At 40.1% G+C, this 71,296-nt stretch overlaps 4 protein-coding genes across 6 annotated transcripts; 3 read left to right on the top strand and 1 right to left on the bottom strand.

The window, feature by feature from the left end:
* Positions 1-8,450: 8,450 nt before the first annotated feature.
* Positions 8,451-26,177, bottom strand: tmem200a (transmembrane protein 200A). The gene is made up of 5 exons (XM_085431530.1): positions 25,586-26,177; positions 14,228-14,365; positions 13,785-14,002; positions 13,544-13,707; positions 8,451-12,944 (listed from the first exon to the last, which is right to left on the bottom strand). Exons 2-5 carry the CDS (start codon positions 14,356-14,358, stop codon positions 11,820-11,822), a joined length of 1,638 nt encoding a protein of 545 aa, XP_085287656.1. The 5' UTR covers positions 14,359-14,365; positions 25,586-26,177; the 3' UTR covers positions 8,451-11,819.
* Positions 26,178-35,163: 8,986 nt separating this feature from the next.
* tmem244 (transmembrane protein 244) lies at positions 35,164-43,022 on the top strand. Its single transcript, XM_085433493.1, has 6 exons — positions 35,164-35,256; positions 38,189-38,274; positions 38,396-38,472; positions 41,766-41,891; positions 42,174-42,218; positions 42,428-43,022. Exons 1-6 carry the CDS (start codon positions 35,164-35,166, stop codon positions 42,523-42,525), a joined length of 525 nt encoding a protein of 174 aa, XP_085289619.1. The 3' UTR covers positions 42,526-43,022.
* Positions 43,023-43,416: 394 nt separating this feature from the next.
* Positions 43,417-48,672, top strand: fkbp6 (FKBP prolyl isomerase 6). Of its 2 annotated transcripts, none has more exons than XM_085431527.1 (9): positions 43,417-43,667; positions 45,489-45,606; positions 45,866-45,955; positions 46,044-46,246; positions 46,389-46,520; positions 46,632-46,829; positions 47,044-47,153; positions 47,911-48,011; positions 48,406-48,672. In XM_085431527.1, exons 1-8 carry the CDS (start codon positions 43,593-43,595, stop codon positions 47,990-47,992), a joined length of 1,008 nt encoding a protein of 335 aa, XP_085287653.1. In that variant the 5' UTR covers positions 43,417-43,592; the 3' UTR covers positions 47,993-48,011; positions 48,406-48,672. The 2 variants fall into 2 exon arrangements, with proteins under 2 accessions (XP_085287653.1, XP_085287655.1); XM_085431529.1 differs by having other exon boundaries at positions 43,418-43,667; positions 46,389-46,508.
* Positions 48,673-51,006: 2,334 nt separating this feature from the next.
* Positions 51,007-70,879, top strand: arhgap18 (Rho GTPase activating protein 18). 2 transcript variants are annotated; one of them, XM_085431525.1, is made up of 18 exons: positions 51,007-51,352; positions 59,901-60,165; positions 60,602-60,728; positions 61,349-61,431; positions 61,666-61,815; positions 64,240-64,303; positions 64,728-64,846; positions 65,440-65,511; positions 65,644-65,737; positions 65,964-66,055; positions 66,846-66,923; positions 67,442-67,601; positions 67,695-67,777; positions 67,876-68,082; positions 68,216-68,347; positions 69,115-69,239; positions 69,329-69,384; positions 69,563-70,879. In XM_085431525.1, exons 1-18 carry the CDS (start codon positions 51,219-51,221, stop codon positions 69,652-69,654), a joined length of 2,133 nt encoding a protein of 710 aa, XP_085287651.1. In that variant the 5' UTR covers positions 51,007-51,218; the 3' UTR covers positions 69,655-70,879. The 2 variants fall into 2 exon arrangements, with proteins under 2 accessions (XP_085287651.1, XP_085287652.1); XM_085431526.1 differs by having other exon boundaries at positions 51,008-51,352; positions 69,118-69,239.
* The last annotated feature ends 417 nt before the right edge of the window (positions 70,880-71,296 follow it).

Raw genomic sequence — 71,296 nt, 5'->3', positions numbered from 1 at the left:
TGTGAGAGCCCCGAGGCTGTTCCTTTCAGTAGCACTAATTTAATCGCCTTGTTAAGACAGATGTGGGTTGCTTCCTCTTGATTGGTTGATTAGGCAGATCAAGCCTGGAAAGAAAGGAAATACAGGGGTTTCACAGTGTAAGCACGCACACACTGACCTCTGCACACATATTCACTTCCACATAAACGTATGAATGTGTGTGCATTTTTGTAAAAGCGTAAGTCAGTATAGGATGGTCTCATACATGCTCATGAATGCATGTGTAAAAGTACTTTTAACAGCCTCATTCACAGACATGTATGCTTACACACAGATTAGCTCATTCATGCATCCACTGTAGGTTATTAATGAGAACAGAGACTGCAAATCCTCCTGCAACAGCTGGGCGTCCCTGTGTGTGTGTGTGTGTGTGTGTGTGTGTGTGTGTGTGTGTGTGTGTGTGTGTGTGTGTGTGTTTTGCATGCAGTGTACACTAACAGTACACTGCATGTCTTATGTAGACGTAGAGGTGAGCATTGCGTGGCAAAGCTTTTAGTTTGCTGACTTGTAAGAGTCATTCCAGTCCCTCATGGAGACCACAAACATTCACACAAAGCACAAAACACACACACTCACAAGAACGGTTAGTTATGTGACCTCTCTGTTAGTCCACCCACACTGGCTCACTCTATACCCATGGATGTGTCCATTACAAACCTTCACAAAGCATTAATTTCCCATGAGTCTCTTTCTCTCTGCTCCTTGTGTCCACTACTGTTCATCGACTTCAGACACTTAAAAAGCGAGTCCAATCAAATATATTGCGCTGTATCCCTCATTACCCATTTAATATTCGTACTGATGTTTGATTGATTAAAACTGAAATGTGAGTACAAGCTACTTCAGGGAAACCTCATTAAAAGAAATACACTGTACCTAAACATTTATGTTTAGCAGGAAAACCTGACGTGATTATCTCAAAATGTCATGTAATGATATCACATCCTGTTGTTTGGAATAAGAGACAGCAGACGGGACTATCCAGAGCAACAAATAACTGAGATAGTGGCACTTGGGCAGATTTATCTATTTCTCTCATTTGTACCATTATAGTCTCAAAGGTTTTCTCATTAGTGGCTCTCTCCACCTGCCTGTCTGAGTAGCACTCACTGAGTATGGGAGAATACAAGAACAGGGGAGGGAGAAGGAGTAATTGAAAGGCAGGTAGGAAGAGAGGAGAAGCGATGGTGAAGGTGGCGGGTGAGTGTGGGGGAAATGAGGAGGTAAGAAACAGGAAACCACAAGAGAGAGAAGAAACAGATGGGAGGAGAACTAGAAAGGCAGAGACTGTATTTAGAAAGTAATATGAAACAGATGCAAAGCCCACTAGTGACTCACCTGGTATTGGCACAGTGTGTGTGTGTGTGTGTGTGTGTGTGTGTGTGTGTGTGCGTGCGTGCGTGCGTGCGTGTGTGCGTGTTCTCTCTAATGAGCTTTGCTGCAGAGGCATCAAAGTATTTTTAGATATCCTTATATCACTGTCAAATTAATTTGATTCTCGGGCATAGCTGATGTGTAGATGTGGACCATACACAGCTGTTTGTCTTTGTCTCACTCCAGAGGTATTGTTGAGTCCTGATGCACAGTTTAGTTTAAATGTTTTACTGAAAGCAACAACATGTGACTGAATTTTTGGTTCTTAGCATTTGCACAGGAAACGACTTCCTTCCCTCCCGGTACCAACCAACACGTGTTTATTTGGGTTGAAAAGGTGAATAGAAAACTAATACTAAGCAGTAAAAAACATCATTTTCAATCCAAGAAAATCAGATTTTGAAGATATTATGCTGGATTTTGATTAATAATCATGAGCATGCTAATAGAGTAGGTTATTTTACTCTTTAGCTCATCTGCTTTCAGAAAAATGCACCAATCGTCACCAAAGGTGAGCGTAACCTTGGTAGTTATTCACGCTGACACAGAATGACAGCAGCTATAAATATGCTATATGGACAAAAGTATTGGGCCACACCTCCAAATCTTTAAATTCAAGTGTTGCCAGTCCCATTGCCACAGGTGTAAAAAACAAACAAACCAAACCAAACATGCACTTAGCCCTACACTGAGGTCGAGTGCTGAGTGCTGAGGTGCATTAACATCAAAAAAGTATATGGTTCAGCATTTTTAGGTATATAGATTTTTCTTAAACGTCTTAACTAATATTCTTCTTTGATCATTTCTTTATGTACATGAAGTATCTTGGGCCACATTTTCAAATAGTCACAATATTATTTTTCATTTATTGTGATGCGGTGCCAGAGTGGAAGCTTTGGGAGGATTCCCAGTGGGCCGCTTGCTGGACCAGTGGTAAACAAAAAAAGACTAATTCATTAAATGTGACAATTAACACATTAGAGAAGAGAAGTGTTAAGAGTTGACTTTCTCCATTTTCTACAGCTGGAACACCACAGCGTCTTCATGGCAAAATGCCAAATATTTTCTGTAACGATATAGGTAAATGTCAGCCAATCATATGCCTTACAGACTCACACAAGCTGAGAAATGACATTAACAAGCTCCAAAGTAACACCGCTGTAACGTAGTTCCTCTTAGTTTTAATCTTGCATAAGTTAGACATCATGTACGTGTCACTGGGAGCTTTTTTATAAAGCTTTCTTGGTCCAAGATACATAAAATATACATGTTGTGGGTTTTCTTTGTACCCGAAATCCTCCTGAATGATGAACAACCCTCCACCAAAACGAACTGCATTTAGCTCCCTTCATTGTGACACATAAAAAAGCAAAATGTCATAAACCCTTTCTAACTTTAGACGCTAAAACAACATGTGAGGATGAAGCTGGAAAGGTCAAAGCCAGTTTTAGAAGTTGAAAGCCATAATGCTGCTATTAGTAAATTTTGATCTCTGCTGCAGTAAAGAGGGGTGCGCACCCCTGCAGCTTTTCAGAACAGCTCCTCTTGAGACTTTTGGCTTACCAAAGCAGCACTGGAACAGATATGGGAATAAGGGGGCTTGTCTCTGCCTATATTTAGAATGCATTTCTTTCATTTATTTATAAAGTGTACTTCATCGCTTTACTCTGTCAGCTGTGCTTCGACACATTCAGGTCAAGCACACGTAAACCTTTCAGGCCTTACCTGATCTGCCTGTCATCACTGTGGGACAGTACAGGAGCCTATTGGATCGAGCCACAGGATTAAAACTCTATTTAACTCTTATAATTTATATTTTGGCTTCATTAAATGACTGGTTGTTGGGGGGTTATTATGTTTTTATAAAAAGCTCAGTTTGCGTTCATTTCTGTGAGTGAGTTTACTCCTCAGGCAGGGGTCCAGAGCACATCTTGGGCTGCTATGGCAACAAGGCTGGCACCCCTACTGCTGCTTCGTGGCAAGCGCACAAACCCACAGATAGACGCACAAACACACACTAGCACACTGGAACTATAGCCACAAGGCTCTTTCAATGACACGCGGCAGGGAAACTCCGTTTTCTGCCTAATTACTCGGGATTCGGCGCAAAGGGATCGGGAACAACTGGAAGAGGCTTCAGCGTGATATAATGACAACACGCAGTGAGGTTTCTTTAAACACCGTGACAGCCACCAAAACATGTGGCTGTATTTAGGGAAGGAACTGGCCTTTGATATTCTTCAAACACATAAAGGCACCGTTATAAAGCTGCATCTGAAAGTGAAAATCTGCAACATCCAGTTTAGGATTTTGTCTGGATAAAAAAAACAATTTAAAAAAAAAGTCCTTTGCTTCTTTTTAACCTTATAAAAAAAAATCCAGTCCGGCATTCACCGCTCCAGAAACCAACATGCTTCTGAACGGATGAGTCACTTCCATTACTAATTCAGCATGGCTCATCCCAATACACGATGCGTTGCTATTATCCGTGACAGCTGTGTTAACGCTGTTCACCCTCCTGGCAGCCGTTCCTACTCTGCTAATCTGCAAACCATTCAATTTACCCTCCAGATGTGTCGTGGTAATTAGTCTGTTTATTAGATGATTATGTCAGTAAACTGCCCACATCACTGCTGTTGTTGCTGGTAAAAACACAAGGGAGTAGCACTGAGCGCACATGCTGCTAATGTCTGATTTTTAATGCAATAAAATACACAGAAACGCACCCAAATTAAGCCCTGTTGAAATGGGGTTAATCTGTTGACGTGGATACATGTGAATAAAGCAGATTAAGTAATTGATGATCTGTATGTGTTTGTGCAGCCCTATCTGCACGTTAGTTCCACATTGATACCTTTATTACAGAGTTATACCTTCTGTCAATCACTGTTCAAGCGAACATGACAAAGAAAAAGAGATTCATATGTTTTACTTCCTTGTCTGTACTTTTTTTGAAGTATGAACTTCAGTTCTATTTGCCTCCACTCTGTCATTTGTGCAGCTTTGGTGGCTTTTTTTTTCAGTTTTTTATTCCGTGTATTGCAAAATGCCATTGCTGCTCTGGGGACCTTGGAAAGTTTACAGACGGGTCTGAAAGTACAGAGTGACAGAATATGACTAACAATGTGTTAATCTTTCAGTGCTTTCAGACCATAGCGCATATAAGCTCAGTCTTTTATACATATTAATCCTTAAAAATATAGGTATAGCCATGCCCTCAGTTCATTTTTAGTAGCTTCAAGTTGTTTTGTGCAGATATTGAGGAATGAGATGCAAGAATGTGGACCTGAATCTGATGAGATTGACAAAATGAGAGTGCATTTACCCTGAATACATGGGACAAACGTTAAAGGGTCTTAAGAAACCATGGAGAACGTGCTACCTGTAACAACATTCAGCATGACCGGTTTGGTGGTGGGTCAGTAATGATGTGGGGAGGCATATCCATAGAGGGCACACACACCTCTACAAGCCCGGCAGAGGTCACACTGGGGGGCCAAACAAACTCGTGAGTACCATTTTGAGTTTCTACAATGAAAATGGACTAGCCCATCGCTTCATTTTGACACTTTTCAAGCTATCTTTGAGTTCTGTAGGTTGCAAATTTCCATTTCTATCCTTTCATTCCATTCTTAACAGATCACCCCAGTCGATATCAGTATAGTATAAATATAGATCTGTTTCATTGTTTGAGTTCTGATGTGTTTTCATAGTGTTCCTTTCATTGTTTTGAACAGTATATATTGATACTGGTGAAGTCTAGTACAGTTATTGTTCAGCCTGCACTATAATAGCCACCCATCAATCCACCCATTCATTCTCTTCCACTTATCTAATTTAGGAGGGCTGGAGCTTATCCCAGCTGCCATTAGGCGAGAGGCAGGGCTACACCAATGTTTTTGATCTGGGTTTATTTCATTATGCATCAGTAACCATGCAGCTACTCAAGAAATCACTTAAGTTCAGTCCAGCAATTGAAGTAAACTGCTGCAAAGTAAGCAAAGCTATAGCAGTACATAAATCGACTGAAACGTTGAAAGGCTGGGAGATTAAAAGCCCGAGCTCCTCAGCAAGCTGAAGTGTGTGGCACAGCCGAGGAGGTGAGAAGGCGCGAGCTGTCTCGCTCCGTAACACATCAGCTGCACAGCTGATGAGGGATCGCACGTGTGCCCTGCTGTGGTTGATCACAGTTACACACACAGGAAAAAAAAGGTATTTGGCCACACGAGCTGTTGATGCACTAAGGATTTATTTCTCTATCTATGTGAAACAGTTGGAGCACTTCTTGAGCAACTTTCACCAGTCAACCATCTGGCTTAAGGGGCAAGGTAAGTGTTGCTGTTAGCAACTAAAACACATTTAGTGGAAGTTTGATTTACCTGTGTGCCACTACGTTGACACCACTTTCGGAGAAACATGACTTGATTTTTCCTTGGTTTTTTTTGTTATTTAAACCGTAAGGTAAGGAGGGACATGCAGGTCTAAATATTAGGGATAGTTACTGGACCACAGTCTTACAAAGCCAGTATGTGACCTAACTGGCTATATCTACGCTACGTTGTGTCCTTGGGCAAGACACTTCACCCGTTGCCTACTGGTGGTGGTCAGAGGGCCCGGTGGCGCCAGTGTCCGGCAGCCTCGCCTCTGTCAGTGCGCCCCAGGGTGACTGTGGCTACAATGTAGCTTACCATCACCAGTGTGTGAATGTGTGCGTGAATGGGTGGATGACTGGATATGTAAAGCGCTTTGGGGTCCTTAGGGACTAGTAAAAGCGCTATATAAATACAGGCCATTTACCATTTACCATTTACCATTTACGCTGAAACAGCCAAGTGCCCCGAGGTGTATCAACTCAACTCAGTGGACAAAAACAGAAATTGCAAAATAATCTAATAGTGCCTGATCGAAATAGGATGACATTTAGATATTTACCAATATTTGGTGATACTTTTTTGTCTTTCAGATACACGAAATTGAAACATATTTCCTTAACATTTGTTATATGTAGGTGTTTATTTACTTATTTGTTTGTTTATGCTCTTCCCAACTCTTCTAGGAGCAGCTGATTGTGTTTGTGGCTTCCAAACCTGTGTTGCCAAAAGGGAAATTGCAAAGTGCCCTCAGGGTGACAAACTATGTTTAAGTTTTAGTTATAAATGTCAATACTGATAGTACAGCAAAAAGTTAATATAGTGGTCGCCCCATGATCGGAAGGCCAGGGGTTCGAATCCACTGAACGGCTACCCTGAGGTACCCCCGAGCAAGGTACTGTCCCAACATACTGCTCCCCGGGTGCTGGATTGGTGGCAGCCCACTGCTTCACTGAGTAAATGGGTTAAATGCAGAGGACTCATTTCCCTAAGGGGATTAATAAAAGTATACATTATATTACGTTGTTAGTGGTTAAACTTTTAAAATAGTTAGATAACATGATAAACAAGAAGCACTTCAAGAATGCAGACCTCTGCCAATGCAGCTGACTCTCTGTGTGAATTACCTTTTTAAGGAATAGTATCACTGTTTTTTGTATACACTGATTTTGTACCCCATGCCAACATGTTCTCATTAAACATACTTTATAGTGCAGTAAAAACAAGCACAAAGGGCAGGATTTTGTTATTTGCCCTGTTGAATCCATTTTAACATACCTGACACAGTTTTGAGTATAATTATTTTGTATGAAATGTGCAGCATTTATTTCATTTTTTAAAAATGAAAAAAAGTCTTTAAATGCTTAGTAATGAATATCAAATGATATATTAAATATTTTAGCTTATTTATAATATTTTCTTAGTTTAGTAAATTATTCAAGAACATTGTAAATGTATTCAAATTGCTATGTATTTAAACTTCAAAATTCATAATAAAATTAATCAACTATTCTCAAATAGTATCCCAAGACAACTTTTTCTTGACAAATCAGTCTATTGACCTTGAAGGAGAGGTCAGAGGTCACGTGTGTCATGATATTTTAAATCTCACAATATTTTTTACATGTTGACAATATATCAGTTTCTAAGTTATAAGGCTTTTTGTCTATTTTTGACCGATAAATTATTACGTTGACCTTGAAGACCTCGGTGGATATGAGTCAAATTTTAATGGATTGTTAACATGACCCCACTCTACACCCCTACAAGTTTTATTAGAATTAATTCTAAACCTTTCGAGGTATTGTGTTTACAAACAGGCTGACACAGGCATCTGCTACCAAAAACATAAGCTATAATGAAACGTTCGCTAAAATGAAAGGAGAAAGAAGGGTATTATTGACTGAAATTGCAAGCTACTAGTTGTGAATAAACAGCTGAGGCATTTATTAAACATAATTGATGAATGTTATTTAAATGCTAAGCATGCACAATAACCTGAACTTTGTTCAGGTTCAGTTTAAAATGAGCTCAAATGACATTATTAGAATGTAGTAAGTTGTACCGACAAATGGTTTCTTGAGTCCATCTGATCAGATTTTGGTACAGGCAGCGAACCCACAACAAGATGCTTAGCTTAGATTTAGCTTTAGTTGACTTTTTGATGTATTTGGGCTAAAATGACATCGTCATCATCCTTCTGCTTTTGAATTCCATTGTAAATGCACATTTGCGTGTGCTCATGTGTCTGCGTGCTTTGCTTGATGCATTTTAGAAAAAATATGTTTGCATGCTCTGATGTAAATAGTCCTTGGTCCTTGCGAGGGTGTTGCGCAAGTTTGTGTGTGTTATCCCACAGAGCCACAGACTGATAATTGGTGATGACTCATCCAGACCTTTGTTTGTTATTTTGCATGCAGCGAAGGAGAAGGAGTGAGTGAAAGAGGCAGAGAATGGAAATTAGAGGTATATTTGGACAGCTTAAGTGAGGGGGGGGGGGGTCAGATGGTATGTTGGTGCACGGTGTGTGTGCACGTGTGTTTGTGTGCTGGCCTAAGCGACGTTTTTGCCTCCCACAATCCATGAAAAAGGCGACAGAAGAGCTATTATGTGTAAATCCATGCATAATTGGAATTGCTTTAAACACATCCAATAGGACAAAACAGATATCAGTAAAAATACAGTTTATTTAGTGAAGCTAAAATTCGACATTGACCCATAGACTGTGGGGGACCATTAAAGCTCTCTGAAAAGATTTCTGCACTTTTAAAAGGGGTTCCTCTTTAACACTCATACAGTATGTGGCACTGAGTGGGAGGGTACATCATGTTAGATCTCAAAATAAGGTGTGTTACTCATTACACACATTACAAGTTTCCTAAAGAGATTTACACAAGTGTTCAGAAGGATCAGAGGTCACTAACAAACCAAAACCATTGAACAATATGAATGCAAATTCATGTAAACTCAATTAGATATCCAAGAACAGGAATTCCTCAAAACAAACCATCATAAAAATGTGATCAAATAAAAGGAAACAACACTTGAATGATACAGATCTCTGGTTTTATAAAGACAGCACAAGATAAATAAATGTGGGTTCAATTGTTCTAATACCGAGAACTATTTTTTATACAGGTTCAAACATTTATTCAATAATAAATCAGATACAGAAAGAGTCAAATTGTCTCTGTTATCCTAATTAGAGATTTTTAGATATAGACAAACATTAACTTATTTTTGATTGTTGATCAGAAATAACTAATGGTTGTTATAAGTATACCTTCTGTTTTGACTGAAAAAAATACTGTGGCTGATGCACCAGATGAACCATGGTTTTCTCATACACTCAGTTTTATGATAGTACACAGAAAGATAACTGTATGACTGAATATCCTGAATGATATCCATTACATTAATTTTGTAAAAATAACCTTGAAATGCCTGTAGCAGAGCCATAGACTGAGGTTTTTATTTCTAGTTTAGAGATGGACTGTAATACTGCAGGACATCATGACTTCTTTGTTGTATTTCCCTGGCTACTATCTTTATTTGATTTATATCTCTGTTGCAGAGCCCACTGGCATTGTAGTAACTTCCTTCGTCTTATGGGACCCTTTGTGCAACAGGTAATTTATATGTAAAAAACCTTATGTAGCAGTGCTGGTTATATTGTCTCAGTGATGGTAAAACTTCAGAAATGATTTCTGAATATGATATTAAGCAGACTGATGTGATGTATTTTATTAGAATAAACCTTTATTATCCCATGGATGAGAAATTTGGGTGTTAAACAGCTCTTATAGCAAGGGGAATATAAAATATATAAAAAAATTATTAATCCCTTGAGGAGGACTTTTTTGTAATTAATAAGTGGTCATGAGCAATTCTCATTTCTTTGGACATTGGCTGCTTTTTATTTTTTAGTCCAGTCCTTGTACCTGACCATTACTTCTTGGTTGTAAGTTAAGCTGCTTAACACTGACATATGAATAATTTAAGCATAAAAAAGGCACCTAACTCAAGGGAGTAGTCAGTGTTGTTTCCATACATAACAAACAACTTAGCAAAGAACCAATTTCACATTGTATCGCTAGCACCCTGTCACAAAAACGCATCATTTGTTCCCATTCCTTTAGTCTATGAGGAATGTCAAAGATATCACAGTTTGACAGGCATAAAATAGTATTTGTGCAGAAATATTAATAGTATTAGCTAGAAACTCGGCATATCTCAGCATGGTGTGCAGTATATCCTTAAAGGATTCTTGGAAACTGGACAAGAGGAAGACAAATCAATGGTAACAGGTCTTATGGAGTAGTTAAGACATATGTAAAATGTGCTGCTTCAAATTGTCATCAGCATGCAGAACAGTGAACGTCTACAGCCATCTGTACACAATTGAGGGTCTGTTTTGGTTTGGGGCTGCATTTCTGCCAGTGGAGTTGGGATCTCGTCAACACTGATTGATTTAAGAATTCAGAAAAGTATGATCCGATTTAGATCCACCATGCAATGCCTTCGGGAAAGCATCTGATTGGCAACAGCTTAAGTTTTCAGCATGACAATGACCCCAAACACACTGCCAATGCAGTGCTCTTAAAGCATATATGGATGGAAAAATACACAGTGAAACACTATCAGTCATGGATTGGCCTCCCCAGAGCCCGGACATCAACATTATTGAAACAGAGCGGGATCATCTTGACAAAGAGCACAATGAAAGGCAGCCAACATCCAAAGAAGATCTTTGAATATCCCTAAAGGAGCCTGGAGAACTATTCCTGAACACAATTTAAAGATATAATAACAAAACATGCCTAAAAGAGTTCAGGCTGTGTGATGAATAATGGTGCTCATACCAAATATAGACTTTCAAGCTCATTAATGCAAATGAGCTTTTTTCATTTATCCAACCTTTTTCATCTTACATATCCCAACAGTCCTGAGGAGTATACTACACAGGATGTTCAACCCAGTCAGGCTTTCTTTGCCTTAGCTGTCCTAACAAAACAAAATAAGTTTTGTGTTCAGCATAAGTAACCATGGTGATTTAGCACAAGTAACCATGGTGATTTATCCAGGTAAAAGTCATGACACAGAATACTCTGACTTTTATCTTAACATCGCTTGCTAACCCATTAATCTCACATTGTAGTTCACCCCTCTGGACTGAAAAAACTCTTCCTTGGTTAAACCCTTCATGTTCAAATTTCTCAATGATTAGTCCAGGACTATTAGATGACTATATTAATCATTTATCCAGTATTTTCACAGACAATTGACCAATTTCCCCTATTTATTTATATGGCTAGCAATCTTACTTTTATGTTAAGGTAACAATTCAAATTCTTTCAGCCTACTTTTGTATTGATATTTCATTGGATTAATCAATACTGAAAGATGAGAATTTAGTAGCATCAGCAAAATAATTGACAACATTTATGAATTTAGCTAGCTACTGTACAGTATTTCAGCTTGTTATCCATCCTGTTTAGCTCATAACATCATTTCTTTGTGCATGCTGTTGGCTAATAGTTCCAACTATTACTACTCGCTACTACTCACTTAGCGAGTTATCCACTTTCAATCACTTTTAACCATTTTATCTTTTGTAAACATTTCTACTTATTCGAAGTTTTCCCTTCACTGCCTAAAGTTCCTCAGGTCCACTAATTCTTTTATTTAATGGTAACAGCTGAGCTAGTCTTTTCATATACTCCTTGGCTAACCTACCGCAGATGTGCCCTGGATTAGGAATCACTGTCGTAGATCAACTAATGTCACCCTAATGCAGTAGACCCATTGTGTCTGACTGACAATAGACCTGAACTCTTTCACAGTGCAAGTTGTTCCATTACTCTACAACCTGCTGCTCATAAAAACAGGCTTTCTTGAAACTGCTTGAGTTTCCTCTCTGCACAGTGTAGCCATTAAACTTGTCAGTTTCCTCCAGCACAAGCTGTACATTCATACTGTGTGGAGGGCAATTTACAGAACAGGACAGAACTGTCATCAACCTCTAGTTCAGTGCGATCAGAACCGAGTCTCAGAGCTGCCTCTCTTCAGTGTGCTGCTATTAAACTCATCATGCTCAAAGCTCAGGTTATTATGCGACCTGGATATCATTAGCAGCTTCTCGCGCTTACTATAGTCGCGCCTCTCTGCCACAGACTGTGACACCTCCAAGAGCCGATCTCCTTGTTCTTCTCTGTCCTCCAGCCGCTTGTAGCCTTTGGTGCTGCCCCGACTGCCGCTGTTACTACGGCTGCTGTTGCTGCGGTCAAGTCGGGGCCAGCTGGGGTGCTTCCGCTGCTCTGGGTTTACGCTAAGCATACTCGGTCTGCGCTCCAAGTCCAGAGATTTGGAATGGCTGTTGAGCATGTGCAGAGAGGAGTTGGAGCCAAAGTCACTCTTTGCTGCTCCCGGGGAAAGCCAGCAGCCTGAGGTAGAGGAGGGAGCAGGGGAGAGGGAGGACGAGGATAAGGAGGAGCAGCGGGATGAGGAGGAGGCGGAGTTACTCCTGTGTAGGCCCGGTGGTTTGGAGGCCTTGGCAACGGATGCCACGGGAACCACCAGAGACTCCACAGAGGTCAGAGGCTGCGACCTCTCTCCTTCTCTTCTCTCTCCTCCTCTGTCCTCTTCAGTTATTGCCTCCATCTCCGGCTCATCAATAACACAGTTGTTGAGTTTTATAACAGGGAGTGTAAATGCAGAGATAGAGGAGGAGACAATAGAGCGTGCATGGTGTCCTCCCCTCTCTCCATCTCCATCCGCTGACCACTGGTGACGCATGGAATCCGAATGAACCAGCCCGACCCCGGGGCCACAAAATGGGCGATCCTTATAGAGGGGTGCCAATAGCCCTGCAAAGTTACAATCCATCTTAGCCTGTTCTCTACGTCTGTGATACTCCTCATCCCCTAACAACACCTCCTCCTCTTCTGTAGAACCTCTCCCTCCTCCGGCAATGCTTCCAGCACGAGAGAAAGCTAGGAGAGAGTTGCTGGCTAACCGTGCGGCAGTATCGCAGCCGAAGACTCGAAGATCTCCGACTTCTCTCACACAGGTGCTGTTCCGGTGTTGGTGTTGCTTTTGCTCTTTCTGCCTGAGGCGGTGGATATCGATGACTGTGGAGTACATGTCTCTCATATGGATGATCTACAGCAAATGAAAATCGTATTAGCAGAAGTAGAAGCAGCAGCATTTATTTTAGATTACCTGAAAATATTTGAAGCGTTTCATTAAAACACATTATCTCCCTGTAGTTTTAAATTTGTGCACGTTGCCACCGTGTGGCCTTGGGGGACATGTTTCTCACAAGGATTACCAGTAAAGGGAAGGGAGAAGGAGAGGGATAATTGAATCAAAGGAGAGAAGAAGAGAGCATGGAAACAGAGTGAATTTAATCAGAGGGAAAATTGCAGAGCTAAAGGTGGAAGGAGACTGGGAGAAGTCTGATCTGCATGTTATGGAGATGATGAATATGGATGACTAGAGTGTACATGCCCTTTATTTTGTAGAGAGTGGAGGAGGGACAGAAACAAGAATCAGTGACAGGGAAGAAATATTAACTACAAGTTCTGGCTTTTAAATTTAGAAACATTTGATGGAAATATTGCTAAAGAACCTACTTTTGAAGCAGATTATGCAAAAACTAAAGTTGCATTACCCACAAAAACCTTCCAACTTCTTTGTTTCCCATACAGTGTTTGAGTATTTCGACTGTGCGCATCCTGAAGCGATGATTTCAGCCTTACCTTGGTTTCCCTGTCTCTGTTTTCGTGAAGTATTGCATTAGCACAGATGAAAATAAAAATCCCAATGCCCATGGTGAAGGGCCCAAGCATCTTCATCCTCTCAGAGTGAAGATGCTGTTCTAGGAATCGCATCAGAGCGCTCTCGGTCTCCTTGGAAGGCGTACCTAAAACCACAAAACAGCGAGATGAGCCATGAGAGGAACAAACTTTTGCCAGCAGGTTTCTAGTCACCCTTCTTCACCTTGCCCATCGTGGCTCGCATTGGCTGCATCCTTTTCTGTCTTGACTCCAGTTCCTCCTCCAGCGAGTATGGCTTTACTGTGAGGCCAGTAACCTAGCGTCGCCATGCCAATCCCTATGGCCAAGATGATTAGTCCCAGAAGGAGGAAAAACCCAGATGCAGAGTAGAGACGGAGTCTACCTCGCACCACTACGACATCGGTGCGCCTCTTCCTCTTCCTAAATGAAAAAGGATGGCAAGAAAACACAAACGGATTTTTGGAGGTAACAGTTTAACAGCAATGGGTAACAAATACAGCAAATTTTCAGAGACTGCAGAAGCAATTTCACCAACACACATTAGCTTTTGTGACAATATCCTCTTTCCTGCTGCAGAGGCAGCAATTTAAAAGGCTAATTTATAGTTCTGTCTACTGTGTTAAAATGAATGCACATGACAATCACCTAGGAGCGGCCTCGGGGGCGGCGTGTCCCAGGCCCGGCGATGTCGGTGGTACGGGCCGATGCTGAGAGCGAGCAGAGTCCTGGCGCTTTAGCTTGGCCAAGCCTGTTAGCACACCTGCCGCTGCAGTCATTCTTCACCTGCAGACACAAATTAGGAGTTAATGACTTTTAAATTCTACTGCCTAATCAGCATCCACATTACTGGTTTACAGTTTGTTGCTAAGAGATTGTTAGGGCCTTGGTGCATACAATTACAAGATGCTGCTGCTAAAAAAAGATGTATTTGGCATAGGTATGCACAGTATAGTCACAGTGAGGAAAAAACACAACTGTATCAAAACACAGATGCACATGTGTTTCAGCATAGTCACAGTCTCCCAGGTAGTCCTAATATATGATGTGTAAGACACGTAATAGTCAGTAGCACACCGTCTCCCACAGTTGTGCAGATCACAGCTCTGTTTGTGTGATTTAAAGCTGATGTGTCACCTCATGCACTTTTTCAAAGCTGTTTTATTTATTTTTTTGCTAACGGGGAAAGTGTGTCATGACGAAAGCGTGTTTTAGCATCTTTCCAAGTCCCAGAAATACTCTTTAGAGCCTAGCAGTGATACAGATGTAAGCACACCAAGCAGCACAACAGCCTGCTCTGCTCATGTTTTGTTCGGCTGCCTGTTGTCAGTCTTCAGGACGATCATGGGGACAAGTGTGCAAGTGTGCATGCACATGAAGCTGTACATTCAGGCCTGCAGGATGCTTGCAGGATGTAAAGGAAACAAACCCCAAAAGCATACTTGGCTTGTGATTTGAGTCTTGGGTAGTGTGTTTCATTCTGATTCACATCCTGTATTTATTACTTTTGCATGTTTATTGTTTTTTTCTCCTGTCGTTATTTGCATTTTTTTTAAAAGCTGTTATAGATTTTAATAAAATACATCGCCTCAATTCTGTCATAACATTCGAATGAATCATGGTCTCTGGGCTCACCAGCTGCTCATACATCTATTATTGTTATTAAAGGAAGGGGGCTTAAACAAACACAGGTTTATTTTGAAAGCACTCATTTGGGTCTAAATGACTGTTAATCTGACCTCACATGAACATTAGCATTGTCCTGTTGCGCATGAAGAGGATTACATTGACTGAATTTGTTGCTGAGTGACCTTGGTACTGAATTTAAATGCAAATTTCAGATGAAAATGTGAAAACAGCTCAGCAGTTCAGAGCGAGCCCTGTAAAAATTAGCAGCGAACAACCGCTGGTTTTCTCCTGCTAATTTTATTTGTGATGTTTATAGGGTTTTCTATCAGACTACAGCCCCCAAAGGTAATCAGTAGGTCAATCACCCAGTTTATGTGAAGTGTGATCAAAGTTCTGAGTATCATCCTGCCCTCTCAAGCGCCTCCAGACTGCTTTCAGGAACTCACATCCTCAAACTTGCACAGAGAAAAAAAAAGCATCAACTTGTCTTTCAAACTGACCCATGCTTAGTATGGAGGCCCACTGCTGCTGCTCATAATTAAGTCTCCCTGCAAGACCCAACGTTTTCACTAGGGGTGCAACAATACTCGTATCGATATCGAACCGTTCGATACAGTGCTTTCGGTTCGGTACGCATGTGTATCAAACAATACAAAATTTTGTGTTGAGTGTTCAGTGGATCTGCGTTCGACTACTCCGCCTAGGCTGCTCTGTCGAGCGCAGATCCACTGAGCGCAGCGCAAGCTAGCAAGACAGAAGCTAAGCTCGTTGCAACATGGCAAATTGAACCTCCCCCCCCCCCTCATTCAGATGTGGCCTTTGGAACTATCTTGGTTTTCATGTGAAGCATGACCCTGATGGTAAGCGCATCATGGACAAAAGTAAAACAGTATGTCGGATTTGCCACGCAATGCTCAATTGGTGGGAACTAGTGCGTTAGCGCAGTTAGCTTGTTAACGTGTTGACGCCGTCCAGCCCTACGCACGGGGCGATCCGCGGTAACTTGTTAACGGAAATTTGCCGCGTTATGGGGTTAATGTCATTTTAACGAGATTAACGCTGACAGCACTAGTGGGAACACAATGAATATGACTGCACATTTACGCCGACATCATCGTAGTGCAAAGACAAAAACAACAAGCACACATGCTACAAACTTTACCCGAGTCATTTAGACAGCCGTTAGCACATGATTCTCCTTATGGGGACCTGATATGTTTAATATGCTGCTGAGAATATACCCCAGAAGAAGCGTATAGTGTAGCTTTTATTTTGGAAAGAGCCCTTTCTCTGTAATAAACTCTCTTTTCCAAAGATGAGTGATTTCTCGATCAGATAGATTTATTATTTTGTTGTTTACATTAAATTTAAAAACTGTACTTTTGAGTTAAAATATATATTTATAATTTTAATAAATGACAAATTAAAAAGGCATGAACATTTTTTTGTATTGAAAAAATATTGAACCGTGACACCAAAGTATCGAACCGAGCCGTGAATTTTGTGTATCGTTGCACCCCTAGTTTTCACCACTTTTTACTTGAAGAGGACAGATAGTCCACGCCTGAAGGAAGCACATAAGGTCAAGAGCAGGATCAGGAGCATACTCGCCTTTCCCACAAGGTTGTGCGATGTGAATTTGTGAAGCTATTAATGCAGAGCTCCGCTGTAACATCCTGATGTTTGAAGAACAACATCCAGAACCTGTGTTACTGTTCATGCCATAATGTGTCGGCACTTAAAACAGAAAGAAAAAAAGAACCTGCTTTTTGCTTCTTTGGCCACACAGGTTTGACTCCTCGCTTCTCCACGACAACGTAACAAAGTTGTACTCCAATTGAGTGATCTAAAACTAGCAGCTGTGCTGGAAGTATGCGACGGTCCATGAGAAGATAATCCCAAACAGGGCTTTTTAAAAATAATACATTTGACTTGTATGTGCTGTTAACCCACCTGAGCACAAAAACAGCCATACAATGATGAATTTTGGCAGCAACTGGACATTCCAATATTTCACAAGTTCATTGTCTCCAATATTGAATAAGACTGTAGGTTTTTTTTGAACAGTTTCTACACAGTTTTTCAGTTAACAATTCATGGAAAAAATAAACAAAAATGGTTAAATCTATTTTTCTTGTTTTGTTTTGTTGTCTTTGAACCTTAGCTGGGTTCTCACATGCTGCATCACATACTTATTTTTCCTGACTCTTATGTACTCCGTTTACATCGCTGAGTCCTCACTTTGGGTTTTGGACCTTCCCCCAGTTAGCTGCATTTTGGTTTTCTCTTTTTCTGGAACCTTTAAACAGGAGAAACAACAGCTGTGATACTGATGAATGATGATCTTAACGTTGTGCAACACAATCATTTAAAGCTACGGTAGATTATCTTATGGTGTAGAGGTTAACACATTTGATTGGCAGGCATATGGCTCTTTGTTCAATTCCAGCTAGACACACACAAATCCCCTTAAGGGATGGTTCAGGAAGCTAGCTGCTGTGGTGACCCTTTGCAGCAAGGGAGCAGTCAAAAGTAGCTTTAGTAATATAAACTTTCATTTCACAAACAAGCTTACCAGCAAATAACTTGAGGCCAAATGTCTAGTGTAAACGTATAAAGCACTGAGTAGATTGTACTAATAACGGTGCACTTGAAACACTTCTACCCCCAAAGGCAGGGAGTATGCAATCAGTTCCATTTGCCTGTTTGTCAGCAGTCTAGTGTCCACAGTTTTCAAGATATAATTTTCCAATTTTGTGTGACGATAGACCAATAACAGCTCCAGCTGACGTCACCGTATTATAATAAGACAAATGTCATGAAATGTCAGTTTTAGCATGGCCCTCTCTCTCTGCTTTCTGAGTGCTATCAGACATGCTCGCTTATGTATTTATTAATTCATGATCACAGGCATATTCAGAAGAATATAAAGAATACTTTAATGACCCATTGCCTGACTTAGAACAAATGTGATGTCATTCTTTCTGTATTACTTACTTTTATGTACCATAGGCACATGTTCTGTGTAGTCATGTGTTACAAAGTTATTTGGTTCCCAGGTTTGGGCATGTGCACATGTCTGTATATATAAAGGATCACACAGATTTAGCATGGGAATGATAATACACCAATGACCTTCCCTTTTCTTTTTTTTGCTTCCACGTGTCCATCCTGTCTTCCTTTTTCTTCCAAGAAGGCACAATCTGTAAATCTCCCCCTCTCGCTTCCATTCTCACCCGCTGTCTGTGTGCTAATCCATTCTGGTTGTGACCCTGAATAATGTTTGCTTTCTCCTACTTTCATTCTTTCTCCACCCCAGCTTACTTTCTCATCTTATCGCTCTCTTTGTTTGTCTCTCTCTTCCCTCCCACCCTCTGTCCTCGTCGATCTATTTTTAATCTGTATCTAATTTTAATTGAATTTTATTCGGTCACTTTCCTGTTTCGCTCTATCCCTCCCTCCCTCCTTTCCTTCCTTCCTTTCTTTTCTTCTGCATATCTGAAAGCAATGAAGTCAGATTTAATATTCAAAATCAGACAAAGCTTTTAGTATTCAAAGTAACTGTGAATCACACACAAGATCAGACGTTCTCTCCTCCTACCCTCTTTTCTCCTTCTCACATTTTAATGTATTTTTCATGTCAATCATCTTATTGGTTGAAAAAAAAACTGCTGTAAGAGAGCGCTCTCCACCACAGATGGTGAATCACACAAGGACAAACACAACCAGCCACTTTTCTCAGGTTTTCTGTGCTCCCCCTCACTCTGCCTCTCTCCCACCCTGATTCTCTCCCCTTCGCTCCTCGGTGTGCGTCAAACAGGAACCCACACAAATGTTTCAAGAGCAACGGGAGAGATTTCCTCGGTTTACCGAACCAGGAGGAAAAAGGATGGACGGCGGTGGCAAAGAAGAAGGGTAGCGAGAGTTGGAGTTAGGAGTAGAAAGTAGAGGATAGATGACAAAAGGAATGCAAGAACAGAAAAAGAATGAGGATGGAGTATATTTATTTACATCAGTTCATGTAAGGTGCAACACTGAGTCATGCTTTCACCACAGAGGGACAAAAAAGGGAACAACTGTTCTGGGACAAAGTGGGGGTGATGAGTGATCGAAAGAGCATTAAAAAAAAAAGCCTGACGAAAACAAGAGGAGGGTAAAAATGCTTTTCCTGACAGCCGTGAAAAGACCGCAAAAGAAAACAAGCTGAGTGCATCCATAGTTTTAACAAGACTGGAGTAAAAAAAAAACAAAACAACATCAACAAAAAAAAACAAGTGGAGCAGAAAAGAAGAAGTGCTGTCACACAGATAACACCAGCAGCCTAATGAGAATGCACTCAGGCTCTGACACATAAAGGCTTTCCATGTGCAGTGACCAAAAGAGATGAAAGTTAGCATTCAGTAATCGAGCTCGCCACATGCATTCAGTTCATGTCCTCCTTCTTCTTCTATTTTAAAGACTTACTGTGATCTTGTTGCTTAAACAGTGATGAAACACACAAAACTTGTGCAAAAACCTGCTGCTTCTTTTCCAGTCCGCTCCCTTGCTGGGCAGTTCTCTAAATCGGTCTAAAATTAATAATAAATCAGGCCTCGTGTGATCACCTTAGTAATTGCTAAATTGCTGCAGCAGGTTTATCTTTGCGTGCTTTCGGTAAGGCACGAAAACATATTAAAGCAATTTGCCCCACCCTTTCAGGAAGCGAACTCATTCTCTGTGAAGTTATTTAAGCATTTGGAGATGTTTTAAATAGATGCATCACATCTCTCAGGGCAGAGAGTTCCCTCGGCACATTGTAACACCTCCTTTTTTTGTAGCGTGATAATGTCGATAACAGCTAATCTATAGGTGACGCCACGTGATATATTGTCCCTATAGCAACTATATGCTGCTGCTAGGTGACACGTTTCCATAGCAACTGGGATGACAGGTGCATCATTAGCATGCGTACTATCAACACAGGGGCATTCCCCATGCATTATTTTAAGCCAGTTTTGACTTGTTGACCTTTAAGTTGTTTCCACCTCTACCTCTGCGTGAAAGAGGTTTGATTAAGAGGGGGAGGGAAGGAAAGGATGCTGGAGACTTTTAAATCTGAAAGGGACACACCGGAGACCTATATTTCTTTTTTTTTTTCACAGCTACCTTCAGGGTTTCAGTTACATCTTGTTTATGCGATTTGTACTAAGGCTCTACAACCCAGCTTTCTCTAAATCCTCACATTAGAGAGGAAATGATGCAGCGTGGAAGAGGAACGAGAACATGACAGGTGGGATAGAAGGAGAAACTGAGAAGCTGAAGGGAGAGTAAAGATGTGAGACTGGAAGGAGACACAGCCAGAGGAAGGAGACAGGGAGTAAGCGACTACAGGAGACACTTTGATCTACATTTAACAAACTCCAGAGACTTTTTATTTTTTGTACTCTGAGCATGCTGAGGAAAGTTTGTTTCAAATGACTCACTGCAGTGAAGTGTGCGCTGACATGTCATGGAGAAAGAACTTGAATATGGACACAGATGGAGTACGAAGGAAAGAGGCAAGGAGAGATGTAATGAGAGAGGAATGAGCAGGAGGATAAAAATGGAGCTTGCTAGGGAGGGAAAATCTGGCATCCAATGTTGCATGTCTCCTGTTACAATTATAGTTGGTCATTTGTTTTTGTTTATGCCGTAAAGTTCTCTGCTGAGGTTAACTGAGGCCATGAAAATGCAGAGACAGACAAAGCCCCCCCCCGCTGCTGAAGTTAAGGTCATCTGCCATAATCGCATGGAGCTGAGAGTCTAACATGGAAACAACACACCAGCACGACTTAATAGCGTGGTTTTATTTTAATTCAGTGAATATAATTATGACTTTTTAATAGTTTTGCTAGTATTCAGAATATTAAAATGTAGTTCACTTAATGCTCTCGAGCCAGTCGTGATGGAAATTAACTTGCAGGAGTTAAGAACAAAAAAAGTGAACAAAATCAGATCTTTGTGTTCTGTCCTTTTAGCTTAAAAAGCTTAAACAATTATACCATCAAGCTTTTTTTGTGTTTTTTTTTATTTATTCCCATGTCAAAATAAAGCACTTCAGATTCATTGTACACCTACGCTAATGGTGACAATAATGTAATTCATGAAAGAGTGAAAAAGACTGACTTAATTTGATAAGAATGAATTTACTGCTTGCCAATTTATTTGCTTCTCTCGTAGCTCTGCCCATTCAAGTTAGATCCTCCTCTGCTCTCGAGCAGAGTCAATAGGCTGTTATCATAAACTGTATATAACACAGATATCAGCCGATTAGCGCTAAGCAACAGTTTAATAAAACACAATAAGGATCACTCACTAAATAGAAGCCAAAACGTCTTGGACTGGATGAAGATGGGTATAAACTTAGCAAAAAAGTAAGGAAATGTTGCATTTGGTTGATGTAACAATGCTGTAACAATGTTTCTTGGCGATAAATCTTATACAAACAGTATAAAATGCATGAGCAGAGTTGAGTATAGGGGTTGCACCCATTAAATATGTGCCAAATTTTCTGTGCCAAAGCCAAACAGATTGTTCTGCTATTAACTCTTGTTTGGTGCCATTTATTTGATTGGATGATTTAAGTCTGAAGAAACACGACATATTAGCAGTTTACACAATTTATTAATTTAACAAACAGGTGCCTCGGGAGGTGGAAGAACGATGCACAACTATAACAAATTTTCCACTTGAGGTTGGCTCCACAGACTCTCAATGTCCAAAATTATAGATCTACAAAGCACATTTACAGCCGGGTGCAAAATATGAATTCCCTCCTCATAACTCATAACAACTCTGACTGAGGGGAAGTTTTGTTTTTGTCACCTGGATAATTGACATAGGTTCATGGCTGCCTTGACTGATAGGTGTCCCGGCACGGGCTCTGGAGCCAGTTAGTTTCTGCTAGGCTTCGTCCACTACTGCCAGTCATTAAACTGCACCTCTTCAGTGTATGTGTGTGTGCGCGTGCATGCTCTTTAAGCCTGTTGGAGCATTTTTAATGGATTGTCTGTCAAAACATTATGGCTTGCTGTGCAGTACAGACCATCCCAGAAATTTGCACGCATCACTTGGTGAGTGGAATTTTGCACTAAATAGTTGATATGTGTGTGTCTGTGTGTTGCACTCTTATATTTTCTGAATGGTGTTTACTTATCAAGCTGCCTAGTATAAATGTCACCTTCACATTCATATAAGATAATATTTGGCTCCAAAAACACATTGGCAGTCAAAACACTGACTGACTGTAATTGTAAGAGCTTGCATTGTGTCTGAAGGCCGCCAAATGGCGATAGATGTGGTTGCAAAAAAGATTTCTGGTTCTATTTAAGTGGGAGAATGTCTTATGTTTATTTTGAATAAAAAATGCATCCAGTTTGTAAATCTTGATGATACCATGTTTCAAAAAAACTGAATTATCTGTGCTATACCTACAATGGCTACGGAATTGGCAATCACAAGTCATATTGGCTAAATAAGCGTGTGGCTTCACAGTCAGACCTGCCCCCTTCATCACATCCTATTGTTTGCAACCACGATAGCAACAAAACCAAAACACTCATGTCGAGGTTTCAAAATGTGGCTTCAGAAACTCATGTTGAGGGTGATGTCACAGTCACTACATCCACCTTTTATGCTAGCTATGGTAGGAGCACATAGTAGTATTTTATAGAACACTGTACAAGTGTAATATGGACTAGCTAGTGTGATCTCTTACAGATGACTTCTCTGCTTCTCCAGGCATTTAGTGACTGTGAAAGTGAAGACACATGGATTATGCATGCTGTGCCCTGCATACACAACGGGAACAAATCTCTTTCATGCAGCCAGATGTTTCAGTAATCCACTTTGTTCACTCCTGACATGTTCTCTAGTTGCCTTTCCAGAAAGTTCAGAGGTCACACTCAGCTCCAGAAACACACCCCACATCTGCTCGATCAGCTGCAGATCTAAAAAAAATTGTGCTGGTGCACGTCCTACAAAATATTTGTTTTTGTCTGCTGCTTTTCACCTACCTTGAAAAGCTCATGCTGTCCAACTCAGAACCCGCTACATGGCACTTTGGCCAATTAGTAGGTGTAAGTAACAAGAGCAGTGACAACGACATGAACCCTGACAAGATCAGCATTATGTGAGAAAAGGAAAAAAACTGGCGACATGATCATTTTTTTAACCACTTCAGCGTCACATACTCTGCTTGTTGTAACATTTCTACAACGATTGGATATAGTGCAGAAAAATACAGCACGAGTTGTAGATGAGAATACGTTATGCAGTAATTGGCAACTCTTACACTTCTCATCAATATGAATATAACATTGTACTGCTGAAAATTTAAAGTGAACAAGCCTGGTTGGGAGTCACCAAGCTCCTAAAGGTAGTAAAAATTAAATGATGTAAGTTTCCTAGCCTAACAAGTACAACAGAGCACACTGGAGTGAGATCTGTGTGGGTTAAGTCAGTCTGTGCACGCAGAGGTCTAATCAGCCAGAGGTGACTTTGTGCAGACCCTGTTGAATCGTATTAACCTTATCGCATCTGGCGCTGCTGCTTTCCAATGTAAAGGACCGCTGTGATTTATGTCTGTTTCCTTGGCGCTCTTAAGGGAACAGATAAGACTATCAGAAGTAAAAGAAGAAGAGAAAAAAAGAGGAAAACAGATAGAAACGAGTGTTTGTGTAGTGCCACACTCCTACAGACTCATGGTCAGGGGGTGAGTCATCTGTCTGGAGAATATGTCCCTTTATGTTTTCCCGCTGACCTTTTGGCAGTGCATTTTCTGAAGCGAGTGCTGGAGTGTCAAATCATCCACCCCCTTCACCATCTTGTTTTTTCCCCTCGTTATTTTGATGATACATACTCCTTTTATTTTTTAAACTCTTTTTTTGCACATATCCTTCATGCTGACTCAGTGTCATTGCCTCCTGTGATAAATTCTCTACTTAATTGAATTAAGTTTTGCATTGAATCATCAGATGCTTATGCCAGGCGTAAGAGCGTGCATGTTTGTGTGTTTATGAACTGGAGTGAGCCCCCTGTTGATTCCATTAAAATGACTCATTCTGTCTTCCTCACAGCTCTGAGTGTCAGTCAGTCACCCACACTCATCCTGGGACGCGAGCTGGCCCCAGCAGCCCTGCAGCAGTGGTGGACAAACTGGACTGAAACATGAAATAATTCATTTGTGATGTTGCTTTCCTTAATTTGATTACTAACATTTTTTTCCAACCCCAAACCAGAATTTGTTCTTCTCCACACACACAAAAAGATCTTATTATTTCATCAAGGAGGTCTTTGGAGTGAAAAAACTGAAGGAACTGCTGACCTACCAAAGGGGGTATTTAAACAGGATTATCCGGTTAGCACGATATCTGTGACGGAGGATTAACCAACACATCACTCGACTTCCTAATTATTCCCAAATTAAACCCAGATCCAGTTCTCTGCAAAGTGTTTGGCAGCTAAATTTGTCTTATTATGAGCCATTTGGCTGAGTGAGTTACCCTAGTTCTTCAAACGGCCCTCAAGGTGAGGCTGACTCTTAATTCAAAATCATTTCATTCACGCTGCACGATAAAACCAGTGACGGTGCACCTCCTGTTAAAGTGCTCCACATTCTTCTTCTTTTGAATCTTTAGAAATGTGCCCATGAAAAGGCAATCATCACATTTCTCTATGTTCACCTCAAAGTCGAGTTTAACGTGCGTATAGATGAGACGACTCTGTAAAATCATAACTAGAAGCCAGTCGTGGTCTGTATTCCACCTACTCAAGTGTGATGTGGAAACAAGAAGCCTCTGGTGCACATGCACTGTGCAGCACTGAGCTAGTTTATTGCATAAATGTTTGTAAAGACATTAAAAGTCATATATTACTGTTACATCTTTGTGTGCTCCTAATATTGCTTGAAGGTTTCTGACAATAGGCTCACTAAAATTGTTTGACCTTTAATGATCTTTAATCCATCTTTGGAGGCTTACATGCATGCCATCACGTTTTCTTGGCTACCAGTTGGCCAATGATAATCAAGAGACAGCAGGCTGGCCTAAACAAAGGATCATCTCAGCCTTGGCACAGTAAAATGATCAGAGGATTCCCTCCAAGATAAAACAGCAAATAAACAAACCACACAAAGATTAGCACAGCTCATAAAAATGATAATAGTAAGATGACACGTATCCCCACTCATCAGTCTTTCAGGTGGCTTGTGGCTGATGTTAAACCTTTTTATTCTTCAAATATTAACACTGAGCGTTGTAAAATATGCATGTAAATAAAAGGGAGACTGTAAAACTGTCAGCTTAAATCTGCTTGAATACGTCTCCCCTTGAAGAGTTTAAACCACAACTAAGCTCTTACCTTTTTACAAAAGCCGAGTTTTCACCGTCAGTGTGCCATTAGGCATGCGGAGGGATTAGGCTATAACCTAGGGACAGTAAAAAGCCATCTTCCACTTTGAAGGCTACTTCCAGTGAGATGCCATGCTGGAGAAAATGAAGATGACAGGAGACGGTTCCACTCCCAAGCGGCAGTACTATTTGCTGACATCCAAGCTCCTTATTAACGGAGACGACGATGGTCGTTAGGCTTCTGTGGTTCGCCAAGTGAGACTGAAATATTACAAAGTGCCAGTTCTGATGACTTTATCCTGCGCGAGGCACGTTTTACGCCACATGGAGAGTACGCGCGCTCGAGACAAGGAGGGTGGCGAGGCACGCTAATTACGACTGAAGGAAAATCCTTTCTGCCTATTTAAAGTCCTAAACGAAGTGGTTGTAATTCCCCAGCGGAGAACTCTGTTTTATTTGTGAGAAAAGACAGCAAAGGAAGCTGATATGATACCCGTCCTTCGACTGGCTCGCTGTAATGCGTAAAACTCCCGGTATCCTTGTTTTCGAAAAAAAAGAACTTCAATTTGCGTAAAGAGGGAGAAGGAAAATATTTTTTTTTTTTTAAAACAACCAAAAAAACGTCTTAGAAGCAAGGAGTTTCGTGTAAAGAAAATTGGTGAAAAGTGTAGAGCGCGTTTTATTCCGCTGACTTGCAGAGAGAAGGGGCAGCTCCAACCATTTCTTCTAAAAGCGCTATAGGCTTGTGAGAATGTGTGAGCGAGTGAGAGAGGAAGAGGAGGGAGAGGGAGAGGTAGATGGGGGTGAATGTGTTGTACGCGCGCTGTAGCACTTTTATATGCATGTGTGCGCTTCGGGCGTGTGCGTGTTTACGAAAGGAAAGCAGGCAGGCTTCCACGCGGGGCACTTTCTTGCATGTGTAGGGCGCAGAAGACAAGAAGCGAGACTGATTTCTGAGGGGAAACATATGGACATGTCATTGCTTTCTAAGCAAAGACAAACATGGATCCGCTTGCAGTAGTTTTACAGATCTTTGTGGGCGCAGTAAGCAGCAGGAGTCTAAAAACTGGGTAACCATAAAAGGCCGAGGAAGAGTAAGCATGCTTTTATGTCTAACTGCGGCACTGGCACGTTTAATTCTCCGGGTTTTCATGTAAATAGACATCAGATGTTCAGATGCAGCTCTCGGCGCTGTGTCTTTGTAAACTTCTCAGCTTTTCTTTCTACACACACACACACACGGAGCGAGAGAGAGAGAGCGAGCGAGCAGCAAAAACGTTACAGATGTTGGCATGTGTGTCATTTCCTGTGTTTACAAGCTGGAAGAGTTTCAGGGAAGTATAGCAGCTGGGTGGAGCTGAAGAAGAGAATTTAAGGCATTTGGGCAGATATCTAACAATAAACAGTAGGTGTGTGTCTGTGTGTGAGAGAAAATGTAAGAAATACAGAGAGCCCATTATTTGTTCAGATGGCTCAGATTAAGTTGGTGAGAAATGAAACCTCAAGAGCAGCTGAACATACACATGCAGAGGAGGCGATAGTCTTTGTATGTAGGCATCATTTTTTACCCTGAATGTGACCCTTACATACCATCTTTACCCCAATCCATCTCATGCCAATAACAAGTGTAAATGACTAATTATTATGTAATTATTATGTAATTAATGATTGATCAATATTATTTACTCCCTCTTGATCGCAAAATTTTTGTATTATTTTATGAGCTACTGATTGGTGGGTTTGTTCTTATACCCAGAGCCTTGAATACTGCTGAATAGTCAAAGCTGGTAGTATCCCAGGTACTCACACCGTGTCTTTAGTGCCAGTTGTAAGAACAGCATTGCTCCAAGCTCATCTCTTCTTAACCCAAAACACAATCCTTTCCTAATCCCAACTTTCACAAAATAGTTTGGCGGTTAAACTAAGAGCCATCAAAGCAAAAGTAAACAATAAAAAGTGGAGCAAAACAGGACACAAACTGCTGTCTAAGAGTTCACAGTATTTAAGCCACCAACAGTTTACACAAGAAAAGTGCTACATCAGTACCTGACATGTCTACTGTGCTTAAAAGTTTTACATTTTTAAAGTCTTTTTATACTTCTATATTTTGCTTCTAAGGAGCAGAATTGCTTGTAGTCTTGAGCAATAGCTCTCCAGGCTTTCTGAAAATGTACCGACCATTGTTGTTTTTTTAAAAAACATTTTTATATTTATCTTTAGGCATTAAAAAAAGAATGCCAATGATAACTCAGTTTGACAGACAAAGAGTATTTTTTGAACCTACAAAGGAATTTTCAATGCACTATTAGCCAGAAATGTGTGCAATTAATCTTCAGAACATTTGAAGAAATTGCACAACTGAAGGAGAAATTACAAAGGAACTGGGCATTGCATCAGTAGCTACAAGTGTTATGGATCCAAATTTAAAATTTGTGGTACAAATGATAGTTGGTATGTATGGAGGAGGTCAGGGTAGAAGTTCAACACTAAGTGTTCAACACTGGAGGCTCTGTCATGGTTTGGGGATCTTTTTTAAATTGGTGGAATTATGACTGCAGAAAAGTACCATCAGGTTTTGATCCACCATGCAATACCATCTGGAAAACATCTTCATTTTTCACGACTACAGGGATCATGGTCACACTGCTAATGTAGTGAAAAGCATACCTGATAGAAAAACCCACAATCCGGTTGTTCAGTGATGACGCGACGAATCCTACTTCCGGGTCTAAAGTAGTCTGCGTTTAATATGGCTTTTGTGTTGTTAACATGTTTAATGTTATGTATTTTCTTCTATTTGATCTCAAAAAGCTCCTAAAACAGTCAGTGATCACTGTTGACCTCCCTCGGCTTTATTTACCGCTAATCATTTATTTAAGCTCAGTTTTTAAAACCTTAGGGTGTAACTACAGCCCAGCCCATGCAGCAGTATATGAATGACTAACCTCGTATTGTGGATGGATTATCTCAGTTGTTCTCCTGGCTGAAGTTTGGTCCTTTTACAGCATCCTGCCATGCGATTACATTTGTTCCTGACCACCGAGAACACTCACGGTAACTTTTATCGAGTGGAAAAAAAAGTTAGCTTGTTTATATTATGCTAACGTAGCTGTGTCGCTAGCGGTCACGCAGCACATCATTATATACCAGCTAGCCCAACTTCAGTAACCCTACAAACGTTACTGCTGTTTAGTTTTCTGTCTTCATTTATGCTGGAAGTGATAACAGAGCTGTACGTTTTAATTTGTTTCCAAAACCCCGCAGTCAGGACATGCTATATTGTATTTAGATAGAAGCTAGCGAGCTAACTCCCTGCTAACTTCTAACTCCGTTAAATGTCATAAATTCCGTTTTCATGGATGCCTGGATGTTAAACTCAATTGTTACACCTGGTAGAGCAGAACGCTGATCATTTTATTAAAGATGAAAGACTTTAGACAGTTTTTCAACTCTCAGTAATGCCACAGTGATCGTTTGATATATGGACCTGCAGCGGAGTTTAGACCCAGACACGGCTAGTGACGTCAGACTGAACAACCGGATAGAAGATAATCGGTCATGGATTGGCTTCCCCGGAGCCTGGACCTCATTATTATTGAAGCAGTGTGGGACAGACAATGAAACAAAAGGGAGTCAACATCCAAATAAGGGCTCTGAAGTTCCTTCAGGAAGCCTGGAGAACTATTTCTGGAGGCTACTTAAAGAAATGACAAGTAATCTGCGTAAGAGAGTTCAGGCTGTGTTGAAGAATAAAGGTTATCATACCAAATACTGACTTTGAAGCTTATTAGAATATAAATCTTTTTTTCTTTATATATTATATTTTAGTGTGTTTTTACCTATTTCAGTAATTTGCTCCATCTATTTCACATTTCACAGTAACATCCCGACAGTCTTTGTAAACTGTTTGTTAACCAGTCAGTAAACATTATTGTTTAGTTGCTTATTAGCCGTAAAAAGTTTAAACAGGGCCCAGTTAACCATAAATTCACTAATTATGAACGACAGCTCATAGCATTTTCTTGAGCCACATGCACATACACCCTCCCAGTGACAGACGTGGCCTATTTAAATCCTCAAACACGCAGCTTTGCAGCTTTTTCTGATTTTTTGTGGAAACATCTGGATCCTATAACATACCAAAAACTCTCATCTGGAAATACAAACCGATACATGCTCCAGGCGATATCCACAGTTATCCATGAAGGTGGTCAGTCAGTTGCTCTGTTTACATTTCATAACGGACTGAAAGGAAAACATACTGTAGAGGGGCGGGCGAGAACCAGAATAAGATGTGGGGAGAGCGTGGGAGTTAGAGGGGAAAAACAAAGCCTTACATTGTTTACCGGTACACTTCTTGTTTACAAGCCCTCTTGAGATTATGTGATTTACAAAATGTGTTGACTTTTTGGTGTTACACTTATTGTAAGCAGCTGTGGACGAGAGTCTGCAGCTAAATAATTAATGGGAAAATGTAATTGAGAGGAGATTTGGAAAAAGGGGGTGGAGAGAAAATGTTGATGAAGGAGAGGTAGAGGGAAGAAGAGAAAGAAAGACAGCAGAGAATTTTTCAAATTCCTTTCACTGTTTATCATTTCAAATGAGGATATTTGCAAGGATGAAATAAAGACTGACAGACAGCGAGGGAGCTGGAAGCCAGAGGACAGTATTCACAGATCATTTCACATGCCATGATTGGAGGATTGGCTAAAGGAGAAAGAAACAAGCTGACGAATGATTTAAAGCAGCCACTAATGATTTTTTCCCCATTATTGACTGATCATTTGTTCATGCTTTCCTCTCTTTCCTCCTGCTGCGTGTTTATCTTAAACAAATTAAGATGCAAACCACGTCTGTGTGTCGTTATGTGCTATTCAGACACTCAGCATGGATAGTACAGCCTCTCAGCTCCCACATAGAGCATATTGACATGTAGGTCAATGAGCCCAAGTGAGCTCATGAGTATCCCTCCCTATTGGTCTGTTTTGAAATGATTTTCAGAGACCTTAAAAACAGAGCGGGACAAAAAGCTGAGACGCAGCATGTTCATCTCTGCTCCTCGGTGGATGCAGCACAGATTGTTTAAGCTCACTCGTGTGGTGTAAACAGTCCCTTTGGTTGCAGGAGCACGCTGCTGAACTGAGTCATCGCTCCCATTTTTCACACTCGTATCATATCAGGTCTGGAGCTGCTGTTTCATTTGTTATGACTGGATCGCAAGCAAAGGCGACCAGCTTTACGGTTTGTTACATTTTGTAAGAGAACATCCTGTTGTTTGCCTTTTGAGGTTTTAGTTTTAGTGCCGGCTTAATAATTCATAATGCCTTGAAATGCATCTAAAATGCCGTTGGGCTTCAAAGGTTTTACTGTGCTTATGTCACCACTGATAGCCTGAGCTGAGTTGGGTTGAAACACAGATTCATTGTCACATGTTTTAATTTGTTATATATTTCCCTGACCTGTGAGCTTGGTAGGCTGGCGACTTGTCCAGGGTGGACCTGGCCTTTCACCCTATGGCAGCTGGGATAGCTTCTATCCCTTCCTAACAGCCCTGAGCTGGATAAGCAGTTAAGAAAATGGATGAATGAATTGCTATTGAGGCTTTCTGAAAGTCAAAGACAAGTTTTAACTCATGCCAATGATGCTTTTGTCTCTCACACAGTGCAACAAGTGATACACTGTCAAAATGAATAGATCAACTTGATAGATATTCTCATTGACTTCTCAGCTGAGGGTTAGATTAAGATGACTGACAGCTACCTCAATTCTTCTCCAAGGCATAGAAATAACTGATAAAAGTAATAATGTCTCTATAATTAAGACTTCAGCAGTAGATCCTTTCATTTGTGTAAGTCAAAAGGTGATGCCTGCTTGATTGCATTAAGTCCCCTCTTTATTGTGCTCGCCAAGTTATATGTGAACAATTTTTGTGTGAAAAAGGTCATATAAAAGAAAAGCAAAGGGTAAACGTAAAGAATAAGAAATGCTTCGTCACTCATCCAACTGACTTCTTCAGTCTCAGCTGACTGCAGGTTTGCCCAACCTTTAAACAGTACATTTGCATAATGACAGAAACCAGCTCCATTGCAGAGAGAAACGTGCAATTTCACCCAATGTGGCCAGTTTGTATATGGAAGATGTGGAAAACAGGGCTCTGTTATCATATCTTGGAAGACCACTGAGCCTTTGGTTGAGGTTTGTAGATAACTCGGTGGACAAACACATCACGTTCATCGGGGAGGATATTAAAAATGACAGGCTAGCCTTCTTAGACTGTGAGATTTCCATCAGTAATCTGGAACATTTAAAAGTTGATGTGTAGCGTAAAACAGCACATACGGATCAGTATTTAAGGTTTGACTCTCATTATCCACTTGGAGCACAAACTGAGAGCGAACACCATCCACACAGATACAGCGACCAGGGAAGCAGAAAAACATATCAAGAAGGCCCTGAGTAAATGTGATTATCCCAGCTGGGCATTTATTAACGTTGGGAAGGCACCTAAAGAAAGCCCCAGGCAATTCAGGAGAGAAGAAGGACAACTGCTGCCTGAGCGAAAACCTTTAGTGATCCCTTATATGTCAGGAGTATTGGAACAGCTGAGATGCATATTCTTTGTAGAACAGAGCCTCTGTGGCTTTTAAACCCCCCAAAATTGGTCTACCCTGAGGATCCAGTTCTCCGACGCAAACAGAGTAATAAGGTGTACGCTGCTAAGTGCCAGGAGGACTCCCGTGATTTATACATCAAGGAAACCAAGCAACCTCCGGCGAAGCAAATGGCACAACGGAGAAGAACTAACTTGTCAGGTCAAGACTTGGCAGTCTATTTATACCTACAGGCCAGTGGCTACTCTTTCAATCACGAGGATGTACAGATCCTGCACAGGGAGGAATGCTGGTTTAAGCAGAGAGTCAAGGAGGCATATCTGTGTGAAAATGGAACAACCATGTCTGAACCAAGAGGAGGGCACATGAGGAGACGTCTAAATCATTCCCCAACTCTCTGTGAGCAGTACCCGTGGCCATTGGTCATTACATTTTGGTTATTAAGGATCATGAAACTGACCTCATTATTAGTGAATGGTGCTGGTTTCAGTGATCAAGCAGATGCACTGTTTATGAAGTTGGAGAAAAGAGACTGATGAGTGACAAAACTTGTTCTACTGAAAGTGTTACATCCAGGTGAATAGAATCAACTTTCTGTGACAGTAAAACAACATCCACATGAATACCAGGTTCATGTTTGCTTACTATTTATCTTCAACATAACCTGTAACCATTTCTTCTCTATGTAAAGACTTCACAGAGACATATGATTTAGAGGGAGAAGTCACTCACCAGATCAGCCACCTTCTTCAGATGCTTTACAGTGCTGTTCTGATGTTCACATAAACATTATAAGGATTTTGAGCAGTTAACCAGGTTCAGGATAGGCACTGTGATTGGTCTGTGGCAAACCAAAACATACTCTCCAGTCTGTGATGTATTGTGTGTTGTGACAGCTTTCTGCTACAGCCAGCATTCAGACTGTCAGCAGCTTGTGCTACACTGCATCTTCTGTGAAATATCAGCACGCAGGCCAGCCTTCTCTTCCCAAAGGCATCCATTAGCCTTGGACACTAATGACCTTGATGACTGTTCACCAGTCTTTCCTTAGATCACCTTTTATAGGTACTAAATATCACTTCACACTCCGCAAGACAAGTTTTGAAGATGCTCCAACCCAGTGGTTAAGCCATCACAATGTGGCCCCTGTTGAATCGATCGTATTGTTATGCTTGAGCATTTTTTCCTGCTTTCAACACATCAGTTTCGAGAACTGACTGTTCTCTTGCTGTGTTATATATCCCCACCACTTGACAGGTGCCACTGATGCAAGATAATCAATGTCATTTAATCACTGCGTCAGTGGTTTTAATGCTGTTGCTAACTGGTGAAAGCAACATGTAAATAATGTGTTAACTGGTAAGCTTTAGCTTTGTTGGCAGGTAGATTGTTATCTCCCTCCTCATTCTAAACATTCTAAACAAAGCTGGCTTCATATTTAGCATGCGTGCCATTTGTCATTCACTGAAATGTTCTGCCAGGAAGCAAAATGGTGTGTTTTTGCAAAATGACAGATTGTTCTTTTAATCCCAGCTGCTTTTACTTTTAGCCCTCATTACAGCAGTTACAAACATACAATCATCCAAACACCTTAACTTCAAGGTAAAATACAGTCACACATTCAGTTCCCATCCTGCTGATTTCTGAATGTTTAGCAGAGAAGCACAGACGAGTGTGAGAAGTTTCCTGAGAGCTTCAGAGTAATAAAATGTACCAGCACACAAACCGCTTGCAGAGGGACAGCTAGTTATGACGCCCACCTTACTCTTCATGCAACCCCCCCTCCTACTCCCCTGCTCACCATCACCATGGTTACAATGATGCAGGTTACCGTGGCAGCCAAGTCAACTCCACACTCCACACAAAGGCGCACGTGCATGTGCTTTACCGCTCACTCAAAGGGGGATACGCATGTTGTGACGATGAGGAGTTGAATATAGTTTCCTGCGTAATTTCTGGAGGATACGAGGACATGGAGCTGCTGTCATTTCTCTGTCTCCTGTCTGACACTCTCGCTTCTGTTCATGACAGATGATGGATGGTCAGCAGCTGGCAGCCCCCAGTCCCCCCTCCAGATTTTCCCAATCTGTTCTTTTTTTTCTTTTTCTTCTCTACGCCAAAAATAGACACGTAGAAAAACAATTTGTGACACACACAGCAGAAATATATACATATGAATGGTCAGCATCTTATCTGTTGCTGCCAGACCCTTGCATGCGCCTCTTATCATCTCTTCCAGTGTGTGCGTGTGTGTGCGTGTGTGTTGGTTAAGTTCATTTGAGGCTATGCTGCCACCCAGTGTTCACATTACAAACTGCAGAATAAAAGTTTTAATATTCTCCCCAACCTCCACCCCCGAAAAATGAATTCAAGGATGATTTACACATTTAGACTGAGCAAGAGTAACTCATTCAAAACAGGTGTTGTTTAACGGTTATATTTATATTATATTATAAAGACCCAACAATATTAGAAAGAAAAAAATCACACGACCCTCTATGAGCAAGCACTCGGCGACCGTGGGAAAGAAAAACTCCCTTTTAACAGGAAGAAACCTCTGACCAGACCAGTCTCAGGGAGAGGCAACCAGTCATTTTCATCAGTGATTTTATTATTCAGTGAACCGTTTTGCCTTTATAATGTAAGGGCATTATAATTTTAACAGACATAAAAAAATAACGAAAGCCTGTGAGTGATAAACTAAATTAAGTTTACTACACTGTCACATAAATTTTTGTCCGTAGCACTTCCTGAAGTCTGAAAATCAACATCCTTCATCTAACTTACGTGTAAGTGTTCAAAGCTATACTGACTACATGTATATGTTTGTCTTCATCCGCTTTGGGATTGATTCAGTCTTCTTAGTAGTAATCTCATTTCTTCTAATCCAGCCCTCCTTCCTTTCTTCCCTCAACATGCTCTCACACACACTCGGATATACACATGCTGCCTCTCTCATGTAGACCAGCAACCATTCATGTTGTTGGACTACTGCTGTCGCTGCTGTGGAGTCACGCTCATAAAACGCCATGGACCCATCTCCCTCAAAACTACACCCAGTGATACCTGGGTAAGGACACACTCTGGTACTGTATGTAGAAAATGGTTAGAATACAGTTAGACTACTGTATGTGGAGGGTCAAAATGTTTAGCCAACTTGGTAATAATTTTCTTACTGAAAATTACAATTACTGACAATCATTTGAATTATAGCACCTCATTACACACATAATTAACATTTAGCTAGCAGTGGTTTTGTATAATGTCATATTTTCTAATCCATAAGTGTATGTGGCACTGCACATCTGGTTGTAGGCTTGCATTCCTAGAAATCAAAGCTAATTTCCAGGTCATGCTTTTAAAACATAATCTGTAATCAGGAGATGGCAATAAGATGGCAAACAGACAGCTAGCCAAAGTGTTTAGTTGTGTCTGATGGTATTAGCATGAGCTCAGCTACTTTAATGGTTTTGGACAGACTCACACTGTGATCCAAACTGTTGAAATATACAGTGAGAAGTAATCATAGACGGTATCTAAGGTCTAAACATCCCAGTGAGCTCAGAATATATTGTGAAATGCAATCGAGAAATACTGGAAGATGAGAAAAGTAAAGTAGTCATATATTAAACTGTTAAGCATTTTTCCATTTTTGTGCTGATGTAAAAACTGCTAACACTATCTTACAGTCCTGTGCAAAAGTCTTGAGCCACACCTCTTTTCTTTATAGTCTGCTTCCAAGAAGTTAGTTACTTTTAATTTTTGTTTTTAAAGTGTTGTTGAGCAATAGCTCTCCAGGTCTTTCAAAGTCTGTCTTTGGACATTGGCTGCCTTTCATTTTCAGTCAAGTAATTGCACCTGTCAGCTGGATATTTTTCTTTTTGTTTGTTTGTTTTTGTTGAGCCAGTTAAGACCTTATGAGCTATGAATCATTCAAGCAAAAAAAAAAAAAACAGGACTTGAGAGATGCATCTGGCCCTTCAGTTGATCCATCTACTGTTTACTAAAGCCTCATCAGAGATGATCTCAGTGGAAGTGGGGGCATAATAATCTCTCACACACTGCCAGTGCTGTTAAAGCATATGAATGGAAAAACACACACTATCAGTCATGGATTGCCCTCCCTAGAGCCCAGACCTCAACTTTATTGAAGCATTGTGGCATCACTGTAACAGTCATATTGACTTACAGCTTCATTAGAATTGTACAATTGCTATTTTTGCCTTATATACTATATTTCAATTTCTTTTTGCACTTTTCAATAAATTGCTGAACCAATATCCCAATTTCTTGGCAAAATATAAGTAAATGAGGGGTGGCACGAGACTTTTGTACAGAACAGTATATGCCTGAGGTGCCTATTTACATGTTTTTTAGAGAGTTAGCTTAGTAATCGTAAGAGAAATTACAGCAAATGTCTTACATTTTATATATTAAAACATCAGTCTGCCAGTCACAGAAACAAAATGTTTCCAATGTCTTGTCCAAGGGAGACCTGAGAAAATGAAAACACATCACACAAGAACACGATCAGAACAGAGAAACAGTCGTACAACAATAAACAAAGAAATAATAACTGAATTGAGAAAATGTTGGAAGAGTTATAAAAAATCATCAGATACTGAAGCTGTCGGAGCTTGTTTGCAGCTCATTCTATTTGAGCGGTGCGCAGTACCTGAAAGCAGTTCTTCTAACATTAGTGTACACATGGAGAATATATGAGGCTTATTAAACTGTGTGGTGTAATTACTAGATTTAAATGAGAAAAGAGATCTGAGGTAATGAACAACATAAGAGTTTCATTCTGGATATAGAAAGAGAGTGCATATTTACAATCAGGGGCAGAATGAAATATAGAGAAAGATCAAACTGAAAGTAAGAGCAGTATGACATTGATGAAGAAAATAGGAATTTTCTTTGTATCTGCCAGATTACTAAATGTGGATGAACTCAGCAGTAGGTACAGCTGTATGCTGGTATTATGAAATGCACCACTGCTCACTCGATTTTGATTGATTTATTACTAGTGAATGAAAAACCCTACTCAAATCCCAGATTCTTGGCATTATCGCTAGAGTTTGAGTTTCTAACATTCTTAGGTAGGATGTTCCAGAGTTTGGGGGCATAAACTGCAAAAAGCTGCACTTTTCTCTGTCGGAAATACTGGATATCTAACATTTATCATTGGTGATGAAGAAATGAGTCAAAAAAAACACATGAGCAGCTTGACTCGTCATCATGTATCCTGTTACCTTCGAAACCAGAAGTGCCTGTTTATTTTACCCGAAAGTGCAGTGAAAGTTGTTATTCATCTTATTTGCAGACGTTTGACTTGTCACAACAATAACTAATAAGATTAACGATGACCCCATTCCATTAAAGTATGCCAGCAAGCCAGTGAGCCATTGTGCTGGCACCTGCACACCTGACTGGAATGGAACCAGCTTTTAATGTAATTAGTTTTACCTGTGTCTGACAAGCCAAACTGTCAGCCCTGAGGGGTGTTATCAGCCCTCCTAGGGTGTTATATAACTGATTTTCTGAAAAGGTTGCAGTCAGTCATCTATAAAAGGATGCCTTAGGGAGCACTCATTGACTGTCTGCTGTCAGGAGTTTTCTGGGTCACGTAAGAAGAAGATGGAGGAGAGGAGCAGTGATTTTCTGTCAGCTTCAGGAGCCAAGCAATATATCAGATAACCCGTGTCTTTTCCGGTAAACATCTCCAGATGAGTTTTCTCAGAAAAATGTGAAAATAAAGCCATAACGCTTGATATTTCTGTCCTGCCCTCTCTGTCATAAACAGTTAGAAATGAGGCAAAAATGCTGCCAGTAAGGTGCAGCATTATAAATAAGTAGTATTTCATCACAGAATCTTAGTTACTGTTTGTTCTTTATGCTCCTTCAGAAAGAGATTTTTTTCAGGACAGGAAACTTGGACTACAGCAGGTTTTATAGCTTCTTCATTAGCTTTAATGGTTTAGTCTTCCTTCTCCTCTCTTCAGGTTGTTCTGCAGAATCTGTTGATGTGCATGGTGTGCTTCTACTCTCTCTACTACATCGCGGTCAGTCTCTGCATTGGACTGCTCAGGTAAACTCAGACTCACACGATAATGAGACCCAGTGGGATAAGAGAGACAGATAAGCAGGTTGCAATAGACTTGTTATTGTTCGTGCTCACGTCATTATCTTTTCTTGCTTCATGTCTTCAGGGTTCATGAAATCAACAGCTTGTTGGCTCCATTCGACTACACCGCGCAACCGTCATGGCAGAACCCCAAATACCTGGGTGAGTTACAGTTGTGAAGTAAAACTAGAGGAGCACATCATTTTCATGACCTCTGTTACTTACATTCTGCTGTATTTCAGAGGCCAGTATTTTACAAAATGCTGAATTTATTCAGCTCTGAGGTTATCAGTTACTTTTAAGGTTAAATCCAAAACATATGAGACATATGCTGTCCTCCTCCACAGTGAGTACCTTTAGTCCAATAGTTACACATTTCGTGGTAATAGATTACTTCTATTTCCATTTAACTATAAAGCTAAAATATAGGGTTTTCTTTGTTTTGTTTTTTTACAGAAAGAGATGTAAATGACTATGATAGGTAGCCTTTAAGTGTTTTTAGTGCATTAAAGCCTGAATGGAAATCAGAAAAACTTTAATAACCCCTGCGGGGGAACTGCTTCATAACAGTTGCTCAAGACTGTAGAAATTGTAAAATTATACTACTTCATCAGAAAGAGGAGGAACTGTGTAACTTGACAGCCACAAGAAGGAAGCAAGGACGTCCTGTGACGTTCAGTGCTGCAGTGAGTCATGTTTAGTATATAATTCTCCTCTGAGACATTGCAGCATTCATCGAAAGACAGAAGCTACAGTCATTCGTTTTTACACAGAATTATCTTGGAATTACACACTATTTAAAATGACTTGTGCTGTATACAGTATAATTTAGCTCCTTTCCAGTTTTTCAGAAGCTAAAAATGAAATAAATAAATATGTTTTCATTCAAAATAAAACACATTGACCATATTTTGATTATATGATCTAGAAGAAAAAGTTGTGTGTTCCATCTGTTCTCACAATTGTCTGACTTCAAAGACCCACTGTGGCAACCGCTTGTGAAGAAGCGGGCACCTCCGATTTAATTACTGCATATAATGCGCACATAACTGAGAACTTGGGACAAGGAAACTGTTAAATTTGAGGGACACGTGGATTCTTGTGTTTAAATATATATATAAAGGGCTTGAGCCTATCACAGCTGTCATAGGGCGAGCGCACCCTGGATAGACTGCAAGTCTATCACACAGCTAACACAGAGAGACAGATAACTATTCTCACTCACATTCAGGCCTACGGGCTCTTTCTTTCGTTCTTTCTTTCTTTTAGAATTATTAAAATTTAAAAAAAACAAACAAAAACAAACAAACACAGGAAACTGAAATAAAAAATTCCCAACATAATGATCTATAAACCCAAACAAAAAGGTGAGCAGAAAGAAGCAGTGGATCATCCAGTCCTGCCCCTAAGTTTGCATATAATCTCTTAATCAAAATGGTAACAATATACATATCTACATACAAATGCATACATACATAAACACATACATAAATACATACTTACACACCTATACATATCCATATGCACATGCATAAATGCACACAAGTCTGTCACTCTACAGATAATAATAATAATAATAATGCTTTATTGATCCCCATGGGGAAATTACTTGTTTTTCTCTGCATTTGACCCATTCACTCAGTGAAGCAGTGGGCAGCCCACTAAGCAGGCGCCCGGGGAGCAGTGTGTAGGGACGGTGCCTTGCTCAGGGGTACCTCAGGGTAGCCGTTAAGTGGATTCGAACCGCCGACCTTCCGATCATGGGGCGACCACTTTACCTACTGAGCTATCATATTAAATAGTTTGGGACCCAATACTGAACCTTGTGGGACACCACAGGTAAAATATTCAAGCACACAGACTTGACTGACCAATTTGTACAAATTGCTGTCTGTCATCAAGATAACTTTTTAACCAGCTGTTTTTGGCCCCTCTCACATCATATCTTTCCATTTTTTGTAACAATATTTTATTGTCAATTGTATCAAAAGCCTCTTACAGGTCAATAAATATCCCCACTGCATATTTTTTTATTATGTATATGTTCGGTAATATTTTACACTAACTCCATCATTACCATAGATGTTGATCTAGTTGTTCTGAGTGATAAATCACATATATATGTAATTGGACACATAATTTCATGAATTACTTTCTTCAGTATAGTCATATCAATGTCATCACTATCTGTTGAAAATTATTTTTTTACATTTCTATAATCTCTCTTTCTTGTATAATCTCTGCAACTTTCAGAAGTATTGAATTTGGACTTTCTAGTCCACAGTTCTCACCTACATTGTTCTATAGACTCTGTCATGTTGTCAACAAACTTTGGACTGTTGGACAAAGTGAGAGTACCCAGAGAGAACCCACGCAGACACTGGGTGAACATGCAAACTCCACACAGAAAGACTCCGGGCAGATGGTAGATTGAAGCTCAAGATAGTAAAGCAGGAAAATTCTGAAATCAGAATAATGCAACCCTTTTTTCTCTCATGTCCTTTTTGCATATTTAGGTTGTTAAGGATGAAACTTGACCCATGAACACAGTGAAAGAACTCCTCGTGTTTCTCTTATTATTCTCCAAATAATCAAGGTTATTTTTCCTAAATGGGCTTACTTAGGAGAGAAAGGTCAGCTTCAAATAAGATGATTTATTTCTCATTAATCCAAGAAAAGACTGCTGTGAACTTTAAGTCTCAAGCTTGCAGCTCAAAGAGGAAAGTAAACAGGTCGCGGTGTACTGTGTTGTTCCAGTCCTGCTCAAAAATGGGAATTACTCATAAAATCTGGTAAAGTAATCTATGATCCAGGACACCACTGCAGTAACCTACATAGGAGTCATCTTTTTTAAAGGTGTTGGAGAAATCAGAGAATATGAATCTGATAGTGTACCCTGGTATGTATGTGTGTGTGTGTTTTGCAAGCAGTTAGCCTTCATGATGTGTGAACTAAGAGGCTACCAGACTGCAATCGCTGAGTTGCTGGCATTGGGATGGGCCCTCGTGGTATCGGAACAGGGACCTTCTCCAGACATGTCTCCGGAGGTGGTGGCAGCATTGCTAGTTAATGCAAGGCGATGTGCCAAATCTTCCAAATAAACATTTAAGCCTGTTGGCCCTCTTGATGTCCCCATCTAGCATTTGACTGCTGGGCCTGCAGCCAGCGATCATCCTCATGCCTCTCCGGACATCCCTGGTGTCACTGCGCTGCAGCCCTGGCTCCAGCTTCATCCTGTCAGGCCTCTGATTTTCATTGGTTGTTGTTTCTGGAATCTCCTGACCTGAACAAAAGATTGAAGGGCTCCTACTCAGTATCAGGAGTGCTGTCTGAAAATGTCATTTTATAGTGGCTCAGCATTATCACAGTCGCATGTGACTGGACATAGCAGTTTATTGTTAAAGCAAAAGCAGCTCTGTAAGGTGATGTGCCACTTTTTTGCTTTCTTCCTGCAGTCGGAGTAATTTCCACAGAAGTGACCTATATTTTGGGAGGACTGGTGTTTGCCTGGATTGTGGAGGAGTGGGTTTGGGACTATGCCATAACTGTCACACTTCTCCACATTGCAATGACTGTAGCAGGTATATACACACACACGCACGCAGAAACACAAAGTGGATCAATTGAGCGGAACAGCTGATAGGATTGGAGGCCTGGTTATGTAACTGGATATAGAGGCTGCAGCTCAGCGTATAAACCCACGGACACTATTTCATTTGAATGTTCACTGCTAAACTGGAATCAGTTTATCCAAGCATAAAGCTTGCATATTTATCTTTTTCCCCGAGGTCACAGTCAGTATTCATTAGTTTGATAGTAATTGTTGTCACAAAATTTAAATTGTATTCTGGTGTGTTTTGCAGTCATGTCAGACTTCCCTTCAGCTGAGCACTGGTGGATGGCTCTGGGTAAGATTTGTACTCCTTCATTGTTCTGTCCGTGCCTCTGTCTGACTCCAATCTCATTTGCAGAAGACAAAAAAATATCCACTTTGTTTTTCAAGCTTCCAATCTATTTCAAGATATTACATTTCTTCTATCTAGACATACTATAGCTCACTTACATCATGCCTGCAGATTCAGCTGCTCTTGCAGTCCTTTAACTCTTCTCTCCACAGGTACAGGCCTGGTGATGATGATATTTGGAGGACAGCTAATGGCCTACAAATTTTTCAGAAGCAACTTTGTCTATCCGGCTGAACTGCAGAATTTTTGATGAAAATGAAGCATTTCACTGCAGACAGTGTTATTACTGGTATCAGCAACTAAAGTATGTCAATAAAGTTATTTATACTGTACATATTCTAAAGAGAACCACAAGACTGACTTTGTTTCCTTACCAGCTTAGTTCAGTTCAAGTAATAGTCTGATCCCACTTTGTACAAATGGCCTACTTTTGTCAATTTAACATCTTTTTTTTTTACCTTTTCTGTACAGTTTATTATATTTCAGTTTTGTATTATTTGTTTACACACTTAAAACTTTAAACATAAGCTTAAAGCAACAGATGTTAAAGTTGGAAAAACTGTGAATTATATACTACCTGTAATCTATTGACTGATATGTGTGCATAGATAGTTTTTGTCTTTTTTTTTAAATTATCATTATTTCTTATGTTAGTGTAAGCTTCAGAATTTGTTACATATATTCACATATAATTTGTTGCTCAACGGTGGCCACACAGTTTTGTCTAAATAAACTCAGTGCACATCTACACAAAAATAACTTTAATGTTTGTTATATTTACAATATTTAAAATCTGTTTGGAATTTGAATTAAAAGTTTTATGAACAAGGACATTTTTATTGTTTCTTTTTTCTTTTTTTTTTTATCTGTGTGTCTCTATTTTCCAGTCTGTCTTTTTTTTTATATATATCAACGGGCAGTTAAAGTAGGATGACGATTTCTGTCTGTTAAAACAACACAGACCCCAGTTTCAAAATAGTCAATAGTTCAAAAGGCTCGTTAAGGGCGGAATTTGCAGACTGATGATGATACAGTGCTCTTCCCAAATAAACTGAATTTATAGGCTAAAAGTTTCAGTATTGGGATTGGTAATACCAGCCCCGTGTATAGTTGGCATTGGCTCACCTAAATGTGCAGACAAATTGCACAGACGCGTTTCCTGGACCCATCTTCTGCGCACAGTTTGGGACGCTCGTCAAGGTCACGTGGTGTAATTAACCCAAGCCTGAGCGCCAGAACAAACTAGGGAACTGGCTTTACAGAGTTATCTGTGTAACAGCGCTGTTTACAACAGTTTTAACTCATACTACCGAGTAAATGTCAAGGAACGGGTTAATATCGAGTTTGCGGAGGCTAATAAACGACGAGGAGCCGCTCGAAACGAGGTCTCCGGTAAGTAAACGTGTCAGCAAGCCTGAAAGTTGCTAGCTCAGCTAACTGACCAAATGCTAGCAAAGTTTGAATTTTTGCTAAAAAATATAACCACTATAATGTAATATTACAGCTAGTCTAGAAAAAAACATATATTCTTTATGTAGGCTATTATTTTTAAATAGTGCCCAGGTTTGAAATGACACAACTAGCTTGGTAAAATTAGGTACAGTTCACCGTTAGCCTCAAGTGTCAGCTGGTTATGTACTTCACTGCCAGTTCAACACAATGATTTTACATGCAAGAGAATTCTGATTAGTGTCAACAGTATTTACTCTAAATACCTCACATACATAGCTGTGCAAAGGTTTTTATTAAATTTTCTTCATATTTTGCTAGTAAAAGTTTCAGCAATTTATTGAAACGTGCAAAAACAGTTTGCACGATTGTAACGAGTGAGTATTTGGTAAGACCACGTTTTTTCAACAACACAACCAAGCTTTCTATTCATTTCTTTAAGTAGTCTTCAGAAATTGTTCTCCAGGCTTCTTGGAGGATGGTCAAAGCTCTTCTTTGGATGTTGGCTGCTGTTTGTTCTATTCTCTATCAAGATACGCCCACACTGTTTCAGTAAAGTTGAGCTGTGAGCTCTGGGGAGGCCAGTCCATGGCTGTGGGTGTTTTGGGGTGTTTGGGATTATTGCCATGCTGAAAAATGAAGGTTTTTCTAACTACTATTGTATGAGGTATCACAATCAGATCGTCATCTATAAAACATCCCAGAGCCTCACTGTTCTACCTCCTTCCTTCCTGACATTTCTTTGTACATACCTACCAATTTGAACCGACAATGTCAGACTGGGATTAATCTCTAAGACCATAAGACCATGTCACTGATTTTCATTTCAGGTGTGTAACGGCTTAAAATACACTGCTCCTCACTGTCTTCGTTTACAGGCACAATATTGTGCTAGAAAAAGCTAGATGGGACGGAGCCTTGTCTCCTACTACAGCTACGCTTTGTTTTTTCGCTGTCGCTGTGTGCTAAAAAGCAGTAAGATTTATTTTTTTTGTAAGAATTTTATTTATTATTATTTTTTAACTACCAGCCTATTTTATTGTGTCATTATTTGCTGCCTATTATGCCATTTAATATTGGTATTTATTTTACTGTGTGTGTGTGTGTGTGTGTGTGTGTGTGTGTGTACACAGCCCTTTGTAACCCTTACCTGGTCTACCACTATTTTCCTCTATTTGTTCACTTTTCTTTTTTTGAGGACACAGGGATATTTTTGTTGTATTATTTTTTAATTTTTTTTTTTTCAACTAAAGAAAACAACTATGCCGTGCCGTGTTCTTGTGATTAGCTGCTCGTAACAAAGATAAAGATACAATTTTAAAATCAGTTCTTTGTTAAGTTGTTTGTTATGTGTATACCCAACACTTTCATGCCTTGAGTTAGGGGCTTTTTTTATGCTTGAATGATTAATTGGTCAGTTTTAAGTGGCTAAACAAACAAACAAATAATAACTTTGAAAATAGTTAGGTACAAGGACTGGACTAAAATGTGTAAAATAGCAGAGCAGCAAAGAAAACCTTTGAAGACCTCCATAAAGTCTGGGGAACCACTTAAAAAATGATGAGAAATTCTTGCTCCTTGTAAACAAAATATAACGAAATGAAGGGTACACTCACAGTATGAACATTTTTGGTCCTTGAAGTACACATAAATTTCAGTAGCAAATCTATACCAACTTTGTGTCACACATAAGAATGCAGCGGTTGGTGTTTGAGTATAAAATGTGTGTTTGCCAAGTGTCATTTAATCTTCTTTCCATCGTAGAGTCCTTTTGAGCAGCTACGTCCGCGGATGAACGATATCATAGGAGATGGAGGAATCCTGAAGGAGGTGGTCCAGCCAGGAGAGGGCCCGCCTGTCCCCGAAAACGCTTCAGTACTCAGTATGTATGAGTACACATTTCTTGTTAAAGCCTCTTACAGTTGTAAGTTATCATATACGTGAGGTCAGGATTTTTAGTTTGTCTAGCCACAATTCACAAAAATCTCTACTTCTTGTAGAGTGTTGTTCAGATTGTTATGAACCCTGCACCCAGTTGTCTCCTGAAGGTCACGTTTGCCATTTTATGGGCAATAACCTGTGAATTGTGTGAGCTGGTTGAGCTGCTACATCACTGATGGTCTGGTTTTACTTCCACACAGTCCATTACTCAGGATTCCTGGAATATTCTGATCAGCCTTTTGAAACCACCACTCACCTCAAATACCCTCAGATGATGAAGTTGGGGAGAGGTGAGAAATGCTCTACAATGGCTGAACCGTGAGTTTTTTTGTTTTCCCGCCTGAAATATACCAGTTTTAAAAGTCATTCTTCAAACAGATGTGACACTGGCCGGGCTGGAGCTGGGTCTGTTGACCATGAAGAAAGGAGAGTTCTCTCGGTTCCTCCTCCAGCCTCAGTATGCTTACGGGGAAATGGGATGCCCTCCATTTATCCCCACAGCAGCTGTGGTTCTGTATGAGGTTCAGATCCTCGACTACCTTGACTCAGGACAAGTGGATGACTTTATTATAATGAGTCTGGTAGGGAGGCTGCATGTGCTCTGTTTAGTACTACCAACCTCAGACAGATCTGCATCTTTACTACACATACTTAAAAGCCTCTACTTTTTTGCTTTTATAGCACAGATCAGAAACGGTCTTTGATTTCTGTTCTCCTCCTCAGGAGCAGCAGAACACCGTTCCTATGTCCACACTTCTTGAAGTTGTCAACACACTGCGGAGCTTTGGCAACCGTTTCTTCAACCAGAACCGATATTACAATGCCAAAGATCGCTATAAACAGGTACATTTTGAAGTATGTTAATTGTTTTTATTTTTAATTACGTTTTACTGCGATGGCTAATATCATGCCAAGTTGTTCTTAGTGAAAGTGTTTTTTGATTATATTTCTCTGCTTTGCCTGCAGGCTATGACGCTGCTGGGAAACAGGGAAACACAGAGTGATTTAGAGAAGGAGAGGATCAAGACGGCTCTGCTTCCTCTCTACCTGAATATTTCTCTCGCTGAGCTCCGCCTGGAAAGACCGCACAAAGCCCTGAAATATGGAAACAAAGCCTTGGAGATAGACTCTGCCAACACAAAGGCTCTCTTCCGCTGCGGACAGGTAGGACGGGGCTTTTGTTTGTCTTCCAGACTGTCAGATAAATAATCCTCACTATCTCTGGGGGGTTTAAAAAAACAAACAAAAAAGGGGGTTGATGACACAGGAAAAACAGGAAACAAAATCATTTTTATTCACGCTTTCGTGTTTCAAGTCTCCCAAAACATATTAACTTAGTTAAAGATGCAGTTTGATACACTAATCGCATTTCTTTTAGGCTTACCTGGAGCTGCATGAGTATGCGAGTGCTCATTGTTGCCTCACATCTGCTCAAGCACAGAAGCCCTTTGACAGTGACATCAACAACCTTCTGAGGAAAGTGACAATGTAAGATGATTTTAATGACTTTAGAATAAATGCTGCTTCAGCTGTTTCTCCTGGCCTGTGTGCAGCAGTATGCACAGCAGTTCGCTGAAACTGTAACAGCTACCTGACCTAGAGCCCTCTGTCTGTCCACACAACCGTGACTATTACATTAATTTTATATTAATGCCTCCACTCACCCACCACTTTTTAGGTGCACTGTGTAACTGCTTCAACAGCTCGTTAAGGTCTATCAAACGTCTAATCAGTCAATCACATGGCAGAAACTGGATTATACATAGTCAAGACTACCTGCTAAACTTTAAACTGTGCATCAGAATGGGGAAGAAAGGTGATTTAGGTGACTGTGAACGTGCCATGATTGTTGGTGCCAGACAGGCTGATCTGAGTATTTTGGGAACTGCTGAGTTACTGGAATTTTCCCACACGGCCATCTCTGGGGTTTAAAAGGAAATGATCCAAAAAAGGGAAAATGAACAGTAAGCAGTGGTTTTCTGCCTCATTGGCCAGACTGCTACAAGCTGCTAAAAAGACGACAGTAACTCGAATAACCAGTTGTTACTCAGCCAATGTGTGCAGAAGAGCATATCTGAATCCACAACTTCCCGCAGGATATCATACCATGTCACAAAGCACACACAAGGCAAAAAGAGGTACAGCCCAGTACAAGCAAGGTGTTCCTCATAGTGGATCATAACTGTCTTTTGTAACATTTGTGAAACCACTCGGAAGATATTCACGTGTCATTTTCTTGTCCCAGGTGCTATAAAGACAGCCTGGACAAAGAGAAAGACTTGTACTCAAAGATGTTTAGAGAGCTGAAGGGCTCAGTGAAAATGTGAGGACCAGCAGGAGGAGGAGGTGAGAAATCCTGTTCATTCATTCTGTCTGGTTTTCATATATTTTAATCTCATCTCCATGGGAGGGTTAACATTTTAAAATGACTTCCGTGTGATGTGCCAGTAACTGTCCTTTTCCCTTAAACCTGCTACACCCGTCGTCACAAATAAATTATAATAAATACACTCTGTATAATAACTTTTAATGAAGCCATGAAAAAAAAAAAAATACTAGACTGTGTTTCAAAGTAAAATCTTGTTGGTTAGTTTCCTTCTACTGATCTGGATCTCATCATTTAACCAAACATTAACTGTATGATCTGATACAAACTACAGCTCTCATGAGTTTTTGCCATTTGCACGGACAAATCGTCTTTGACTTCGTCTTTGACTCAGGTATTGGTTTGTTGTTGCAGGTTTCAAGATTCACCATGTTTTCCTTTTATAATTTGTTTTCTACTTATGAAGGGAGTTGGGTTGTAATCATTGTTTCAATTCTTTCAAAATTATCTCAAATTAAGTGTTGTTTTGATATTTTGTTAAATAATGTTTCTCATTAGTACCCTTTCTCTCCTTTGGACTCCTGCTGTACATATTCCTTGCATGTTTGCTGGAGTATTAAGCATTTGCTTGGGATCTTGAGATGATGATGATAATAAAAAATACAATGTTCACTTCTAGAAGAGTTTGTCTTTGTTGACTAACTGGAAACTAAGGTTTTCTCATCTTGAATTTCATCTTCAGTTTATTAGCTCACAACCTAATCTGTTGTAGGCAGATGTTATGGATGTAATTCTAATATTAAAACGGCTGTTTGGCTTGTTTGGTTTTTTTTCCATCCTGGCAGTCCAGACAGGATTCATTTCCTCTTACTGAAGCAGATGGGGTAGGGGGCTTACAGGAGTGGGGAGATGAGCTACATTAAGAGTTTGCGCTTAATTGTGAGCTTCACTTGACCTAATTACCTGAGAAAGGATCTCCATTGACAGCAGGGGGTGCCCTTTCTGATACTACTGCTGGAGTGTAGCAGGTACCAGGGTCATAACTGAGCAATGTTTGTAACAAACCAAACTGCCACAAGCAGCCAAACTTGTGCAAACTTAAGATGTGATGATATTGGACTATTTGAGCTATTAGGAGTGTAAAAAATTACAAAATTACCAATTTTAGCTCATTTTTCAAAACTTATTTGAAAGATTTACTGTTATAGATGCCCTTTGTACCGCCTTTGGCCGCCAGTACTCTAGGCCCAAATGAAAGTGATCTCAAAGTGGAGGTAGCGTGAGGGATACTGGGAAGAAACAAAGCAGGAAGTAAGTGAATGATGAATAAAACTGAAGTCATGGAGAGACTGAGTTGAGTGGTGGCATGACCTCAGAGGTGGGGAGGTGCACAAAAATCTAATTTACTTCTCTGGCTAATCCAATTTTCACTGTGTGGGTGGGTCAGTTTTACTATCAACTCCCACCACATGGTGAGTACAGTAGGTTGTGCTTTGTGAAACAAAGCTTTACTGAATTCAATCAGGCAACAAAACAATGGCCTCCAGATTCACATACTACCTCCAGCTCAGGTAAGGAATTAGTAAGGTTTTTGTGTTTGTACACCGGTGTGTGCATATGGGTATGTAACCCTTTTTATTTTTAAACATAGGTCACATGCTATGTGATGTGTGTTACCTGTAAGTGCTCAAAATTTAGGATCAAATGTGTAGTTTACCTGCTGTGCATGTGCTGTGATCAGCTCTGACTGACTCTGGGCCTTTGAAATATGATACAGTTATAAGCATGTAGTATACACTGCATATATAACAGCATACACAGAAAAAAAGTAGTCAGTTTACCTTTTATATTGTAGTTGTGCATATTGAACAGTAATGTGACAAGTAGCTTTTTTAGTTATTCACATATTAAAAGCTATCGTTTAGAATTTGTGGTTACTAGAAATGTTATGTTATCCAAAAATGATCCAAGCAATTTTCCTGGGGGTGCCAGTATAAACTTGCAGGATATTAATATAATGCAGGCTCAGGTCAGTGTGTGAACACCCTCAAGTATTTGCAAAGCTGCATATTAGAAACACTACTTCATTTCAAAGCCAAAGCAGCTGCCCACGAACATGAACCCTAGGCTGTATTTTAAAACAACAGCTGCAAAACTGTAAGATGACAATAAAGAACCCTTAAGCTGTATGGCTGAAACTAGCAGGAAGTTTTATTTTGCTCATTATCAATCCAGAGTGGAAAAACACTGAGCATTGACTTCCACCTAATCTACCGTAAGTTGTAAATAGTAGAGCAAATAACATACATTTAAGTCCCACTAGCTGTACGGGTTGCAGATCATTCAGTTCAATTCAGTTTTATTCATATACAGCCAAACCACAACAGCAGTCGCCTCAAGGGGCTTTATATTGTAAAGTGAAGTAATACAGCTACAATAATCTAAACAAAAAAACACCAGCAATCAGATGACCCCCTATGTGTAAGTGCTTGGAAACAGTGGGAAGGAAAAACTCCCTTTTAACAGGAAGAAACCTTCAGCAGAACCATGCTCAGATAGGGTCAGCTATCTGGCGCCAGGGGTTGAGGGTGAGGAAAGGAAGTCGGGACAAAAGACACAATGTGGAGCCAGATTAGACTGAGCCATGTTGACATTACATGAAATGCATGTAAAGTTACCATCTTTATAAAATGTAGGAAACATGGTTTTAATTGTCCTGCTTTACAACTTTTTAAAAATGGTGCCACAAGCTGTTAATACACATACGTGTGTGTGTGTGTGTGTGTGTGTGTGTGTGTGTCTATATATAAATGATAATTCAAATCTAAGGAGAAAAGTGTGTTTACTGGGAAGATATATGGAGGAGTCTCGAAAACCCCCTTGAGCTTATTTGTACAGGAAGCTTTCAGTACTCTGTTAGAGCAGCTGGGTGCGCTGTCACATCGGAAACTTTGCCCTGCGGGGTTTGGACCAATCCCGGAGCTGGTCTGTGAGTGTAATCCAGCCCCTGTCCTGCGCTGCCTCTCAGAAAACACACCGACAAGTTGTAGAGAAAGACGATAACACGGAGCCGAGAGGACGAGGAGGAGAGTAAAATGTGAGAATGAGTCGGCAACAAATCCGCACACAGATGGAAGGAATACACGGATAAAGTGATTATCTATCGATTAGCGATCGGATGTCATAGCCGTGTGTAAAATAGAAGAAAGACGAAAAGCGGGAGAAACATGAGCCGGCAGCAGATGGAGTCACAGGGAGTGGTTTTAACGGGTTACCACAGCAACGCGGAACTGTTGCAGCAAACTGGACCGTGTGAGTCCAGCTGTCCGCCAGTACCGGACGCCGAGCACACCGTACACAGGTGGGAGTGTGTGCAGCTGTAATGCCGTCCTTACAGACCATTAAAAGAAGTGTGTGTGAAAGAGGGCAAAGGTCACGTTGATAATGCTATTTTTTCCTCATTTTCTTTTTTGAACTTCAGCTGTGGAAGGAGTGTTAACTGCGTTAACTTGAACTCAGCAGTGGCCCGGTGTACTGCGCTTGCAGGCAGTCCACATTTCTTATTGTTCCCTCTGGCCTAACTCCGCCCTTGGCCTTTGGTTATGCTTTTTCCTAATCAGCAGATAACAAGTTTCACCTTGGTTTTGTTCCGCTGGCCAAGATTTCACACCTAATCCACAGTTCTTCCTTAGCACTGTAGCTTTACGAAAAGTCTTCCCCTACGAAGTGCTAGTTTTATAAGCAGTGAACAGACTCAAATGCAGAAGTATTAAATTAGCTCGTAGTTCATATATCCCATTCCCCTGGTCAGTGTGGTTGGTGACACACTTTTGGGCTGTGGTAAATCCTGTTCACTAGTTTCCATCAGCTTAAACAGAAAAAAATCATGTTATATTACACAGATTGTTCTATTATGAAAATAACAGCTGTAAGGATGTCTTAAAACAAATAATCTATATGGGATAGTCAGTTTTCTGTGATTCAAAACAGAAAATCCCTGACACTTAAAATATAGAGCTGGGTGTAGAGTTATTCTATACTTGGCCTGTGTTGCTGCACTTTAAAGCTTTTGGTTTTTAGTTTAAAACCAGGATAATTCGGAAGTGTCTGAAGACATAATTTAACTGTAACAAAGTATACAGAAACTACTTTTAACTGCTTTCTTATTCACATGGGAGCAACCATACATGTTTGACTTGGCAGATTTTTCTTTTTTTATATATGCCGGATGCCCTTCCTGAGGCAACCCCAAAAGTAACCTCTCTCTTGTTAGGCAAAAAAACACTATGGAGCCATGCAACAGTGGAAATATAAGGCCAGAATGATAATTGTCTGTGATGTCATGTGGTTAGTAAAATGTATGATTGATAAATTACATGTTGGGCTGCCACAAACCTCCAGGGCAGTAGTCAATGTTTCCTACACAGATTTTTCAAATCTAGTACTCGATGTGATCAGTCTCCACCTGAAAAACAACATCTGATTGGGTGTTTTGATGTTCTCTTCATGTAGCAGAATGTAGTCATGCCTTGTCTGGATTTCATAGCTTAACTTTCTGGCTTATTGTTTTATTTAATGGTTTGACGACCTTCATGTCCGCTTGTACAATGAGGAAGAGACTCAGTAATTCAAGAGGTGCTGTCGCTGGGGCAGCGATGAATGAGAACTAAGGTGTTACGGAAACAACTGTATAGCTACTCTTTTATTTATAACGGATCTTGCTGATTCATACAGGCTGAGCTGGATATGAAGTCTGCTCATTTACATCAGCAAACACCTGCCGTCACCAACTGTGGGCTGGTAAAAGTAAACAGCCCCAGCTGGGATTCAAACACGCACACCTGTGCGTAGGTGTGTATCTCTGTGCGTGTTCCAGATGGCTTGTCCAGGTAGCTAGAAGAAAAAAGAAAAGCAGCATCACATTACAGGCTGCCTTTGTCTCACCTCCCAAGCAGAGTATGTGTATCCTGTCTAGGTTGACGTGCGGAGGCTTAGTTTTGTAGTCATTGTTTCCCCTCATCAGGAAATGCCAGAGAGACATAATGTGTCAAGTCTCGCATTTGATGTCTTTATTTGTTACATTCAGGCCCTCTAAGCAAGGAAACTTTACACTATTATATCACATTTTCCATTGCCATATATAAACTATGGACTGTATATAAAAGAGGGTTGTAACCAAAGTGATGTCATTATTCTTTTTGGACTACTCTTGAAGCAGTGGCCTTAGCATAGGGGCTAATGCATCATTCTTTTTTTCTTTTCTTTGTTTTCCTTTTTATAAACCATACATGAATGAGAGTCTGGATGTTAATTTAGCAGCTAATGCTAGCTAGCATTAGCTAGGTACATCTATAGATGTAAATATGGGGGTCTGTGGGGACTGACTCGCTCTTGGAGCCTGGCAGCATTTTGAGAAACTGGAATTTTTGGCACTTCACCTTTTGTCTTCGTTTGACTTGGCATAAAACACTACTTCTCAAAGTTTAGCGTGACAAAACAGACAGTTTAGCTCTACAACAGAGCACTACAACAGGAAGTGAAATAAATGAAAGGTTACAAGGCATCGGGCCAAAATGAATTACAACAACGCAGAGGGTGCAAACACACAGCTGTGTTCTGTATAACACATATCGGTCAGATCAAATCTGGCGCCTGTAAGGATAAACAAATTACAAACAGAAGAGCTGAGGATTAAGGAGATGCAGCTAAAACTGAATACTACAGAAAAACACATGGCAAAGGAGTTAGTAATCAGGAATACTATAACAGACATGGATAGGTCATATATTGTCGATTCATTAGAACTACAAGAAGATGATTTGTTCAACCAGTGGGTCATTGCTGACACCAGCAACTGTGTAAGACGGGGAAACAGAGCTAGGCTCTGTCTTCAGAAAGAGCAGCTGGCATCTGTTGGTCTAAATGGAAATACCACACCCACGTGCACACACGGACAGACACACAAACACTTGTCATCCTCTTCCCTTTTCCTCAGCTGCCCATTGTTCACTTTGTGTTTTGAAGCCTTAAAAATAAGTTTGATTGTCTTCCCCTTCCAAAGTCAGTTTTGAAACAAGCACTCCTTTAAAATCTTATGTCGTACATTATGGACAATATTTTTTTTAGGTTGTTTATAAAGGGATATCTTCACATTCAAAGCAAAAGCCACATATAGGTGTTTTTTATCCTATTAAACAAATAAAATTGAAATATGATTAATTATTTTACAAGCAAGCCAGACGTTTTAATTTGGGATAAATCTGCCTGAAGCTTCTCTTTACAGCATGTACAGACACGAGCGTGTTGTCTTTTTGATCTCACTATCAGCAAGAAAGTGAATAAACATTTCCCAATATGTCAAAAGTCAATCCCAATAGATGCAGGAATGCAGCTGTGTGAAAACAAGCCTTGTATCTGACACCAAACATGGGTAAAAATAAAGTGCAAAAGAAAAATGGCTGCTCAAGTCAAAGTACAAGTACATGCTACAGTATTGTTCAGTCAGTGATTTTTGTCCACTTTTAAGTGGTTGCCTGGCAACATGATTGCACATATATCATAATATTAAAGTTTTGTAGATATAAGTTAGATTTTATCATCAAATTAATATAATACAATGCTTTTTAAGGTGTTAGAGGCACTTGCATAGTAAAAATAAAAGGGTCATTTTAGCCTATTGGTATGTTGTTGCTATGCAATGTGGTGATGTCATAATATATGCGATAGATAAGAACCTTCAAGGACCTAAGATTGTACCTGTGTGCCAAGTTTGGTCACTGAACTCGAGATCGTATAGGAAGGAGTTGGTGGGCAAACATGTAGAGATTTGGTGTTTTATAGTAAGAGTAGAAGATTGTTTTACAAATGCTTTAAAATATTTGCTTCATCTTAATGCTGCAGGCTGAGGCTGTAACTTACTCCATATTTAATATGATCGTGTGTCTTTAACATAATAATAGCTGTTACTTCTTGAATAGATCAGATAGAATTTTAATAAATTGTTAGAAATTGCGAATATAACATCTGCTTTGATTCATTTAAAGCTACATTTACTCCACCAAATCATGTTTTGTGCCACTGGAGTGATTCATAAAGTCACGCTGGTCATGTGGGAAATTGGCTTCCTCAGATCTTGACTCATGTTCACCTCATGTGTGCTGAACTGGCTCTTTGTGTGTGCCACTGTTTTCTTTCTTTCCTGTTTGCAGCTCACAGCATGGGATTGATTTTTATAGGCTGTTTTCAGTCCACGCGCGCACACACGGCCTTGCGCAATCTGTCTTTGTCGGCAGCTCTAAGCAGCTGATAAAAGGTGTGGAAAAAGGTACAGAGAACAATTATACACACCATTGCAGCACTCTATATACTTCAAAGATAATATGTATATGTACTGTACGTGTGCCAAAATGAGAATGTGTTTGTTTTGCTCGCAAGGGCAGCTGAGGGCACGCTGCTGAGTCTCTCGGAGTGTGTGTGTGTGTGTGTGTGTGTGTGTGTGTGTGTGTGTGTGTGTGTGTGTGTGTGTGTGCATAAGCAAGCAAAGTGATGTTGTATGCAAAGCCTTAAACAAATTTCTTTGCATTAATTTGGTGTGTGCTTTGCGACCTTGACTTTAACACTGTAGGAAGACACAAACAGGAGGCAGACCTGAACTTTGGGTTTAACCTGATTGTTACATAGTGATCAACAACCTTAGGTTAATTTTTAACAAGGTCGTAAATACATTTCCATGAATGACATGATTGTATTGTAATGAAAAATGTGGCAGGAGTGTCTTACCCAGTTAGATCGCTGACGATCTGAAGTTCATTTTTGTCAGATTCTGAGTTTGAGTGTCAGATACAATTATTAAAATGCAGGAAAATGCCTAAATGATAACCAGCTTGGCATGATACTCACAGTGTCACTTTAACCTTGCCAATGTTCAGCAAACATGACGTTTGCCACATTTCCACAGGAACTGAGAAATCTACCACAGCAACGCTAACTTCTCAATTATCAAAAGTGTTTCGAACAAACACAAAAGTGCTTAAAACAAAACTGGCAGCTCCAGAGGAACCAGTTTATTCTGAAACCCTATGAAACTGGGAAGTCACAGAGTTTAATAAATGCAAAGTTCAGCTGGGTTTGATGGAAAATTGACCGGGGATCATAAAATCCCTATAAACAGGTTAGGAGAGTCTGTAGGTAATAAGACCTTTGGTACAGATAACTCTCTGGTTTCTGTTTGTCATCCACTTTTAGTCACAATGCTATCGAACAATCACGTTTCAGACACTGACCCCTGGACAGAAATGAAAATGTTGGCCTGGATATCCACTGACTACACTGGAAGTCAGTTTCCCACAGGTCTCCAGAATTTTAAATCTTACTGCATATAACTCATTCAGTACTTGTTTCTACTTTTTAGTCTTTACAAAAACAGTCAGCAATCCAACTAGTCGATATTATTTTCAATACTAAAATTAGCTAATTGCTAGACACTTTGATGCATAATCATACATGTTTTCCATTGTAAATCTAATGTACTGTAAAGAAAAAACAAATGCTGCTTTACGCCTTTTATGAATTTGAACACCGATAAAGTAATGTGCACGTTTTGGTGTGTGTGTTTGTTTGGTCATCTCTGATTTATGAGTTAGTCAAACTGTTCATCCTGAAGCTCTGAATCAACACATGTAAACGATTAACTCATGTGGTGAGCTCATAGCTCTGCCTGCTTTCAGGGTAAACGCATCTTCTGAGGTACATCAGAAAACGCTGATGTCTTTCCTCACAAATGAAAGCATCAAACTTCCTGAACTTTTAAAGGCAACATGGACATGAACTGGGAGATGATTATTATTATTTATTTATTTTTTAAATTAAAACCACAGATGAAGTATAAAGAGAAGTCGGTGGTATCGCACAGAACTTCCAGCTAAATCCTTGTGTTTTTATGGCTTTGTTGTACTCGGTGTTGCAGGAAGTCTGCTGTGGTATGTGGCCGTAGCTCAGCACGAACCCTCAGGGTAATACTGGGGTGATAATTCCAAATTAATTAATAAAGAGCATCAGCTTAGTGCCGCTCTGTCTGAAATCCCATTTAGTCCTTGGGACTAACTGATTTTCACTTCCTCCATTTCCTTGGAGATTTGTAGAAAATGGCAGTTTTTTAGTTAAAAGTTATCAGTGCTTATCTTTTGCTTTTGAACACCTGTGTATATGAGTGTGTGAATATGTGCAGAGTTCATGTACGTGTGTTGGTACATTTGCACGTGTTTGCATTTTTTTTGGACGTTCTGCTTATCTTCATTACCTGAAAGTAAATCATATATTTGCACAAAGGGCAACTTTACTTTACACGATTTTCTTCTCCCTCCTTTTCTTTGTTGGCTTTAGCATATGTCAAAGTGAAGTTGTTGTGATTTTATATCATTCTAACATAAAATAAACTTAAATATTAGTTATATAGGAATTTTTTGTTTTGGTATTTTTGCTGTGTTATACTGTATTGAAATTGACCTAATGTCCCATTTATTAGTGACTTAATGCTTTATAAACATATTGTATATACCGACTAAACATGTCATCTCTTACAAACACCTAATAAGTCATTGTTTTGTTATTTGAGAGCTTTATAATGATTCTCAAGCATACATTTGAAATATTAGGTCTATATTGGTGCATGACAGCACCCTTTAATAGAAACGGGAATAACTGTGTTCGGACTCAGGAGCCATACTTGTAGTTTTTTAATTGAGGGGCCTGTTCCAATCAGTTTTATTGTCGTGGTGTCCGATGTTTTAAACAGCCCTGCTAACGGGTGTGCAGCTCTATATTTTTGGGTAAATGAGATGACACTGATAATTTGCAAAAAGATGGATGAATGACAAGATTGTTGAAAGCAGCCTTTCAGCTTGATTGATGTGTGACACTGAAACCACAGACCCTTAAGGAGCTTCACTTGCACTACAAGTGTAGTGGCTTGCTCAATATAACTCTTGTTGCTTAAAGGAAAGAGAGACAAATGTTGTCATGCTTAATCAATCTTATAATTGAAGAAAGCTTTGCTGCTGTTGTTGGCACAGTTTAGAACCCATGCTGATGCTCTGGGACATTTCAATAAGCTGATGTAATAGCGTTTTAACCCTTTTTGCCCTTATTCTTCTCCCGGATGTTGTAATTACACAATATATAGTGACAGAGGTGCTACTAATTATAGTACAGCAGGTGTGAAAACTTTGTGTCTTTATTAGTGGGCACAAGCAGAATAAATACATAAGAAATGTTGCATTCAACATTTAAAATCAGCAAGAAAAAACATAAAAATGAATAGTTTCTATATTGTTAATGTTCAGTTTTAGTGTGTGCTTTCAAATCCAGCAGAAAAATGCACATGTTACAAGAGACCTTGTCAGTGTGATGGGAGCTGAAATTCCAAGGGGGGAAAAAGTGAGTGGCACTCGCTGGGTTTTACTTTTTTACGTCTTTTACTGGAGGAACACCTGTGCCTGTGATATCTGTGTGTACCAGGGGGGAAAAAAAGAATAAACAGTAACTCATCTTTATAACTCATCTTTCTTGTTCCGATTAACTAATTGTATTAACTTAGTACACTGACCTGAACTAGACCTTTGTTATCGTCAATATAAACTCATATTTTTCATGACATTTATTGGTTGCAAGTCCATTTTAGTTGCTAATGTTGTGGTCAAATTTAAAGAAGTTCATAGTAAGCAGTCCTGGAACATCTTAAATCGGTTGCATTTACTGTAGTGAATTACAAAATTGTTAACTGGCCAGCTAGCCAGTATCACATTTATATTATTTTTCCCCATTTTGATGTCAGTCTACCTCTGATCTGTCTGCAGTGATCTATTGTGATGTCATCAGATTATTTGCAACATTTATAAAGCACCAGTCCTCCTCAAGGTGTTTTATATCATAAGGTAAAGACCCCACAAAATTAGAGGGAAAACTGTCACAATCAGACAACCCTTTTAAGACCGAGCACTTGGTGACAATGGGAAGGAAAAACTCCTTTGTTAAGAGGAAGAGACCTCAAGCAGAACCAGGATAAGAGAGAGGCTTTTAGGAGAAACAGAGGACTAAACATATATTATTGGAGCAGGAAGATTTAATGACACACAGTATTGATATTGAAATTCTGTATGTGGAAGGTGAAAAGATATGTTCAGATAAATTGTATACCTAAAGTAATGTACTTAATATGTCAGTAGGATATTTCTAGCAGGTATTATCTATTTACACCATCAACTAACCTAGGCTAAGCCACACTAATATGCCTTGTGATAAACTTTGTTTGCAGTGTTTGTATAGCAAAGGAAAGTCCAAGGTCTGCGAGATGTGCTATTTTTATTCCAAGAAAATGCTGGCATCATTAGATGACTGATTAGGAAACGACCTTGCTAATAGCTTAACTTAAGTTGGAGCCTTTGACCAGCGTGTCCAGAGTTACTGTATCGCCCTGTTTTCATGTCATTAAAGGTACAGGAAATATCAGTGCATACACACCTGTGTACTTACAGAGCATGTTTCCAACAAGTGCTGGAGGAAGGCATCTGTCACTACTAAGTCCAAAGTACACAGCTACAAGAGAAACCTAGTTGCCCCTTCTTACATCATGACCACTATGATAGCAAGATGATACGTTTTGCTGGCTTGCCATATTATTTCTTTAGTTTATTGGGATCCTCTTTTGCTACTCTGCATCACAGACACTGATATTTCAATGGTACACAAAAAATAAAAATCTTAATAAATCAGCATTTCAAAATAAGCAAAGCAATGCCTTACGCAGCTATATCCAGCTAAGTGTATGAACTCCAATGACTCAATTTTAACTTTTGTCCATTATGTACCTATTTCACGAACCTCTCCCTGCTCTTGTCTGTATGTGTCTCCAGCCGCAAAACAGGCCAGTACACCCTGCAACACAGCCAGAATGGACAACAAGGAGACAGATATGGCACTTCTGCTTCTTCTACCACTGGCAGCACAGAAACCAGCAGCACGGAGCCAATGTCACTGCCCAGTCAAAATTCTGCAATCCAGCATTCCTCCAGCCCCAAGCTTGGATCCAGCCCCAAGACTGGCTCCAGCCACAGCCCCAGGCACAGCCACAATTCCAGGTCGAGACCATCGCCTGCATGTCAGCGCTACAACTCTCAGGTAGCCAGCAGATTTTGTTCACTTTCAGTCTGTTGGGGCAAATACTTCATTTCATTCCTACAAAATTCCGCTGTATAGGATTTTTTTTTTTGTATTTTACAGCTCTCTGGTAAGATGTACAGTATTTTGAGCCTCTCTTAGTTGCACTGGGAGTGACACAGTACGCAAGCTCTTGGGTTTGCTTTAATTCTTATACACTTTATGAAAAGTGTGTGTGTGTGGTATGTGTGTTATGTGAGAGCAGACAGTTGGCGCAGCCAGTTGCTGCCACCATCTAGACTTGTTGAGACCAGTTGAGAGACCTGTCTACTTCATTATCTCTGTGGATCATATCTGGAAGATCGTTGAAATGAATTATTAATCGCTGAAACGGGGCAGAGAAGCTGAAACTGTGAGCTTAAAACCTCATTTTTCTGCACGTCTGCTCATTTTGAAGGACTCTTTGGACGAGCTGCAGATGGACGACTATTGGAAGGAGGTGGAGAATATTTCATTCTCGGGCGGCGGAGGAGAGAGGGGAGAGGGAGAAGTTCAAGAGGAGGAATTGCAGAAAATTCCTGAAGGTGAGATACACATTAAAGGATGAAGGCAAAATTTGGATCGTAGACTTATTTGGACATATGTGTTGGTCCAGACGCAAACAAATTCTAATCTAAAAGTCTGTTTCTATACTGGAAGAGGAATTCCTCACTGAAAGCTCAGCCTTTTCATTCATCTCTTTATGTAACACTTTGTATGTCTCCCTCAGACCCCGATGTTTATACTCATTTTCTGCTTGTTTGCCGTCATTCGCATCTCTGTTTAAACAGTTTGGAAACACATTAAGTGTCTCGTTTTGAAGTAGTTTCATGTGGGACTTAAGTACCAGCTGTTTATCACACACCGCTGCTGGGCCAGCTCAGACTTGTGGATACTGGCTCTGTGTTGGCTTGCACAGTAGGAATGCACTTCCTGTGCATTTCTTCAGTCAAATTTAGCCTTTAGTGTGTGAAGACTATTGTTTTCTAGCGTAAATGCGCTCTTCCTGTTAGAATATGTAAGCCATTTGTGTATGTGGTCGCTCCTTTCCCTTTCCTGCACCTGTAGATTTGTTTAAGTAACGCCGCATCATCTCAGCAACCAAGTAGGGAATTGCCCATCATCTTCCCTTCTCAGTATTGCTCATTCTGTTTGTCTCTTTCAGAGGGTGAGCAGGAGGAGGCGTGGCTTGCAGAAGCAGGTCTAGCGCGGCTTGTTGATCATTCAATCACAGTGGATCATGATCAGGTAACAATCATATATCTTTTATTGAATTAATAAGAAGTTAGTCCAGGTACAGTTAATCAGTTCCATATTTTCAGGTCAGATCTTAAATAAGCATTTATTCTTTGTCACGTTTGAAGCCTTCTTATACAAATAAGCATGTACATGAGAGAAAAAAAGATGGACTAATGTAAAACATTGTGTGAAAACAACAAATAGATTTAAGTTTGTGTTTGATCTTAATCTATGTATTGACAGGAAGAAGACAGTGCAGTTTTCCTTTCCACGCTCACCAGGACTCAGGCGGCAGCCGTAGAACGTCGCGTGGCATCAGTGCAGCAGACCTTAAGGCGACGTAACCGGCAACAACTTCCTGATGTTCGAGATATATTCCGACACCCTGATAAGGTTAGCAGATCAACACTGTGCTTGACACAAACTGCCAGCTCACCAGCCACATTGTAAGGTACACCTTTTTAACTGCTCATTAACACAGATATCTAATCAGCCAATCACGTGTCAGGGACTCAATGCATTTAGATATGTAAACATGCTCAAGACAACCTGCTGAAGTTCAAACTGAGCATCAGAATGGGGAAGAAAGGTGATTTCAGTGACTGTGAATGCTGCACGATTGTTGGAGCCTGGCGTGCTGGTCTGAGTATTTAAGAAACTGCTGATCTCCTGGGATTTTCCTGGAAAACATGATGACTGCTTATTGCATGGTAGCACGCCATGTCACAAAGCTCAAATCATCTCTAACTGATTCATTAAACAGAATGAGTTCATTATACCTAAATTGCCTCCACAGTCAACAGATCTCAATGCAACAGAGCACCTTTGGGGGATGTGATTGAACTGGAGATTCTAGATTCATTATAGATCAACAAATCTGCACCAACCGTGTGACGCTATCATTTCAGTGTGGACAAAATCTCTGAGGAATATTTCCAACACCTTGTTGCATCTGTGCCACAAAATACTTAAAGCATTTTTGAAGGCAAAAAAAAAAAAGGGGGGGGGGGGGGTCATACTTGGCTGGTAAATATAATTGACCCAGTATTTTGCAGTCGGTCAAACCCCATTGAGACTCTAGTGCTTTCTTGCTGTGAGTAGCCATTCTAATGCCTGATCACAAAGTTAGAGCAATGGTTGATTTAGCTTAGCCTGGCAAAAGACAGCAAAGTTCTTGCTAGCTTGTACAGAAGAGCAGTAAGTATAATATATATGATTCTTCCTTATTAAATAATTTTGTTTGCATTTATATTATTTATTGGTCAAAGACAGTAGAGAATAGAGAGGAAAGCAGGGGGGAGGGTCCAGGCCAGAAACAAGCCCAGCTCCTGGAGCCTTACTCAACCCAGTGAGCTGTAGTGGTAATATAAAGAGCATCTTAAGAGGAAACATCACAAGCTGGTGTGGTATGTGCACAGCCCAAGACCAGGAAGCTCTGAAGTGAGTAATTGAAACTCCTCAGATCATCACTGGCACCTGAGCATATGGATGAGACACAACTCCCAACCACACCTTGCTGCCATCTGGACAGTGATGATCCACCTTTTGGCTGTACACTTTTTTACATATGCATAATAAATATAGTTTGGATAACAAGGTGTGGTTTTACAGTGGGGTACTTTCTAGGCTACGACTGTATCTTAATTTAGATACTTCAGCTAGTACACTCTCCATGTGGTACACTAAGCACACTGAATTCTTACTAGTGTGATTTGTGAGTTTAACAGGGTAGCGCAGTCTTAAATCAAGCTTAAATCATTGCTGGTAACTTATCTTCAGTCCTGCTGGTGGAAAATCGTTTAGTGTTCCTAATCTTTCTGCTACACAGCCCAAATGACAACTATTGAGGATATTAAATGTTCGATGCAACATTCAACATTTGGATTGTTGTACCATACACCGGGGTCGGCGCCAAAGTAGATAAACTGGATGAACAACCAATTTTGACAGGGTGGAAGCCAACTCTTTTTACTGTTCTTTAAAACACAGCAACAACAAAAGACAAAAAGAGATTAATGCTGCCAACTTTACAACCTAAACAACAAATTAAATTATAAACAACTGATCAGAACTCAACATGCATAACACAAAGTACACTCATAGCGAATTTGTTATGAAGTTTCAAGTGACGTCATACTTTAGAGTTGTTGATTACCATTTTTGGTTGCAAAGCGACACATACAAGGGTCGCAGACTTTTGACTGACTTGCATAGACCTATGCCTCAGTCACGCTGCTATGCATGACTATGTAGATCCTCAAAGCATTGTCAGTGCCCTTTGGAAAAATCATAAGGGAACTGACAATGACATTTATGAGGTTTTGCCTTTTTAGTTAAAATTAACTCGATGTTCATGAAAATAAGCATTTTCAGTGTTCTGTTGTTTCACGTACCACAAAGGAAGTGGTCACAAATTTGTGTTTCACTTCAGTACAGGTCTCGCAGTATTTACTTGCTAGTTCCCTAAAAAAATCCAAAATTTTATGACATCACTGCAAATTCAGTATGGGTTAAAGAGTTGACTGGAGTTATCGTTGATAAATTACAAAAATAAAATGAAATACAGGGATCAAGATTTATAATCAGAAATAAATTTAACAAATAATACGTTTAAATTTAAATCTGTCTTTAGTCCAAACTGTTTGAACAGTTTGAGCCTCTCATATTTATTTCATGCACACTCACACACAGACTTTGTCCACTAATTAACAGAAAAGATAATGTGTAACAGGGCTTTCTATAAATTTGTGACTTGTTAAACTTGTTGACTGCTGTGTTGTTCACGTCTGTGTGTGTGTGTTGTGCTGTGTGTTGCAGGATGGGGAGCCTCAAAAATCCGAAGAAGGAAGTGAGAATGGACAGAAAGGTGCCCCTTCAACCGGTATGTGCAGCATACTCATGCAGATAAGTGCTTACAATATGAGTCAGTGTCATAAATCACTAACTGAGACCCCCCACCACCACCACCAAAAAGAAAAAAAAATCTGCCTAGCAACACACACACACATTTTTGGGAACTAACACAAGTCCCTGTGTGATATGAGAACATTCAAGAGGAAGTAACAGAGTATAGTCATGTGACTGTATAATAAGCATAAGTTCTCCACAACAGAGAAGATAAAGCTGCAGAGAATAGGTTTTTTATGAGTGCTGCAGTGACTAATACGCTGCGCTCTTAAACTCCAATAAAACACATCCAGTTGTCTCTTTGTATACACTTGCACTTAGCTATCATAAACATATCTGTACTACCCTACATGTGTGGTCATAAGTTTTATTTCTTCATTGTGTGTGTCTCTAAACAGAAACGGAGACAGAGCTGAATGTTGACGTGGCGTTTTCAGAGCAGGCGCTCAGTTACAGGGACAACCACCAAAGTTTTAAGGTCACCCGGAGCCTTAACTCTCCTGACGACAAACTACCGGTGAGCTGCATTCCTGAGGATTTACACGGACACAAAGGTCATGCGCATATTCACTTCCTTAATGGTGTTTTTTTAATTTTCTTATTGTCTGAACATGTCTGTGCTTGTGCAATAGACAGCGTTGGCGCTTTAGAGTCAAAAGAGGATGCATTGATCATTTACTTTGTCAGGCAAGCATGGCAAAGCTATTTGAAAGTTGTTGCAGGTCAGTAATTACCAGGAAGAGCAGAAGATGGATATGGCAGCACAGAAAAAACTATTTGCACACAGTTGTTGTTGTGTTGGATTGCAGACCCTTATAATCAGATTTTTTTTAGAGTTACAGTTATGTTGGAATTTGTTTGTTTGATCTATATACAGTGTTGATAAGCATTTCTGTCCTATATATGGTGTTGTCAATTAGCAGATATGGTGTTGGAGCTAAATCTTAGTGACATCTGGTGGCTGGAGCTGGTATAACAGAACAATTCCACTGATCATACAATGTCAGAAAAGGGTTTTTCTGTATCTATCATCATGCAGTTATTTGACTTTTACACTAACTGAATGTAAATACAATAAGAAGTCAATTTAGCTTTATTTTTCCTCCCTAGAACTTTAAGCTTCTCCCAGATAAAACGGGTCAGACGCGAATAGGAGACCTGTCTCCTCTGGATATGAAAAAGGTAAAATGATGTAACACAGTGATCTGTGTATCTATGCCTACAAGACAAGTGTTTGATGAGCTGTCTCCACATTCACTTACTGTTTAGTATCATCATTGTGTTTATCTGTGTCTGTGTGTAATGTTCTGTCAGGTGCATAGACTGGTGCTTGTGGAGATGACTGCTCTGTTTGACACTTCTGGGATAGACCTCAAGCCAGCCAAGGCCCTGAAAGTGAAGACTAAAGGTTAAACACACACACACACACACACACACACACACACACACACACAAGATGGCCCCCACAGCCTAAATAGAAATGTCTCATTACACAAATCACACAGTCAGATACAACAGATAAATACATTTACACACATACAAACAGAAAGCTAAGGTATGTGTGCCTGTATGGTATCTGTGCTTGTGTGCGGTGCAGTGCTTTTGTTTTACTCACTATTTGTTTGTGTTTGCAGAAAGTGGATTGTTTGGGGTTCCTCTTACCACTTTATTGGATCAGGACCAGAGACGGGTTCCTGGAACCAAAGTGCCATTGATACTGCAGAAGGTGAGTGCACTGACATTCACATATTGTAATCCAGTGGTTCCCAAACTTTTTTTGCTAGGCCCCCCTTTGTTTTACAAGAACAATGTTCGCCCCAAAGTGCAAAATGGGTTCAAAAACATAAACAACTGTGGGATGCTGTTTGTTCATGATTTGGACAGGGGGAATAAATCGTGGCAGGATCAGCCTGATATTATTTGTATCCCACTGTAACCTTACTGTATAAAGAGCAAAATTTCAGGAGTAGTTAGTCATTATAAGAAGTGTTTGTGAACTAAAAATCAAGAATGTGGGATTCTTTTTTTCTGTGATTTGGAGAGCCCAGTGCATGCTCCAGACGCAGTGAAAACCAGTTCTGCAGGGGAGACCTCCTTGGCACTTGTGCAGGTGAAGCCAAAGGGAAGATATGCTTCACCATATTTTCTAGTCTTTGGCTTGGAAGGAAGTTGGTTTGGAAACATATTTGGCGATGCTTCATCTCCTGCTTTGCGTTTGTGTGGAAGCCCCGTCAAAAACCTGTCCATTACGCTAGCAGTGTCAAAACGTTTTGTTCCCCCCCCCCCCCCCCCTCTTTTCATTACCCCCCCCCCCCCCCCCCCCCCGCAATGACGCTGCGCCCCCCCTAGGGGGCAGGTCCCACACTTTGGGAACCTCTGTTGTAATCGTAGTTTGTTCTTTTGCATGTGTGTGTATTTAAGCATATTTCCAAACCTCAAAATTTACACTCAACTCATTGGCTTTATGTTTGTTTTAATGGTGTTTTTAAATGACATTTTCTTTCTCTCATCATAAGATCATCAGTCATATCGAGGAGGAAGGATTACACACAGAGGGCCTTCTTCGGATCCCTGGAGTAGCCACTAGAGTCAAGGTTAGTTCAAGTATTTATCTCAGGTTCATAATAACGCCAAGCATAATAAAATCAAGCATCAACTTCCAGACCATATATATTCCCTACTCCGTCTCCAACCACACTGTCATTCATCTTAAGCAGTGTCCACACTGGGGGAAAAAAAAACCACTTCACCCATCATTCATCACTTTGAAGCTGACAGCTCAGAACCTGCAGACAGTCCAGGTTCTGGTTGCCTAAGAAACCCTGTAATATATTTACTATTAGGTCATATGTCAGTTATTGGTTTCCTGGTAGGCGCTTCAGTCGCTCACCTGGAAGTTGAGAAGTTTACCTTGGGCCACCATCGGTTATTTCGCCCATGGTCACTTGAATTGACCAAATGTTCTTCACTGTCACTTCCAGTGGGAACGCAGCTTAAAACTGAGCTTTTCCTTCCCGTGACATCACCTCTTTCTCTATTTGAAATGTGAAAGTAATAGTGTTGTTGATTGTACTTGAAGTTGATAAAGGCTCTCTGTCTGTCCCAACTCCAGTTCCTGTGCCAGGATCTTGAGTCCTCCTTCTATGATGGGACATTTTCGTGGCAACAGATGAAACAGCACGATGCTGCTAGCCTTTTGAAGCTGTTTATCAGGGAGCTACCCCATCCACTACTGACCGTGGAGTACCTCAATGCATTTATTGCTGTTAACAGTATGTTTCCTGTTTACGACAAGTGCTTCATACACACATAGTGAGGCAACAAAGTGTCACACTCATGCTGTGTATATTTGTGTGCGTTCACAGATCTCCCCACAAAGAAGCAGCAGCTACAGGCTTTAAACCTGCTCGTCCTTTTGCTACCTGAAGCCAATCGAGACACTTTGAAGGTAAATTTGGCTTTATGGTCATCACATTTCTGTTCCCTATATTATTCCTTTATGGCGCGTGATTATTTTTGTAGTGAAATAAAAAATTGTGTTTGCAGGCACTGGTGGAGTTTTTCCAGCGTGTCATTAAAAATCAGGCCAAGAATAAAATGACCCTGAACAATGTCTCTGTCGTCATGGCGCCCAACATCTTCATGTTTAAAGGCTTTCGGTCCAAGGTTACAGAACAACAGGAGTTCTCCATGGCAACCAGCACGGCCAACATTGTCCGTCTGCTGATCAGATATCAAAATCTCCTGTGGACTGTAAGAAAAAAAATCTTAGCATTAAAGCTGTGCATGTGTGGCATTTTTGTGTGGTTAAACTAGTTACTCACTAACCACCATTATTTTTTGGTTTTAATGGAGTATATCTCTGTGATGTGCCTGTCTTATCCAGATCCCCAAGTTCATTATGAATCAGGTCAGGCACCAAAATATGGAAAGTCAGAGGAAGCAAAAAGAGAGAGCCGTACGGAAGCTGCTGAAGAAGATAGCCATTGAAAGACCGTCTGAGAAAACTATCCCTGAGGTAAGAGTTTGAATTTCCTGGCTTCACTGAGATACGTTTTTTAATATCCTATTAGAAATCTATAAATTATAAACACACTGTATTATGTAATACAATGAAATCAGAGGACTAGAGTCATTAACCCGGTGGCCGTGTACATCTTGTTTATCAGAAGACCACCTGTAAACTACTGGTAAAGGTGTCAAAGCAGACAAAGGGTTTCTTTGCATAAGGACGATGTATGACAGATTTAGGAAAAAAGCACACAAGTCAGTCTGCCTATGATGGCTACAGATTTTACTGTATTTTCAGTCTGAGAAATGGTGACATCTAGTGTTACTGTATAAAAGTACAATGAAGATCATGATAACTGAATTTTTAAATCATTTATACAGGAGCCGTTGTGCAGCTCACACAATCCTCCTGATTAGATGTCGGCCTCTTTTCCTCACGGGTGTCTGACAAGAGCGATTGGTTAATCAGCAATTGAAGGGATTCTAGGCAGTTCTTTCTTTTGTGCAGTCTTGTGTTAAAACGAATCTGTTCCTCTTGACAGATTCTTAGTGGATGAATAACTTTAGTGATGTGAACCTAAACCTTGACTGTAGTTTATTAAACAGAGGAGCCACAATTTTTTTTAAGTCCACATTCTTGAGCTGTCATTAGTCCAGGTTTTAAGTAAGTACCTGGGTTATTTAGAAGAGTGATTTAGATTACCTTATTTTATTCAACTGTTTACATCTAATGCAACTGACAGTCTGTTTCTCTTCTCTGACTCTGTGTACAAGCAGGAGACCTCACAGGGGATTATCCGAGTCCACGCACCACAGTTCAGTAAAATTTCTATGGCACTTCAACTTACCGAAGACTTGCAGGCTTGTGATGTGTTAACACGCTTCCTGAGCCAGGACAGGTAACATGAATATTAACAACACAAACAGAGAAGCTCTCACATGCCCGCATGTCCTCTGACTACGTCTCTCATCTCTCTCATCCTTCCAGCTCGTTGGCAGTAAAAAGAGATGATTTGTGTCTCTATGAGATCGGCGGAAACATCAGTGAGTTCTGCTCCCATAAAACTACATGTGTAAACTAAAAACATACACTACAATATTAATTTCCTTGCTCATAAAACAGCTTCTATGGCACAAATATGCATTTTAAGTCGTGACAGTACATGCTGTCAATGTGTTTAATGTTTCTCTCTGTCTGCTCTTCTTCTTGTCGTCTTCAAAGAGGAAAGATGCCTAGATGGGGAAACGTATATGAAAGACCTCTACCAGGTGAATCCTACAGCAGAGTGGGTCATCAGAGCTATGCAGCGATGAGTTCATCAGGTCCTGCTTCATGCTGGACCTCTCTAAATTGCCACCACTGTGTCCTGAAAGAATATCCGCTGCCTTGTTGTCTGTGGTTCTGGATGCACTTGGAGTTTTCATATGTAGCATAGATATAGATACTTTTAACTGATCCTCAAATTTGCCACAAAATGCACATTTTCTAATGGAAGAACTCATCAAAGCAGATTTTATGTTATGTGGAAATACGTGTCCTTTTTAGTTTATTGCACAACTTAAATTCCCATACTTTTTTTCTCAATGGGGGAAAAAAGGAAAATTATTATTATTATTAACAGGAGATTATAGAGATTAATAGTTTGGTGCAGAAAAATAATATTGATTAAATCATAAATCAGTCATGAATAAATACTGGTCCATTTTTGTGGGCTAATTATGATTTTTTTTTTAATCTGTTTATATGTCTATTAAAAGTCCTAAAAATGATGTGTACAGCCACATTATTAAATAGCATTAAATCTGAGCATTTCACCAGGAAGGATGCTTTGGAGGTTTGGGTCTCTGAAGCTGAAAGGTAGGTGCTGTAAAGCAGTGGTTTATTTTTTAGCGTAGAAGAAAACTGATCAAAAACAGTGGATGTGTGAGTGTTTTACCCTACTCTACAATGTGAACAAGCACATGTGTACGTCATACACATGCAGTACTGTGTGTGTCAAGTTCACTTTAAGTATTGCTTTAAAGGGATAGACTGCTGACTGGATGATACATTTGCACGTGCTGGGCTCCAAACATATCTGTTCATTTGTTGTTTTATTCATTTTTGGCTCAGTACCATCCACAGTGTGGACATGAGTTGATATATTCTACTTTGGCAAAACATGCATTTAGACAGGAATAGAAAAAAATCCCCATTTTATGTTGGGTTTTTTTGGCATCTATTTGTGTTTCTCTCAGTTTTCAACAAAGGTCTTATCAGATTTAGTGCAGTTTCTCACAGTTTCAGCAGCCTGTGAAGGATTGTGTCTGCACTATAGAGCCACTTCTTTTATGTATAGCTAGGGAGTATTCAAAAAAAAATGATTTTGGGTTTATTTTGAATGATTTTGATTTATTTATTTTTTGAATATCTTGTTTTTTTTTCTGCCTTGTATTGTTGTTTACTGTGATTTTTTTCAGATAACTGTTTTTGTGTAACTGCCTCTGAAATGACCACTAAAACTGCCTGTAAATAAACATGCAGTTATTAATTACCACATCTGTTGGTATGAGTGCTCATGTATCCGAATGACTTAAAAGTTCTTGTACACTGGAAAAACTGTCGCAGTCCTGTATCTCTCCAATTTTCAAATGAGAAGTTAGTTTCCCACCACGTTGTACTGACCTACTTAGAGTAACAGTGAGGTTAGAAATAATGAGGTCCAACAGCTTGGATGTAAAGGGCTTGAGTCAGAGCTCTTGGCAGTTTTTACAGAAAGATTGAATTAGTGTACAGGTTTTCTGTGAGTCAGATTCAGGGCACCAGATGCAAACAGACCACACTTTGTAGCAGAATATAATATCCATAAGAATTTACACAGTGCTTTTGAATTTTAAATTAATATTCTAAAGCTGCTGACACCTTTATTATGTACCAGTACTACAGATTCCAGGCCTTGTATTCTTCACCTGAGCC

This window comes from Copadichromis virginalis, linkage group LG15 (assembly GCF_057382275.1).
Source record: "Copadichromis virginalis isolate Kocher_CV1m ecotype Utaka linkage group LG15, C_Virginalis_male_GT1.1, whole genome shotgun sequence".
Taxonomy (NCBI): domain Eukaryota; kingdom Metazoa; phylum Chordata; class Actinopteri; order Cichliformes; family Cichlidae; genus Copadichromis; species Copadichromis virginalis.
Note: the sequence above shows the minus strand (reverse complement) of the source record. Positions and strands in the feature narration are given on the sequence as shown.

Excerpts from the sequence above, each read along its gene's own strand:
- tmem200a (XM_085431530.1), bottom strand. The coding sequence starts at position 14,358 with ATGACTGCAGCGGCAGGTGTGCTAACAGGCTTGGCCAAGCTAAAGCGC. Across the intron at positions 13,708-13,784 it reads TGCGAGCCACGATGGGCAAG|GTACGCCTTCCAAGGAGACC; the intron begins GTGAAGAAGGGT and ends TTGTGGTTTTAG. Across the intron at positions 12,945-13,543 it reads ACAGAGACAGGGAAACCAAG|ATCATCCATATGAGAGACAT; the intron begins GTAAGGCTGAAA and ends CATTTGCTGTAG.
- tmem244 (XM_085433493.1), top strand. The coding sequence starts at position 35,164 with ATGTTGTTGGACTACTGCTGTCGCTGCTGTGGAGTCACGCTCATAAAA. Across the intron at positions 35,257-38,188 it reads CTACACCCAGTGATACCTGG|GTTGTTCTGCAGAATCTGTT; the intron begins GTAAGGACACAC and ends TCCTCTCTTCAG. Across the intron at positions 38,275-38,395 it reads CTCTGCATTGGACTGCTCAG|GGTTCATGAAATCAACAGCT; the intron begins GTAAACTCAGAC and ends TCATGTCTTCAG.
- fkbp6 (XM_085431527.1), top strand. The coding sequence starts at position 43,593 with ATGTCAAGGAACGGGTTAATATCGAGTTTGCGGAGGCTAATAAACGAC. Across the intron at positions 43,668-45,488 it reads CGCTCGAAACGAGGTCTCCG|AGTCCTTTTGAGCAGCTACG; the intron begins GTAAGTAAACGT and ends TTTCCATCGTAG. Across the intron at positions 46,521-46,631 it reads ATAAACAGGTACATTTTGAA|GCTATGACGCTGCTGGGAAA; the intron begins GTATGTTAATTG and ends CTTTGCCTGCAG.
- arhgap18 (XM_085431525.1), top strand. The coding sequence starts at position 51,219 with ATGAGCCGGCAGCAGATGGAGTCACAGGGAGTGGTTTTAACGGGTTAC. Across the intron at positions 66,924-67,441 it reads GAGTAGCCACTAGAGTCAAG|TTCCTGTGCCAGGATCTTGA; the intron begins GTTAGTTCAAGT and ends TCCCAACTCCAG. Across the intron at positions 68,083-68,215 it reads ATCAAAATCTCCTGTGGACT|ATCCCCAAGTTCATTATGAA; the intron begins GTAAGAAAAAAA and ends TGTCTTATCCAG.